General features: G+C 38.0%; 3 protein-coding genes and 1 long non-coding RNA gene across 13 annotated transcripts; 1 reads left to right on the plus strand and 3 right to left on the minus strand.

Annotated features, from left to right (window-relative positions):
• Positions 1–2,166: 2,166 nt before the first annotated feature.
• On the minus strand, positions 2,167–9,713 carry LOC127935470 (keratin, type I cytoskeletal 13). 3 transcript variants are annotated; one of them, XM_052533369.1, is made up of 8 exons: positions 9,270–9,702; positions 8,994–9,076; positions 8,750–8,906; positions 8,503–8,664; positions 8,279–8,404; positions 8,063–8,191; positions 2,517–2,608; positions 2,167–2,369 (listed from the first exon to the last, which is right to left on the minus strand). In XM_052533369.1, the coding sequence occupies exons 1-8, from the start codon at positions 9,639–9,641 to the stop codon at positions 2,234–2,236; spliced, it is 1,257 nt and encodes a 418-aa protein (XP_052389329.1). In that variant the 5' UTR covers positions 9,642–9,702; the 3' UTR covers positions 2,167–2,233. The 3 variants fall into 3 exon arrangements, with proteins under 3 accessions (XP_052389329.1, XP_052389328.1, XP_052389330.1); XM_052533368.1 differs by lacking the exons at positions 8,063–8,191; positions 8,279–8,404; positions 8,503–8,664; ... (1 more) ...; positions 8,994–9,076; positions 9,270–9,702 and adding exons at positions 2,818–2,943; positions 3,044–3,205; positions 3,280–3,436; positions 3,513–3,595; positions 3,903–4,793 and having other exon boundaries at positions 2,517–2,737; XM_052533370.1 differs by lacking the exons at positions 2,167–2,369; positions 2,517–2,608 and adding an exon at positions 7,679–7,859 and having other exon boundaries at positions 7,971–8,191; positions 9,270–9,713.
• A 15,142-nt stretch (positions 9,714–24,855) lies between these two features.
• On the minus strand, positions 24,856–34,142 carry LOC127935467 (keratin, type I cytoskeletal 13-like). 7 transcript variants are annotated; one of them, XM_052533361.1, is made up of 7 exons: positions 33,531–34,067; positions 26,174–26,256; positions 25,931–26,087; positions 25,682–25,843; positions 25,465–25,590; positions 25,161–25,381; positions 24,856–25,066 (listed from the first exon to the last, which is right to left on the minus strand). In XM_052533361.1, the coding sequence occupies exons 1-7, from the start codon at positions 34,008–34,010 to the stop codon at positions 24,946–24,948; spliced, it is 1,350 nt and encodes a 449-aa protein (XP_052389321.1). In that variant the 5' UTR covers positions 34,011–34,067; the 3' UTR covers positions 24,856–24,945. The 7 variants fall into 7 exon arrangements, with proteins under 7 accessions (XP_052389321.1, XP_052389319.1, XP_052389318.1 ...); XM_052533359.1 differs by having other exon boundaries at positions 24,856–25,069; XM_052533358.1 differs by lacking the exons at positions 25,161–25,381; positions 25,465–25,590; positions 25,682–25,843; positions 25,931–26,087; positions 26,174–26,256 and adding exons at positions 32,166–32,386; positions 32,471–32,596; positions 32,688–32,849; positions 32,937–33,093; positions 33,180–33,262 and having other exon boundaries at positions 24,856–25,069; positions 33,531–34,066.
• Positions 34,143–45,536: 11,394 nt separating this feature from the next.
• Positions 45,537–48,470, minus strand: LOC127934852 (uncharacterized). Of its 2 annotated transcripts, XR_008147919.1 has the most exons (3): positions 47,687–48,470; positions 47,274–47,388; positions 45,537–47,168 (listed from the first exon to the last, which is right to left on the minus strand). It is a non-coding gene; the product is annotated as an uncharacterized LOC127934852 (long non-coding RNA). The 2 variants fall into 2 exon arrangements; XR_008147920.1 differs by having other exon boundaries at positions 47,274–48,470.
• A 1,502-nt stretch (positions 48,471–49,972) lies between these two features.
• Positions 49,973–52,173, plus strand: LOC127935494 (eukaryotic translation initiation factor 1b-like). Its single transcript, XM_052533410.1, has 4 exons — positions 49,973–50,156; positions 50,997–51,160; positions 51,261–51,362; positions 51,459–52,173. The coding sequence occupies exons 1-4, from the start codon at positions 50,126–50,128 to the stop codon at positions 51,501–51,503; spliced, it is 342 nt and encodes a 113-aa protein (XP_052389370.1). The 5' UTR covers positions 49,973–50,125; the 3' UTR covers positions 51,504–52,173.
• Positions 52,174–71,595: the final 19,422 nt, after the last annotated feature.

Genomic DNA, 71,595 nt, shown 5'->3' on the forward strand with positions numbered 1-71,595 from the left:
CGTGAACAAACCAGGCTTCATTATCAGAGTAAACAGGAGTTTCCTCATTAGCATACAACGCAAAGCTCTCAACGCCTTTATCTCTGGGATTTTTTTTTTTTTGCTAACTAAACATTACTCAGTAAAGCTTTTACAAAGCTTTTACATTAGCATACATTAGCTAAAATTAAGGCTTGCACTGCAAAGTTAGCTTTCAAACTATGTCTAGTCACACTGCTATGTCAATTTTGCAGTTTTTCTGTGATAAAAATAATCAAGACTGTCTTGAGAAATACAATGAGCGATGAGCGATTGAACAGTTTGGAGAATAAAGATGATAAAGTTGTGGCCTAATAAAACAGAAATAAAAAGGAATATGGATTGGTTGTGAGTATACTCTGTTAAAATGTACATTGTCTGCATATGAATGCATTTAGTTAAATTCTTCTTTATTCATGTTAGACATGGCCTATGCAGCATTTGTGTACAGTAAAGGTATGTGGAAAATGATTGGCTTATAAATTGTTTTTAAACTAAATGTTGTCCTTTTATTTGGTTTGCTCATATATTAGTTATGTATATTAGGCTTAATTTTAAGCAAAAGAAATAGACTAGGCTATTTAAAGAGCCATTAATTGCTAATTAAAAGTATGTTACATTAACCAGGAACAAAAGTAAATAAGGATAATTACACTGATAATATTACTTATTTATCTTTGGTTTTCCACCCAAAGATTTGCTGTGGCCTCCTCTGGCACCCAATTACAATTTTCTGGGGGCACCACTGCACCAAGCTTGAAAAGGGGGAAAAAGAAAATCCAAGCTTGTGTAATTTTAGATAAACCTAGCTTGTATATATTTTACAAGATGGCCTTTCAGTAGTACACAAAATGTGATACAAAAAACACAAAAAAAGTATGTTTGTTATCAGAGTCCTGCAACAGAGTCACCTAAACCTAAAACCCGCTTCTCTAAATGAATCCCATAAGGTCAGTTTATTGTAAGAATGCTGGTTCTTGTTTGGTTAGCCAGCGGAGATTGCATGCTCGACCACAAGAGCGCTCGCGCATTTCAACGAGGCGAGTATGATGGACAAAGTTGCCTCATAAGCACTGAGTCTTTCCTCTGATTGTTCCGGAAAAAGATTCAAAGCCTCGAGAATGTTGGAAGAAGTGCCATCTGGTGGTTAGTAAAAGAAATAAAGCAGCCAAAAGCTTGTTGAAAGAAGCTCCTTCACTCATTGATCTAAAGTTTTGCAGTAGTTTTGAATTGAAGATGTAAAAATCAGTTAATATTTACCAGTTTTGGGGGTATTCTAAGCCAATAAGTGTCACTACAGTAAATCCACTGTGGATTAAAACGTATTCTAATTGGAATGTTGTTGCACAAAGTTTCTCCTGTTTTTCGCGTCGGTGCTGTGGAGAATCAGCGCTGTTTCATCTGCCTTTAAACTAGATTGATTATTTGAATCAGTCAGTGTGTAAACGCTGTATTTTTAAATGTATTTATTAAACACTGTCTCTACTATAGAACGTTATTCCAGTGGATTCGTGTAATGTGCAATGGGCCTCAAATCCCAACATATGTCACCTTTTTTCAGTTGATTTTGAAATCACCAGCTGTCAGATGCATCAATACGGCAAGGGATAAATGGAAGAAGCAGAGACCTGGTTTGTCAGTGAACATAGTGGTTGTGTAACTTATATTTGCTTTTATTTTATTGCCTTTGCAAGCACCTCATATCATAGCATTGCGACATTTGTCATGTTTCAGATTTCCCAGCCTGTTCTTGTACCCAGTAATAATAAATGTGTTCAAAGGTGTGTACTCACTAGAGAGAGATTTAATCATTGTTGTAAATGTGAAGCATTTATCTTATTTTTGTAATTGGATATAATTCTTAAAAAGACATTTACTTTGAGGAGAAATTAACTTTAGCCTGATTTAATGTCAGTTAATGCATCAGCAGCTGTTTCTAATTTCAAGTTTTATGATAATCGAGCACATAAATGTTCTTTAAAGTTAACTTTCATAATTTTGTTTTTGTTTTTTAACTCTAATATTACCACAACTAGGCTATAACCCTAGCATATCTGTAGTTTGATTTCAAATATTTTTGCATGAATTTTCCTATTGTGACATAAAATATGACAACAAAACAGAAGAAAATGAGACAAACACCAGGAATGCAGAGTTAGAGCACCGTTAGTGCAGTTTATTGGTTTTTCATAACTCGAAGTGTTGTTGTTTTTGCTCAAGAGAGCTTCTGAGACACAACCTCGCTTTTAGACTGGGAGGACGAGCTGACCACTTTGCCGTCCACAACCTCTTCCACAATGGTTACCACTTTGCGTGTAGTCGAGGATGAGCTTGTGCTTGAAACAGAGAGGCTGCAGAGGTAGAAAACAAAGAATATTACAGAAATCTCCATCTCACTTTAATTCTGTTTGTTATAATAAACCATCATTGCTCACTGAAAAAACTGACGCTATATAAATGTATTTATTAAGAGACAGTGTGTTGTATTTGCTTCTTACCTAGTAGCCTCTCCATCCAGCAGTCTTCTGTACTCTGCAATCTCAATTTCTAGTCTGGTCTTGATGTCCAGAAGCATCTTATACTCTTGCCCTTGACGCTCCAGATCGGCACGAAGCTGCATCAGCTGCTCTTCCAGGCTGGTGACCTGGAGCTGGTAGCTGGACAACATGGAAGCGTAGCGGGCCTGTGTGTCTGCCAAAGTGCCTTCCAACGATGCTTTCTGTTGGGGAAATCCTAGTTACTCTGTGTTCTATGCAATGTGATGACCAACGTTTACAAGATTCATCTCTGCTTGCTTACCATACTGAGTTGTGATTGTAGCTCGATTTCAAGACTTTGGAGCGTGCGTTTAACCTCGGTGATTTCAGATCGGGATGTTTGGAGGGTTTCTGTGCTCACGGCAACTTCCTTGCTGAGGGCTTCACTCTATGAGAGGAAAATCATACATTGCAGTCAGATAAGTCATCTGTTGTTTTACATTACAATATAGTTCTTTAAAAAAAAAAAAAAAAACATCAGATTTTACCTTAGACTTGAACCAAGTCTCAAGTTCTTTGCGGTTTTTGGCAGCAACGGCTTCGTAGTGCTCACGTATTTCAGCCATGACCTTTGTCAGGTCTTCCTGTGGGGCTGCATCTATCTCCACATTGACCTGTCCGCTCATCTGGGAGCGAGCTGCCAAGAGTTCCTAGATGCAATAACAACCACTGAGCATTTGCCTCACATTCATTTGAACTAAATATGAACTAAGCACCAACTTACCTCCTCGTGGTTCTTCTTGAGGAAGATCAGCTCTTCTTTTAGACCCTCAATCTGCATTTCCAGATCAGATCTTGACATTGTCAGCTCATCCAGCACCCTCCTCAGGCCAGCAATGTCTGCCTCTACAGACTGCTTCATGCTCAGCTCATTCTCATATCTGCACAAAAAAGAAACAGATTTTAATGCTTTGGACCTTTTACAAATAGCTTTTGTTTAGGTTGCTAGTCACTTACTTGACCCTGAAGTCATCAGTAGCCAGCTTGGCGTTGTCAATGCTCAGGTAGATGCCTCCATTTAAACGTGTGGCAGCCTGGATCTTCAGTAGCACAAAATGAAAAAAAGGGTCAAATTGCATTCTTAATAGAGTATTTTATTTTTGCACATGCTTTGCAAATTAGGAACCATGAGATAATGATGGATGTTGGTAAAGAATAAATAAATTAAAATCTAGGTAATCAAATTTAGGCAGTTTTAGGCGTAATTGAGAAATTCAATTTTCATCAAATGCTTTAAACATATGCTTTGAAATGAGGAACCTTGGGATATTGCAAACTGGTTAATTTCTGTCTAAAGGTAGTTTAATTATTAACTTGACTATCATGATTTATAGCTAACTCACATACCTTGCCCTGGAGGTCACTGATTGTAGCATAGTAGGCGCTGTAGTCACGAGCAGAGGGGCCCATCCTGCTCTCCATGAACTGCCGGATCTTCAGCTCAAGATCAGCATTAGCCTTCTCGAGAGAGCGCACCTTCTCCAGGTAGGAGGCCAGACGGTCATTGAGGTTTTGCATGGTGGCTTTCTCATTTGCGGACACATCAATGGCATCAGCCAAGTTGAAACCACCTCCAAAACCAGCACCGGCACCGGCACCAGCAGAGAAGGAACGATGAGCAGAGGCACTAGAGATACGGACTCCACTTCCCCCTGCTCCTCCATACACACTACCGGCACGCATGGCTGTGACACGACCTGCTCCACCACCAAAGTGAGAAGAACCTCCTGAAGACATGTAGGTGCGGCTGGAAGAAGAAGAAGTCATCATTTTGGAGGAGGCTTGCTGTCGTTCTCAACTGGAGAATGGCTGGAGAATGAGCGAGCGGATGAGTGAGGAGAACACGACCCCTGTCTTTTTTATTTGGACAAATGGGGGAGGGACTAGATGGAATGCCTAAGGGGGTGGACCAAGATACTATTACCCCTTTCCCTAATGCAGCGGGTGTGGCTGAATACAAGACTGCATAGTGTCAGTGTTTTAGAGTTCCACTTAAATTCTTCAGAATTTCCTTAAAGATTGCCAGCAGCATGATATCATGGACTGAATAAATTGACCTAACTGGTTTGTTAAATGAAACTTTTCTTTCTAGTTTAATGAAACTTTTACTGTTTGCTTTAGGAATGCACAGTATATTGGTTGACACATATTTAATTATATTCAGTAAATTATATCAAATAATCATTGGACCTTACTATATATCTCTTTATTTTTCAACATGAATAAAAAGTTTAATCAAAGCCTATAACATTTGTGTGTGTGTGTCGGATTCAGGATTCAGAAGATTGTAATCTTTGCTTTGCATAAGTATCCATCATTTATTTATTCCAGCTGTTGTTCATAACAGGCCAGTTTTTAAATCATTTGTGGAGTAAATGTTAGACTTATTTAAAAAAAAAATCAGTTTTCCATTACACATGGTGGTTGCTGTTATTTAATGCATGGTCAAATGTAGACTTCCAAAGTTAGTTTTTTTTTTTTTTTTGTATATATTAATAATATAAACAATGAGTTACAGGCATTGATTAAAATTCGTAGTTTGTGTGTGTTTAATAGTCTTTTTTTTTTTTTTTTTTTTTTTTACAGAAACTACATTTAAACAGTGCTGTTGAATCTAAATTAGCTATATTTAACACTAAGCGATATAAAGCAGGTTTAGCTTGTCTGGAGTGGGTTTCGGATGACCTGCTAATGATAATCAGGCTTGTTGTGACAGGTTGGAATGTTCATATTTCAAAAGGCAAATAGAAAGTTTTCCATTTGAGTGCAACAGTGTTGTGTGGTTCAACTTTTAACTATTTTAAACGTTTGGTTATATTAAGTAAATTCCTAAGGTTTTTAGTTAGAACTAATTCTTGAGTGATTTAGATTTGTTTATTCTGACTCATATTTTGTTCAAGGTTAAGAAACAACCCTACTTTACACCTTTACACCAACAGGAGGCAGTGTCCAGAAACTTTCCAGGGTCCCTCCCAGCATGTAAAGCGGTCATGCAATAAAATGGACTTTATTGTACAAAACTTGCTGCAGGGACAGTTACCTAGAGCAATGCTTCCCAACCCTGTTTGTGCAGGCTCATTGTTGAATCAGGATTGTTAAACTGAGGAAAAGTTTTCAAATATTTATTGTCGGTGATAGCCTAGAGCTACAGTACCTGGGGTTATGTCCTTTGTTGAATGCCACAGAGGTAATGAACCTTTGAGGTTTGACCCTTTAACATTTACTAGTCTATGTCAATTCAGAGGTATGGCTGACATACCTTCAGTGCTTTTATAGACTAACAGTTTTAAATACACTTCATGCGAATGTTAATATTGATTAATTTCTTCCATCTTTGGTCTGTTGATTACTTGATTTAATTTGATGAGGATCAGAGAAACTTAGAACAATGCTGGATAGTAACTGATGACATGTTTTGGATAAAATAAAAAATTTGTAACTGGATTATATTATGTTTTATAATCCTTATAATCAGGCTACAATTACTTTTATATGGATTGCATATTCTTAAAACTGCAGTAAATGATTCATAATTTATTGATTCTCCTTAATTCTTCTTTTTTTCTCTCTTTTAAAGCTTCCTTTCAAATACCTTACTGTGTGTCATACCATTAAGTTCTGACTACAGTATATACAGGTGCATCTCAATAAATTAGAATGTCGGGAAAAAGTTCATTTATTTCCATAATTCAACTCAAATAGTGAAACTCTTGTATAAAATAAATTCAGTGCACACAGACTGAAGTAGTTTAAGTCTTTGGTTCTTTTAATTGTGATGATTTTGGCTCACATTTAACAAAAACCCACCAATTCACTATCTCATCAAATTAGAATATGGTGACATGCCAATCAGCTATTCAACTCAAAACACCTGCAAAGGTTTCCTGAGCCTGCAAAATGGTATTTCAGTTTGGTTCACAAGGCTACAATCATGATCTGACAGTTGTCCAGAAGACAATCATTGACCCCCTTCACAAGGAGGGTAAGTCACAAACATTCATTGCCAAAGAAGCTGGCTGTTCACAGAGTGCTTTATTCAAGCATGTTAACAGAAAGTTGAGTGGAAGGAAAAGATGCAAAACCAACCTAGAGAACAGCAGCCTGAGGATACAAGCAAAAACCATTCATGAATTTGAGTGAACTTCACAAGGAATGGACTGAGGCTGGGGTCAAGAGCCATCACACACAGACGTGTCAAGGAATTTGCTGAAGCACAATCACACCACAAGTAATCCATGTTTCTGAAATGGGGTTCCAAAAAGTCCCTCAAGCAATTAGACCATATAAAAAACACCATCTTTATCATATCCAGTGATCAAATAAATTTTTATTTAATTATTTAGCAGATGTTTATTTACTTTTTTATTTTATTTTTTTATTTATAAATTAAGAACAAAACAACCATCACATTGGAGTGATGACTCCCATACATTATTTATGGGACTGAGGCATCATACAAGAGTATTGATATTTGCAGTTGCGCAATACTATGTGTCAAGAGTAAGCTAGGCTGATGATAATAGAGAGATGACTTCTAATGAGGGTCATGTGCAACAAATTATGTATTCTTCTGATTCTGGTTAAATAGAGCTGTGACGTTTGACATTTAATGTATTATTTGTATTATTATTTATGAGATTTGGCTTAATGGACAAAAATTGTAGAAAGAATTGGCCCACGTACATGTTGGAGATGTCTATTTGACGTCTGCATTTACATCAGCAAAACTTGTTTTTTAAAGTGCTTGCTCATATGTCTATAGGACGATTCCTATCAGATGTCAAACAGACATTTACAAGATGTCTTTAAGATGTTTATGATTTAGAATGTAAGTAAAACGGACATCTTACAGACGTCTTGAGATGTTTGTACACAGCAGATGCTTTCCAGATGAAGCAATCTTTAACAGACATCTTGGAGATGTGTGCTATCTCTGGGAAGAGTACATATGAAGTAGACTCGCTCCATCGGTCAAAATAGACAATTCTTACAGTATGCTGCATTTGGGTCTTTGAGTTAGTTGTGACAACGTATTTATATGAGTTATTGATTTTTATATTTGGTTTTCAAATGACTTTTCATTGACAAAAGCAAATGACCAAAACAAGACAAACACAAAAATGCACAGTTAGACCAGTTTATTGGCTTTTCATCACTCTTATGTGGATAGCTTTTGCTCAGGAGGGCTTCTGAGACACAACCTCGCTTGACTGTGAGGATGTGCTGACCACTTTGCCATCCACTATCTCTTCCACAATAGTTACCACTTTGCGTGTAGTTGAGGTTTTGCTTGTGTTTGGGACACTGCAGAGGGAGAAAATAAAGAAGATTAAATAAAGCTCATTTAAAAATTTGAAATTTAAAGTTTAATCTACATGCCATTTTAATAGATTTCGTATTGTAGTTGTGTCTCACCTTGGAACCTCTCCATCCAGCAGTCTTCTGTACTCTGCAATCTCCATCTCCAGTCTGGTCTTGATGTCCAGAAGCATCTGATACTCTTGCCGTTGACGCTCCAGATCACCACGAAGCTGTCCCAGCTGCTGCTCCATGCTGGTCACCTGCATTTGGTAACCGTTTAACATGGAGGAGTAGCGGTTCTCTGTGTCTGCCAAAGTGCCTTCCAGTGACGCTTTCTGTTAGGGAAATGTCATTATTATTTACATTGTGATCACAACAAAACACATCAGAAAGATTTATTCTGTTTATCTCAGCTTGCTTACCAAACTGAGCTGTGATTGTAGCTCGATTTCAAGACTTTGGAGTGTGCGTTTAAGCTCTGCGATTTCAGTTCGGGACGTCTGTAGAGTTTCTGTGCTCAAAACAACTTCTTTGCTGAGGGCTTCACTCTGTGAGATGAAATCCATTGGAAAGCAGTCAGACAAGTCTTTTGTTGGATTTGTTTACAATATAACTTATAAAATTTAAAGATTAATTTTCTTTTTACCTTACTCTGGAACCAAGCTTCAAGTTCTTGGCGGTTCTTGGTAGCAACGGCCTCGTAGTGCTCACGGATTTCAGACATGACCTTTGTCAGGTCTTCCTGTGGGGCTGCATCTACCTCTACATTGACTTGTCCACTCATCTGGGTGCGCACTGCCAAGAGATCCTAAAGACGCAATAACAACCACTGAGCATTTGCCTCTCATGCATTTTAAGATGAACTATCAAATATGAACTAAGCACCAACTTACCTCCTCGTGGTTCTTCTTGAGGAAGATCAGCTCTTCTCTTAGACCCTCAATCTGCATCTCCAGATCAGATCTGGCCATTGTCAGCTCATCCAGCACCCTCCTCAGGCCAGCAATGTCTGCCTCTACAGACTGCCTCATGCTCAGCTCATTCTCATATCTGCACAAAAATGATTCATTATAAATACTGTGGATCTTTAATTAAAAATGTGTTTATATAGTGCAAGCCTTTAAGTAGCAGACTTACTTGACCCTGAAGTCATCTGCAGCCAGCTTGGCATTATCAATGCTCAGGTAGACGCTTCCATTTACACGTGTGGCATCCTGGATCTTCAGAGGAACAGAATGAAGATGCAGTTTTAGATCACTCTTTTTTTATGAGTACTTAAGAATTGTATTTTATACTATATGAATACATGTATTGCACAGGAAGAATGATGCGATATTTGCAATTGGTTAACTTTTGTCTCAAGCTAGTTTAATGATTGGCTTGACTAATATGTTCAATAATTAAGTCACATACCTTGCCCTGGAGGTCATTGATTGTATCATAATAGGCACTGTAGTCACGAGCATCAGGAGAGGCCTTGCTTTCAATGAACTGCCGGATCTTCAGCTCAAGATCAGCATTAGCCTTCTCGAGGGAGCGCACCTTCTCCAGGTAGGAGGCCAGACGGTCATTGAGGTTTTGCATGGTGGCTTTCTCATTTGCAGACACATCAATGGCATCAGACAGGTTGAAGCCAGCATCGCTACCAGGAGAGAAGGAACGAGGAGCAGAGGCACTAGAGATACGGACCCCAGTTCCTCCTGCTCCCGCGTACACACTGCCAGCACTACGTGAGCGAGGATATGCTCCTGAGGACAGGAAGCTGCGTTTGGAGAAAGAAGACATCGTTTTGAAGGTGGCTTGCTGTCGTTGTCTGCTCTGGCTGGAGAATCAGAGAGCGGATCAGTGAGGAAAATACGACCTCTCTTCCTTTTATCTGGACAAATGGAGGAGGGACTGTAAAGATTGCCTTAGGTGATGGAGAGTGAAACTATTTCTCCGTTCCCTAAGGCAGCAGGTGTGGCAGAAGAAAAATTTGAATGGTATGTTATCATTTACAGTTTCACAAGAAAAAATACTTTGGGGGGTTATGTGAGTTTCATCTGTTGATGTTTTGTTTTAATAATACGTTTTCTTCTTTGCAAAATCTATTATAAAAATGTAACGTAAAAGTGTAGCTATTATATATATATATATATATATATATATATATATATATATATATATATATATATATATATATATATATTAGCTCTGATGAACAATAGGTAGGATATTCTTTGTATTTCTTACAATTCTGACAAATATTAAAAATTCAGAGACGTTAAAAAATAATGGATCGTTAGAACTTTTTAGATGCGCTTCAATTAAAAAAAAAATACATTCAGATTAGAACTTTTGAAAATTAACAACTGAAATGACATCAAAATGTCTAGCATTTGGCACATAAAACTAAAATTTCCTGTGAAATGAAACCATTTCCACCCTTTGTAGAAAACTTATCAGATCAAACTGAACCCGCCTCAGGCATGATAAACCTGTTTTATCTTTTGATCATACCAGGTTTTACCGTCAAACTAATAAGTTTTGACGTTTAATTATGTTTGAGTGTACATCGTTAGGGTTTGACTCCAAAGCAGATCAATTATATGGTAGTATCTGCAGAGAATGTGGTAGGATGACAATTCAACAAACACTTTTCTTTTCGATAGATTCATTACAGTGTGGGCTTCTATATTTAATCAGTGTTCTTTCAGTTACATAATGCATAAAATAACTTAGATTTAATTTCATTAAATGAGAAGAGTGATGTAGCAAAGGTGTCATATGATGCTTTTTTAAAGATCATTATTTTGTTTATTTGGAGTAACAGAATATGTTGACATGGTTTAATGTCCAAAAAACACATTCCTTTTCAAAACTGTACATTATTGTAGGTCCACTATGCCCTGCCTCTCTCAAAACAAGTGCTTTCTACAAAGTCCTTCCTTCCGACAAGTGCAGTGCCGTAAGGGAAAACCCAAAATTCCTACCTAAAAAAATTAGCATATTTTATCAGACAAATGAAAGATGTGTGTTTTTAATACAAAAAAAGTCAACCTTCAAATAATTATGTTCAGTTATGCACTCAATACTTGGTCGGGAATCCTTTTGCAGAAATTACTGCTTCAATGCGGCTGCTGAGGTGTTATGGAGGCCCAGGATGCTTCAATAGCGGCCTTAAGCTCATCTAGAGTGTTGGGTCTTGCGTTTCTCAACTTTCTCTTCACAATATCCCACAGATTCTCTATGGGGTTCAGGTCAGGAGAGTTGGCAGGCCAATTGAGCACAGTAATACCATGGTCAGTAAACCATTTACCAGTGGTTTTGGCACTGTGAGCAGGTGCCAGTTCGTGCTGAAAAACGAAATCTTCATCTCCATAAAGCTTTTCTGCAGATGGAAGCATGAAGTGCTCCAAAATCTCCTGATAGCTAGCTGCAAAGTACTTTAGACCACTGAGCAACAGTCCAGTGCTGCTTCTCTGTAGCCCATTTCCTGCACACGCCTGTGCACGGTGGCTCTGGATGTTTCTACTCCAGACTCAGTCCATTGCTTCTGCAGGTCCCCCAAGGTCTGCAATCGGTCCTTCACCACAATCTTCCTCAGGGTCCGGTCACCTCTTCACGTTGTCAGTGTTTTTTGCCACACTTTTTCCTTCCCACAGACTTCCCACTGAGGTGCCTTGATACAGCACTCTGGGAACAGCCTATTCGTTCAGAAATTTCTTTCTGTGTCTTACCCTCTCGCTTGAGGGTGTCAATGATGGCCTTCTGGACAGCAGTCAGGACGGCAGTCTTACCCATGATTGTGGTTTTGAGTAATGAACCAGGCTGGGAGTTTTTAAAAGCCTCAGGAATCTTTTCCAGGTGTTTAGTGTTAATTAGTTGATTCAGATGATTAGGTTAATAGCTCGTTTAGAGAACCTTTTCATGATATGCAAATTTTTTTAGATAGGAATTTTGGGTTTTCATGAGCTGTATGCCAAAATAATCAGTATTAAAACAATAAAAGACCTGAAATATTTCAGTTGGTGTGCAATGAATCTCAAATATATGAAAGTTTAATTTTTATCATTACATTATGGAAAATAATGAACTGTTATTACAATATGCTAATTTTTTTAGAAGGACCTGTACAAAGTATTTAATTTGTTAAATTTTTAGTTCACTTTTAGTATAATTGCAGTAAAAACTACAAACATAGTGTCAGGAAAGATAAGGACCCAAGAGCAGATGATGCTGAAAAATTATACTTTATTATCAGAAGGATGTCCAGAAAAAACAAAAACCCAATTTGGAAAAAATAGCTCAGTCATGACTTCCAACAGCACGGTGTGTGTCGTGCGCTCAACCTCTGAAATCGCCAGGAGCGGAGAGGGCAACGAGTATGAGACGGCAGGCAGGAGAGTAGTCGAGGAGATGGGGGGGGGGGGGTCAAGCGAGGTGCAGACAGGGCTGAGAACTGCGGGCAGCAACAGGAAGAACAGTCCAAAAAGCTCTGAGGGCAAAACACACGTTACACCAACTGGGCAGACAAGTTATCGAGTGCACAGACCAGACAGGAGGAACAGGGCGGAGCCGAAGCCACAGAGCGGGGAGCGACAGGGGAAGACAAAGTAGGGGAATGGGGAGAATGCAAGACAGGTTTAATTTTGGACACATGAAAGATAGGGTGCACACGACGAAGAGAATTGGGCAACCGAAGACGAATCGTCACCGGGTTGATGACCTTGGAAATACGTTATGGTCCAAAGAAACTTGGAAGCCAATTTTCGCGATGGGACCCTCACTGGCAAATCCTTGGTGGAAAGCCATACGCGTTGTCTGCAGACATAATGAGGCATCAACCTACGGTGATGATCCGCGGCGGTCTTAAAACGTCCCCTCGCTCAGATAAGCATCTCCCTGGCCCTGCTCCAGGTGTGGCGGCAGCGCTGAACAAAAGCCTGAACTGAGGGGACTGCTGCCTCGGGGCCTTGGAAAGAAAACAGAGGGGGCTGATAACCTAGACTACACATGAAAGGGGACGTACCTGTAGATGACCCCGGTAAAGAGTTGTGAGCATATTCTGCCCACATCAGTTGATGACTCCAGGAGGAGGGGTTATGGGATGCCAGGCAGTGAAGCATCTGACCGAGATCCTGGTTGGTGCGTTCGGTCTGGCTGTTGGTCTGCAGATGAAAGCCTGACGACAGACTTGCGTAGGCTCCAATCTGTCAGCAGAACTCCCTCAAAAAATGCTAAACTAATTGGGCCCCCCTTCAAGAAACCATGTCCCCCAGTCAATGATCACCCAGGCCGTCTCCTTAGCTGAGGGGAGTTTAGAAAGGGGAACGAAGTGGACCACTTTGGAAAATCATTGAGAATCACTGTATTGCCGCTGGATGGAGAGAGTACAACCACGAAATCCAGGGCAATATGGGACCATGGGCGGGATGGGATGGGAAGCTCCATTAACAGACCAGCGGGAGGAAAATTAGATGATTTATTTTGAGCACAGACCGAACATGGCCCCATGAACTGGCGTACGTCCTCCGCCATGGCAGGCCACCAAAACCGCTGGCGGATGGTAGCCGGCGACCTCCTCACTCCTGGATGGCACATGATCTTGGAGGAGTGGCCCCACTGGAGAACGGCGGAGCAGACTGACTCAGGCACGAAGAGCAGACCCGTGGGACACGCCGCGGGCACCCCGACTCCCTACTGCGCTCATCTGACGAGCTTCTAAATTCCCCAGCATGCATCCCGGAGGTATTATAGTGTCGAGGGGTGGATCACCTGGAGAAGCGAAAAGACGTGACAAGTATGTTTTAAGTCTTCGGACGCTGTCTTAGCGTCCGATGACCAACCGAAATTGACTTTGATGGAGGTTAGCATGGTCAGAGGGGCCACCACCTGCCCGAAGTTCCTGATGAATCACTGATAAAAATTGGCGAAACCCAGGAACAGCTGTAACGCATTACGGGAATCAGGTGTCTGCCATATGGAGACGGCCCTAACCTACGCTGGGTCCATGCGAATCCCCCCCACCAAGATGATGTGTCCCAAGAACGAAACTGACTGAACGTAGAACTCGCACTTCCCTGCCTTAACAAACAACTGATTTTCTAACAGCCATTGAAGCACTTGTCGAATGTGCTGGACATTATCCTGAACAGAAGAGGAGAAAATTAGGATGTCATCCAAGTAAACAAAAACTAACCTGTCGATCATGTCCCGCAGCACGTTGTTGACAAGTGCTTGAAAAACCGCTGGGGCGTTGGATAAGCCGAAGGGAAGAACATGATATTCAAAGTGCCCACGGGGCATGTTAAACGCGGTCTTCCATTCGTCCCCCTCTTTGATCCATACCAGATTGTAAGCATTGCGTAGATCCAATTTCGTGAAAGACTCGACCCCCCTGCAGGAGATCGAAGGCCAATGACTTCAACGGCAGAGGGTACCAGTTCTTAACAGTGATGTCATACAGCCCTCGATAGTTTATGCAGGGGCGCAGAGAGCCATCCTTCTTCTTCATGAAAAAGAACCCCGCTCCGGCCGGAGAAGAAGAGGGACGAATAATACCAGCTGACAGAGAATCACTGAAATACCTTTCCATCGATTCTCACTCGGGCGCAGAGAGAGCATACAACTGTCCGAGAGGCAGAGAAGTACCAGGAAGGAGATCGATGGCACAATCATACGGTCGGTGTGGAGGAAGAGATACAGCCCGGGACCTGCTGAAGACTGCCCACAGATCGTGGTAACAAGCCAGGACCCGAGAAAGGTCCGCCTTCTCCTCCTGTAGGGAAACAGAAACAGAGACCGGGGAGGGAGCAGACAAAGGGCAATATGTGTAGCAATACTGACTCCATGACAAAACTAAATTGTCTGCCCAGTTAATGTTTGGCCCATGACGAATGAGCCAGGAATGACCCAAATCCAAAGGAGCAGACGGAGATCTACAGACTAGGAACTTGAGGTCCTCACTCTGGTTCCCGGAGGTAAGAACACTCACCGAATCAGTGATATGGGAAATCTGCATGAGTGGCCGGCCGTTGAGTCCATGAGCGACAAAAGGTGACTGCAGGGGTTGGATGGGAATCTCCCAAGCGCGTGCCCAATCCTCATCAATGAAGTTGCCCTCTGCCCCAGAGTCAATGAGAGCTGAAGCCTTAAACAAAGAGTGTTTAGTGAACAGAGACACAGGAAGATGAGTGCGTGACCTGTAAGTGGGGGAAATGGGAGTACCACTCAAATTAACTTTCAGACGTGAAAGAACAGCCTTTGCAGGACAGGAGTGAGTTTGGTGTCCTTGAGCCGCGCAATACAGTCAGAGGCCCTCCAACAGGCGGCACTGTTTCTCCTTGGGTGTGAGGCGCAAGCGATCCACCTGCATCGGCTCATACTCCTCGGCACTCTGGGATGGAGGGGCGGATGTCACTAGCTTGGAGTCTGCTCGAACTCGGTGGCGCAGCTCTCTCCTGGCGTGTATGCGGCGGGACAAAGTGATTACCTCATCCAAACATTCAGGAACTTTGTGGGCATAAAGTTCATCCTTGACACAGTCACATGAGCGATAAGGGCCTCAGTGTTCCATCCACAAGTAGTGGCCAGGGTGCGAAACTGCACTGAGTAATCAGTCACTGAACGTCTGCCCTGTTGGAGACGCAACAGTCGTGACAATTCCTTGCCAAAAACAGACTGATCTAAAGTCTTAATCATCTCCGCCTTAAAGGAACTGAAATTAGAACAGTACCTGGCCTGCGATTCCCACACAGTGGTACCCCAGCCACGTGCTCTACCTGTGAGCAGAGAGATGATGTGGGCCACCTTGGAGACTTCTGACGCATAGGTTCTAGGTTGTAGAGAAAACACTACCTCGCACTGAATAAGGAATGATTTACAATTAGTAGGCTCACCAGCATACGTAGGGGGTTATTCACTCTCGACTCAGAGGAGAAAGTGGACAGGAGAGAATCTCCTGGAGAATCTCCCGGAATCTTCTTGAGTGAGACGATCGCGTCAACCCACCAATTCAGTGATTTGAGCCACCAGGGAGTTCACAGAGTGACAAGTGGAAGACAGTTCCATCTCGTGCCGGCCCAGCATCGCTCCCTGATGCTCCAAAGCAGACTGCCAAGTTGAGACTTCCGCTGGGTCCATTCTGGGTCAGTCTGTGTTTTCAGGACAGATAAGGAGCCAAGAACAGATGAGGCTGAAAATTTATACTTTATTATCAGAAGGAAGGCGAAGGCATAATGTCCAGAAAAACCAAAAACCCAATTCGGAAAAAATAGCTCAGTCTTGACTTCCAACAGCATGGCGTGCGTGTCGTGCGCTCAGCCTCTGAAAGCGCCAGGAGCGGAGAGGACAACGAGTATGAGACAGCAGGCAGGAGAGTAGTCGAGCAGATGGGGGGGTCAAGCGAGGTGCAGACAGAACGGCAGGCAGCAACAGGGTCAAAAACAGGCCAGGTCGAGAACCAGAAGAACAGTCCAAAAAGCTCTGAGGGCAAAGCACACGTTACACCAACTGGGCAGACAAGTAATCGAGCGCACAGACTAGACAGGAGGAACAGGACGGAGCCGAAGCCATACATTATAGAACACTGATATTTGTATACTTGCTACATAAAGTATAATTAAAATATACTTGAACTTTACTTGAGTATCCTTAATAAAATTAACTTGAAGTATAATGCTTTTTGGTAAGGGAGCTGACTCCACTGTGTGACCCTGTCTCTCTCTTGCGCTTACACACACACACTTAAACTAATAACAAAACATATGTACAGTAGCTAATTCAGAAGCAAGGGATTGTCGAAGCAAAGTCAGAATGAAATCCTCTCCTAGTTTCATGAAACATTCGTACATAAAATGCGTTGCTGTTCTGTTGTAAGTAATCTTAAAAATTCTTAAATGCATCTACTTTTGGAAGGCAAAATGAAGTGTGTTTGGTTTCACGTAGATACACACAGCATCTCCCTGACACGGCTGCTTCACACTAACTGCGGTTACTGAAACCAAGCATTCTTTCTTTGCGTGAACATTTTGGTGGCATTATGCAAATATTTCCGCATAGTGATGTAGACATGTTAGAACGAGCCATTTTAGGGGGCGTGGCAGAGGCTTAACTTTGATAAACAATATTTCTTTGAATTTGAGACTTTGGTCTTTGCAACTTTACAGATCTTCTTTATGCACCAAGAGCTTGTAACACTCCAAAGAGAAAGGAAAAAAAGTAAATCATATCATCAAATGACCCCTTTAAACTGCTTAACCCTCAGCCTATAAACCCATTGGGCAAATAACTCTGACCAACTTAATGACAGAAACAGACAAGGAAGTGTTAGAGTTAGTCTTCAGGTTAAAAGTGAACAAGCAGGTTTAAAGTAACTCCCAAAGCATTTAAATTACGCAGAAATTTCACTTGTGATTGTGCAAGAAACATCAAAGATAGTCACTAAATCATAAATAATCACAAACCTAATTTAGTTATAGTTGCATATATGAAACCCATATATTGCATGGATAAAAACAGTTGTTTTTCACTGAAGATCTGAATTAAATATTTAGCCTAAGTCAGCTTTATCAATGCCCCGAATCTTCTGTATATGATTTTTAGCAACCAAAGAATTACTAAAATTATGTGTTCTGAAATAGCTGATTTTTAACACTTGGATTTCCTTGGAATGAAATAATGTTAAGATTAAATGCATGTTACATTTTATTTATAATGCTCTATAAAACCTATATTTCTTAAGTTCTTTTGTAGAAACAGTAGACACAGGACAAAAAAAATAGAATAATTAAACAAATGTTAGTTTAGAGTAACAGGAATTTTAAAAACATTTGTTGTTAACTAAAGGAAAAATGCTTGGGGTATTAGATTACAGCTGGCAAACCAGAAGAATACCACACAGCCCCACAGATACTCTAAAGCACACCAGGAGTGATGTTCACAAATGGAATGAAAGACTACAATTCATTAGTGTAAAAAACTCTGATGGGATTGTACAAGTATTCAGCACTGACCTGTTGTATCTCTGCCATGCTTGTTAAAGCAAATGTAGTACATAATCCTGTATCTGAGGCAAAATTACTAAAATATTGTCAATGCAACAGTGCATATAATATTTTTCTTATTCCGGTTGATTGGACACTGATCGGAACCACCTGATAATAATCTCCTTTGATTCGATATGTCTCTCAATGTGACGCTCAAATTAACAGATCGCATTTTAATGATGCAGAATACTCGCACGCAGGCTCAGTTATCATTATAAAAATATGGGATTTGTTTTCATTGTTATACTGATGACAGTCAACCATATATTTCAACAAGGCCAGATGAAACTTCTAAGTGTGTTAAAGATGTAAATTATTGGATTGGATGACCAATAATTATTTCTATTAAATTCGGATAAGATAGAGATATTACTTATTAGACCTCTAGACATGGACTATTGTAATGCACTGATAGGTGGTTGTCCTGCATCTTCAATAAACAAGCTACAGGTAGTTCAAAATGCAGCTGTATTAAAAATATTATATGTGTATATATACAGTGCTTTAAGTGGCCCAAAAGAGGTGCTTGTACTCTATTATAGCGATTTTTTTATTTTATTTTTTTTGATGACTCCCCTCATCCCCTGAGGTAACAACAACTATATTGAAGGGGTTTCATGTACAGCAGTCAACAGGTGACCTTAATAATAAATCCTTTCATTAGTTTGTGGATTTGCTTGAGCTAGAAAGAACTACTGGAAATAATATGTGCAAAAGGATTTTGAAAAAATACCCTTAGAAAGAGCTACTGCATTACTTGATTAGCTTGCGTCTGACATCCAGTGATTTGTATTTTTACCGTGCGGAGTGTACGTGTTTCACACACCCTCTCCGGTCAAGTTGAGTTGTTGACACTGACAGCGGAAAAAGCGACTCATGCGCTTTTCACTTGTAAAACTCAAGGGTGTACGGGTGATGTAGTCAAGGAAGCGTGCATTGTGAAGGGTGCTCTGAAAAGTGGCAGCGCAGGCAAAGGATTAAAACCTCTATTAAAACAGATGTCCAAATGAAGTACCGGTACGCTAAAAGCAGGTTCTGGGCGCACAGAGAGGGGTTAGCAGTACGCTCAAGAGCTATATTTGGAAGTGGCAGTACTCAGTACCGGTGCATACCGGCCCACTTAAAGCACTGACTCAAATGATTCACGAACCTGCTGCAAACTTCTAAACTTCCAAACTTTCCGCTCCGAACTCCATAACTGACTCAAATGATTCGCGAACCTGCTCCGAACTCCCGAACTGACTCAAATGATTCGCAAACCCGCTCCGAACTCCATAACTGACTCAAATGATTCGCGATCCCGCTCCGAACTCCCAAACTGGTTCAAATGATTCACGCTCCATCTTTTTGGAAGTGAGGGGGACAGAAATTACACACATACACACAGACACACACAGACACACACACACACACACACACACACACACACACACATATATATATATATATGTACAGCAAAAGTACAGCAAAAGCAGTAATATTGGGAAATATGTATACTATTTAAAATAACTGTTTTCTGTCTGAATATATTTTAAATGTAATGTATTCCTGTGATCAAAGGTGAATTTTCAGCATCATTCCTCCAGTCTTCAGTATCACATTAATCAGAAATCATTCTTAATATACTGAATTGCTGATTATCAATATTTAAAATAGATGAGAAATTTTTTTCAGCATTCTTTGATGAACAGAAGGATTTATGTGAAATAAAAAGCTTTTGCAACATTACACTATCATTCAAAAGCTTAGTCAGAATGTATATGTTTTTTTGTTTTTTGCAAAGGATTCATTAAATTGATCAAAATACATCATTTTACAAGATATTTCTATTTCAGATAAATGCTGTTCTTCTGAACTTTCTATTCATCAAAGAAACCTGAAAAAATTCTACTCAGCTGTTTTCACCATTATCATAATATGAGTTTTTCTTTTTTTATCTTTTTCTTTTCTTTTTTTAACAGCAAATCAGTATATCAAAATTATTTCTGAAGGATTGTGTGACTGGAGTAATGATGCAAAAAAAAATCAGCTTTGAATTCTCAATAAATTACATTTTGAAATGTATTACAATTAGAACATTTTAAATCTAAAATATTTAGATATTATAAACTGACTGAAGTAAAACAATAACATAACATATTCGTTAAATAACATAACAATTCAGGAACACCTTATTTAAAGTTTAACTGCAAGTTGCATTTAATATCAGTCAGTTGGGGGCAGTTAATCTAAAAGTTCAGTAAGTTTTACTAAATAATTTACCAAATAAAAGAAAAAAGAAAAATCAAGTGAAGTACTTTTCATTTCTACAGTATTTGAGTGTATTTATTTTATAGTAAAATATGCAATGGTGCTTGTAAAGCAAGGTCACAGAATACAACTTCAGCAGCCCCTACTGTTTAAAACATGTATCTTGATTTGTTTAAAGTCTCAATCAACTTGAATCATCACATATTTGCACATATTTTCAACCAACTCAGAGCACATCCCTATTACTCTCATAATTAGCATAGGGAAACTGTAAACCAGAGATATCCAAACTCAGCATGGGTGTTTGCAATCCTTGTAGCCTGTGATGTTGTGGAGTCCTTTTCACATGTCTCTGTAGTTGGAAGTGGTGAACTGTGCTTCAATTTTATTTTTGTATTGGCGTATTGTGGTCTCGATGGTTTTGCTTATAATCATCTCCATTACTGGAATTAAAGGCAGAGGTTAGAGTATTGAGAGCCATGCAAAAAATAGTTTTAATCAGCAGTTTCTGATTTGGGTAGGTTCTGATCGTTTTGGTCTGTACAATGTCTTCGATGCACTTTCTTATGAAGTACGTGACAGTGTCTGTGTAAACACCAATGTTGTCTTTGTATGCAGCCCAGAACATATCCAAGTCGACGTAATCAAATCAGACCTGTAACATAGAATTCGACTGGTATGACCAAAGCTGAATTGTCCCGAGGGGCAGGTGTTTCGGGTGTTCCCTAACTTCTGCTTGTAAGCAGTCAAGAGCAGAATGGAAGAGTGATCTGATTTGCCTAGAAGTGGGCAGGGGAGGGACAGTGGGGGGTAACATTGATCCAGAATCCATTTTCCACATGTGTTGCATGATCGTTGATGTAAGAATTTTGGTGCAATCCTCAAAAAAAAGATCGGCATTCATTTTATTGAAATCCCCGGTAATAAATGAAACATCAGGGTGTGCGGTCTCCTGTTTGCATAAATTCTTATACAGTTCCTCGAGTGCTGCATCTGTGTCAGCTTGAGGGGGGATGTAAACAGCTGATCCGTTGATCATGACGCATACACCTCCTCTTTTGTTTTTCCTTGAGAGATCTTTTATTCTATCTGTGCGATGCACAGAGACATACACCTCTTGAGACATCCAGGTTTCTGTGAGGCAAATAATGGAGCAATCCCTGATCTCACGCTGGAAAGAAATCCAAGCTCTCAGTTCAAAGAGTTTATTGTCCAGGGACTGGACATTAGACAGTAGTATACTTGGAAGTGGTGGTCGGTTTGCAAGGCATCTTAATCTGACGAGGACACCAGCTCTTTTTCCTATCCTCCAGCTCCGTTTTCAACGTCACGGTCAGGCGGCCCAAACAAGGAGCTCTGCAGTGTTGTTTGTAACAACGAGTCAGTGATTAGGAATTTAGGTAACACTTTAGAATAAGGTTCCATTAGTTAATGTTAGTTAATGTATTAATTAACATGAACAAACAATGAATAATACATTTATTACTGTATTTATTCATCTTCGTTAATTTTAGTTAACGAAAATACAGTTATTCATTGTTAGTTCATGGTAATTCACAGTGCATTAACTAATGTTAACAAGCACAACTTTTGATTTAAATAATGCATTAGTAAATGTTGAAATTAACATGAACTAAGACTTATAAATGCTGTAGAAGGATTGTGATAAGTGAGAGACAAAATGTGCAGAGTGCTGGGTCGCTAGGACTAGAATTCAGAACCCCTGATCTACATCCAAATACTACAAAGTGAGCTTTGCTAAGCAAATGTTATTATAATGGCAATTTCTCACTACAAATAACATTAAAAGTGGAAAAAAAGATTTTCAGAAGCATTTGCACAAACAGACCACCAATCGAAACTTTCAGCCGCCATCTTTATTTTTTAACTCATCTATCATGGAATGGCACGCACAGGATTGTGGTATATCAAAGTCAGCGAAGGAAAGCATCTATGCTGCCATCAATTGATCAGATTATGGCATCTCAGGCGACAGGACGTAAAGCTAACTTTGTATTTGGGCGTGCCTTTATGCCTCACTACTATGGAATGCTACTATGGAATCCTCCGAAGGCAGCATATTTCACCTTTGGGACACAGCCATACACAAGGGATAACAAGTTTAACAAGACACTAAGCTAATCATGGGTGAAAACTACAAACTGACTACAGACATGGAATGGGAAACACTTCAACATAAAAGTCCAGGGACAATCAGACATTTCAGATTCTTCTGTAAAGCAGCTCTAAAAGACACTGATCAGTGTTCAGATCAGTTGAATAATGGTATAAAGTTCACCAGTTTTGAAACAACTTCTATTCAGCTTAGCTCTACAGAAGACAGCAATTGTGTTATTCAGCTGAAGTTTAATGTTGCTTCAATTCAGTTGGATAGGACTGTCTATGTTGCAGGATGTGATTCAACTCTAAAGCAGGTCTACAGAAGACAATAGTGTCATCATTCAACTTAGTGCAGTTTTACAAGTTTTGTTTTCATATGACAGTGTCAGTGCATTGACAGCAATCATATTACTGAGTATTAAGTGTCCAGTAGACCCCAACTAAGAAAGTCAAAGTTAGCAGCAGCAAGGAACCTCGTCTCGTTCCAGTCTTTGCTTAGAATCTGCTGAGGCCTTATCTGATTGATGTGGTCTTTGCTGAAATGGATGGATTGTTGTGGTCACTTAAAAGCCTAAGATAATTATGTAAAATGTAACTTCTCGTGTAAAGCATTAGCCCCAACAAGCACTAGGGTTTGTAGACTAAGCTAGATTTTAATTGTTGTAAGATATAAGGCCAACACTAATAGATGGCAACAGCAAAATACTAAAATATCCAAAAATATAGTACTTTTTTTTTCTTTTTTTATGGCTATTACAAAGATATCATGTGCAACAAATGGGAAAGTGTTGAATAAACAAAACTCGAGGAAAGTGAGTCCAGAATTCACTGTGGCAGAGTAGGAAACCCATTATAGATTATATCCAGGGTGCTGGTCCCACACAGGAGTCAGTGTCTATTGTATATACTTATTCATATTCTTTAAATGTTATAATAAAAATAATTGCTTACATTTATATATAGCTTTTCTGTGCACTAAAAGAACTTTACATAGAAGGAGGGAATCTCTTCAACCACCACCAGTGTGCAGCATCCACCTGGATGATGTGACGGCAGCCATATTGTGCCAGAAAACCCACAACACACCAGCCTATTGGTGGAGAGGAGACAGAGTGATGAAGCCAATCAGCAGATATGGGGATTGTTAGGAGGCCATGAGGACAAGAGGCCAATGGGTGATTTTGGCCAGGATGCTGGGGTTACTGCCCTACTCTTTTTTTGAAGGACATCCTGGGATTTTTAATGACCACAGAGAGTCAATACCTCGGTTTAACTTCTCACCCGTAAGACGGTGCTTTTTGTCAGTATAGTGTCCATATCACTACCCTGGGGTGATAGGAACCACACAGACCACAGGGTGAGCACTAAAACCTCTTCCAGCAAGCTAATTTTCCCAGGAGGTCTTCCATCCAGGTACTGACCAGGTTTAACCTTTGCCCAGTGGGCAACCAGTTTTGAGCTTTTAAATAATGTATTGTTAATTCTACAGTAGCCTATTGAAAAATGCAATCATTTAAATTAGTTAAGTTGTTTATTTGCTTCACATAGGCACTGTATTTTTATTATTAAATATATCTCTCTTATCTCTTATTAAAATAATGCTTATAAATATGTCTGGAGCAGCCCCCGCCATTCTTTCAAATCGACTCTCTGCCAAGAGACCCGCCCTCCTCTGTCTCTGATTGGCCGTGAACCTGAAACAAACCAATCAGTCCAACGATGGCAGCGAGTATTACCCAATCAGGGGCTGAATAGGAGGAGTCTTCACAGAATGTCGGTGGGATGATTTGCATGAAAATACGGGACAAACCCCGCCTAGTATTGATTGAAAATGGGGCGCGCTATTTTATTCTCAAGTACGTGTCGATTCCGTATTTTAAGGGACGGGTGGCAATCCTAGTTTAGAGACGCACAGAGGTACGTTAGCCAAGCTCTCTCTCTCTCTGTCTCTCTCGCTCTCTTTCTAATAACTTAATTAATAACTGCATTAGAATGCTATCAACGGCTCAAGCCTCAGTTACCAGCTTTAAAACGACGTTTTGGTACTAGCAAAAAAGGCATTGGATGAGATGTGGATGAAATATACCTACTCAGAATAGCGATTTAAGTACAAAACCGGACGAATCCCTTTAAATAAACCAATTTTTTATTTTGGTTTAAAGTTTCACAAAGAATACTTTTATGCTCTTCAAGGCTACATTTATTTAATCAAATATTATTACAATTTACAATAAGTGATTTAAATTTTACACCTTAATCATTACCCCCGTCCTCACATGATCCTACAGAAATCATTCTGAAATGCTGATTTGATGCTCAGGAAATATATCTTATTATCAATGTTGAAAACATTGCTTAATATTTTTGTGAAAACCCTGATCTTGTTTTTTTAGTATTCTTTAATGAATAGAAAGTAGTATTTATGTGTATAATGTATATAATTAGCATAATTTACCTTCATTAGCTCCATTTAAATTTAGCAAATATTCTTGGCAAATCTCATTTTTGGATTGGGGCAAATAACATTTCTGATAACTTCAAATAATTAATTTGTTTCACATTAAAACATCTGTGAGCAAAATAAAACTCAAACTCAAAAGTACACGTAAAAGAGTTTATTAATTTTTATCACTCTGAGTTGTGTTGCTTCATCTCAAGAGTTGTTATGCTGGTTGTTCTTGTTTGACATCTCACTTGGACTGGGTCATAGACTGGGTGGAGGAGATCACTTTGCCGTCCTTCACCTCCTCTACAATGGTGACCACTTTGCGTTTAGTTGAGGATGAGGATGAGGATTGTGAGGTTTGAATACTTCTGAGGATGAGGGAAAAACATACATTTATAGACTACTTCGAATCTTAATCTCACAAATCAGGACGGAAATGTCTGGATATTAATGTCTCACCCAGAAGCCTCTCCATCCATCAGTCTTCTGTACTCTGCAATCTCCATCTCCAGTCTGGTCTTGATGTCCAGAAGCATCTGGTACTCTTGCCGTTGACGCTCCAGATCACCACGAAGCTGTCCCAGCTGCTGCTCCATGTTGGTCACTTTGATTTGGTAACTGTTTAACATGGAGGAGTAGCGGGCCTGCGTGTCTGCCAAAGTGCCTTCCAGTGACGCTTTCTGTTGAGGGGGAAGTCATTATTTTAAAGCCTGTGTGATGTATCATAACAGCAAAAACAAGATTGACCTGGTGACCTACTTACCATGCTGAGCTGTGATTGTAGTTCAATTTCAAGACCCTGGAGTGTGCGTTTGAGCTCTGTGATCTCTGTTTTGGTTGACTGTAGGATTTCTGTGCTTACAGTGACTTCTTTGTGGAGGTTTTCGGTCTATAAGAGACAATTCACAGGAAGGCAGTCAGATAAGTAATTTAGTTTTGATTTGGTTTTGGTTTTTTAAGGCAAATGAATGTTGTTTTACCTTATTGGTGAACCAGGCCTCAAGATCTCTGCGGTTCTTGGCAGCAACAGCCTCGTATTGTTCACGGATTTCAGCCATGATCTTTGTCAGGTCTTCCTGTGGGGCTGCATCTACCTCTACATTGACTTGTCCGCTCATCTGGGAGCGAGCTGCCAAGAGTTCCTAAAGATGCAATAACAACCACTGAGCATTTCCCTCATCAGGAAGAATAACGGTTTATTAAAGACTATCAATCAACCTCCAACTTACCTCCTCGTGGTTCTTCTTGAGGAAGATCAGCTCTTCTTTTAGACCCTCAATCTGCATTTCCAGGTCAGATCTGGCCATTGTCAGCTCATCCAGCACCCTCCTCAGGCCAGCAATGTCTGCCTCTACAGACTGCCTCATGCTCAGCTCATTCTCATATCTGCACATCAATCAAACCCTTAAGTAAGCACTTAGGTCCATTTAAGATGTTTATATTTTGCTTTTCTCTTAGTTATATGGACTAACTTGACCCTGAAGTCATCTGTGGCCAGTTTGGTGTTGTCAATGCTGAGATAGATGCCTCCATTAACACGAGTGGCATCCTGGATCTTCAGGAAACAATAACATTTGTAAATTCAGACATCTCTTGGGAATTATTTGAGTTTAGTGGTATCTCTTATTTATCCTAATTGCATCCATCTCCATGTTTATTTCCAAAAATTAAATGGTTATCTTGTACAAAAATCACATATAAATTCCATCTAAACTATTCAACTGCATAGTATTTGCTGCTTTATTTTTAGCACATTATTCATATGAAGATTAGTTAACAAAAAGATATATAAGTACAGCTACAAATACTGGTTAAATGTTTCTTTCTGACAATAACACATACTTTGTTCTGGAGGTCACTGATCGTAGCATAATAGGCACTGTAGTCACGAGCAGAGGGGGATGTCTTGCTCTCCATGAACTGCCGGATCTTCAGCTCAAGATCGGCATTGGCCTTCTCAAGAGAGCGCACCTTCTCCAGGTAGGAGGCCAGACGGTCATTGAGGTTTTGCATGGTGGCTTTCTCATTTGCGGACACATCGAAAGCATCAGACTGGTTGAAGCCAGCACCGCCACCGAAACTAGCACCACCCCCAAAACCAGAACCACTTCCGTAGCCGCCACCACCTCCAGCAGAGTAGGAACGAGAAGCAGAGGAGCTTGAGATACGTGTCCCATATCCTCCAGCTCCCCCGTGCATGCTTCCTGCATACTTAATAGACTCACGACTGCCTCCACCACAAACTCTGGGCAAGCGGTATCCTCCCTGGGATCCGCCAGAAGACATTTGACTGCGAGCGTATGAAACAGACATGATTGTAGAGGAGGCTTGTTGTTCTGTTCTCTTACTGGAGAGAGTGAGAAGTGAGGAACAGGTGGCCCGTGATCCTTTTATTTGGTATAAATGAGGGAGGGAACGTTGATTATCCAAGGAGGTGGAGTGAGAAACCACTGCCTCACTCTCCAAACACAAAGCAAACAAACACTGTAACACACATTCACACAGCATTCAGCCAATTGTATGGTTTGTATATGACTCAGTACCAAAACAGTATGCATAAGTTTTTGATTTGCACAGCACTGCTCTTCATCTAATAGCTTATTTCAGAGACCTTTTGTACACGTAAATTTCACCTTTTTGATGTGTAGTGGATTTAAAATGAAAAATTATAAGAAAGCTGTACTGAAAATATAGAATATATAAAAACTATAAAGTGGGAGTGTCTGTCCTCAGGGTGCAAATATTGAGACAAACCTCCCTCCAAAAAAACAAGCTGCAGCAAAGCAAAGGTTACTGTGTCATACAAACAAGAGAATCGAACATTTCACAACTATTTATTAAAAAATATGCATTAACATATGTACGTACAAGAATATAGAATAGAATGTTTAATATCTTTATTATATTAAATAATAATATTAATTTTACAAGCACTCAAAATCCCATTTATTTATTAATCTCAAGTCATGCCTTTTTTGGGGGATAAAACCATTCTTTACACTATACTTGTATCCACCTTATTTTGCAATGTGGAAGTAGATACAATGATGTATTTCCTTATAATGTGTTAATCTTCCGTTTCTCTAGCCGGTAGGTAAGGAGCTAAGGAGCAATTTTTGGATGCAATTATTCATTTTACAGTAGTATTCAGAATGTTTTCCATTTGTTCCATGAATTTTTGAAGAAAAAAAAATATTATAATTTACACAAATTTACCATTATTTACCTAGCATTGCTAAAATATAATTTTCAGTGGGGGAAAAAAAAATCTAAACAAACCGAGCCTTGACATTTAAATTGTGTGTTTTTGTGTGTGCATATATAAGGAGAAAGAAGTAATATGAGATATGTTAAAAATATTTGTGTAAAAACAGTATATTTAATGGTAACACTCAATAATTCCAAACAACTACACAATGTATCCAAAATTACTACACCATTCTAAATTTCATATAAAATGACATGGAATGTAGACTCATGCTCCTCCTCAAAGCATTCAGCAAGATCTAATTTAAGTAAATTCAACTTCAGCATCATCATGACCATTATGTGCATCTTAAATTGGAAGTATAGAATTTAACCGTGTACAATAAAGAGCTAGTGTCATTCTTGAGAATGGCAAGGACTAAGGGATCTTCACTGTGGAACTGTATTGCTGTAATACGGAGTCAGAGACGTTCAGATCCATATGCAGTAGTTTATTAAAGAATGGTCAGACAGGCAGAAATCAGGAACAGCATCAAGTGTGTCAAGGGATATCCAGAAACAGCAACAATACCAGGCAGAGGTCGGGGCAGGCGGCAGAGAATCACAGGTAGTATAAACAATCCAAAGTCAGACACGAGAGGAACAAACACAAGGAGAAACGCAATTGCCGTGTGTAACATTATTTTATCGCCTTAGGCATAAGTGTGGTCTGTCAATGGCTGTACTTCAGCCATCACCGTACTGAAGGAACAGCTGCAATGTGTTCGTTCGTGCAGTATCATGGTCACCTTGCTCATCTTCTGCAAAACACAACACTGAAGTCAGTCAGATGCTCAGGAGAAAATTATAAATTCTCTACCCCCTATTTACAAAAAAATAGTCAAATATTTTGTACATGGCACCATGGTGTTCCAGTCCCAGTAAAGTGGTCCTTCTGTTCAATACAATCACAGTACCTGGCTTTCAGGGATAGTTCACCCAAAAATGTTCATCATTTACTCAACCTCAAGTTGTTCTAAACCTGTATAAATTTCTTTGTTCTGCTGAACACAAAGGAGGATATTTGGAATAATGTTAATATAGAAACTATTCTTGGATCCTATTCACTACCATAAAAAACACTTGAACAAGCTGTGTTTAACCAAGTCTCTGCTTTTCTCACACAGAAAAACCTTGACAGCAAACAATCTGGGTTTAGACTGGCAAGAGTGGAATCTAAATCTTCAATACTTATCTTGCTTGATCTATCCACTGCTTTTGACATGGTTAACCACCAGATCCTCCTATCAGCCCTACTGACAAAGGGCATGTCAGGAACCCCATTCCTGGGATGGTTTGAGTCTTACCTTATGGGCGGCAGTGGCTCAGTGGTTCATGTAGGTTGTCTACAAACCGGAAGGTTGGTGGTTCGATCCCCGGCTCCATCTGACCAAGTGTCGAGGTGTCCTTGAGCAAGACACCTAACCCCAGCTGCTCCCGACGAGCTGGATGGCGCCTTGTATGGCAGACACCGCCGTCGGTGTGTGAATGTGTGTGTGAATGGGTGAATGTGAGGCAAATTGTAAAGCGCTTTGGATGGCCATGTGGTCTGTTGAAAGCGCTATATAAATGCAGTCCATTTACCATTTACCTATTAGATAGGTCTTTTAATGTATCTTGGAGAGGTGATGTGTCCAAGTCACAACATCTAAGTACTGGGGTGCCTCAGGGCTCAGTTCTTTGGCCACTTCTCTTCTCTGTCTACATGGCATCATTAGATTCTATCATTAAGAAACATGGCTTTTCATACCACTGCTATACTGATGACACTCATCTCTACCTCTCATTCCATCCTGATGATCCGATGGTAGCTGCTTGCATCTCAGCTTGTATAACAGACATTTCTTGCTGGATGAAGGACCATCACCTTCAACTGAACCTTGCCAAGGCAGAACTGCTTATGGTTCCAGCAAGCCAATCGTTTCATCACAATTCACCATTAAATTAGGCATGTCAACCATAACTTCTTCAAACAGCCAGAAACCTTGGAGTTATGATTGATTATCAGCTAACTTTCTCAGACCACATTGCTAATACTGTTCAGTCCTGCAGATAACCATTTGGTTTATACAACATTAAAAAGATCAGGCCCTTTTTTTCGAAACATGTTGCATTACTCCTTGTTCAAGCTCTTGTTCTGTCCAGGCTGGACTATTGCAATACTCTCTTGGCAGGTCTTTCAGCCAGTTCTATCAAACCTTTACAATTAATCCAGAATGCGGCAGCAAAATTAATTTTAAATGACCCGAAAAGAATACACATCACACCTCTGTTTATCAATTTGCACTGGCTACCAATAGCTGCTCGCATTAAAATTCCAGTCATTGATGTTTGCATACAAACCACCACTGGCTCTGCACCCCTTTACCTAAATTCATTACTTCTGACATATGTGCCCTCTAGAAGCTTGCATTCTGCAAGTGAACGTTGCTTGATTGTGCCATCCCAAAGAAGCACAAATTCACTTTTACTCCTGGTGGAATGACCTGCCCAACTCAATCCGAGCAGCTGAGTCCTTAGCCGTCTCCAAGAATCGGCTTAAAACACATATTTTCCATCTGTATTAGACCCTCTAACTAAAAAAAATAAAAAATACTATTAGCGTAAGTGCTTTACCGGATACCTGACACATTATGTTTCTAAAATAGCGGCGCCCACACTTATGTGAAAAATAAGGTGGATAGAGTATAAAGACGAGCCCAAATGTTGTTCCCATGGCAACAAGAACAAAGTACAAAACCAAATACTAACAACCAGAACAAAAGGGAATCACATTTAGCGCAGGCATTAAGAGAGTAAAACTTGATCGCCTGATATGAGGTCAAGACAGCCCTTGAATAATTGATCTTTAGCTGATAGCAAGGAGTGTTTTAAAGTGAATAAATAAAAGTTGGATATGAAACACCTTGTTCCATAAAAACTGAGCAGGAGAAGAGACTGTGAGTGTTCAGAAGCATTTTTAACTCTTTATTATTTGTTATGTTGCTTGCTGCATGAATAATAATGCTATTTATTCCCAAAGAAAAAGCTGAATTGCTTCATTTAAAACTCAAGCAACTGGATCTTGTTTAGTTCAGTTATTTTATGAAAAGGTTTTGAAATGAGGGTGAGAGATCTTGAAGTGCATTGCCTAAGTTGGTCTGCATGACTTTCTGCTCCCAAACATCTGCTCCACCCATTCTGGCTCATATTATTTCAGTTTATATGCCAAAAACCACAGTTTCACGCTTCACTGCAGGACTATTTATATTTTACAAAGACTCACTTACTGTAAACAAGTAAAGGGTTTATAATAGACTGTGCTTGTGTCCCTATGCAGGGGTAACATCATTCGGATAGTAAGAATTCATATGTACAGCTATAACCAATCGAGAAATGTGTATGAGGAGACTCGCCTGGGAATAATTATATTGAACTCGATAGTAAAGTGAAGCACATTGCTGTTCAAAAGTTTGGGATTGGTACGTTTTTATTTTGGTTTAAAGTTTCTGAAAGAAGACTTTTATACTCTCCAAGGCTACATTTATTTAATCAAATATTGTAACAATAACTGATTTCCATTTTACACGTTAGTCATTACCCCTTCAGTGTCACATGATCCTCAAGAAATCATTCGGATATGCTGATTTGATGCTCAGGAAATATTTCTTATTATCATTGTTGAAAACATTGCTTAATATTTTTGTGAAAACTGTGATCTTGAATTTTTTCAGTGTTCTTTAATGAGTAGTATTTATGTGTATTATGTGTTTAATTTGCCTGACTTAGCTTCATTAGCTTCATTTCAATTTAGCAAATATTCCTGGCGAAGCTCATTTTTGTAATGGGGCAAATAATGTTTCTGATGACTTCAAATTATTAATTTGTTTCACATCAAAACATCTGTGAGCAAAATAAAACTCAAACACAAAAGTACACGTAAACCAGTTTATTAATTTTTATCACTCTGAGTTGTGTTGCTTCATCTCAAGAGTTGTTATGCTGGTTGTTCTTGTTTGAAATCTCACTTGGAATGGGTCATAGCCTGGGTGGAGGAGATCACTTTGCCGTCCTTCACCTCCTCTACAATGGTGACCACTTTGCGTGTAGTTGAGGATGAGGATGAGGATTGTGAGGTTTGAATACTTCTGAGGATGGGGGAAAAACATAAATTTATAGACTACTCCAAATCTTAATCTCACAAATCAGGACGTAAATGTCTGGATATTAATGTCTCACCCAGAAGCCTCTCCATCCAGAAGTCTTCTGTACTCTGCAATCTCCATCTCCAGTCTGGTCTTGATGTCCAGAAGCATCTGGTACTCTTGCCGTTGACGCTCCAGATCACCACGAAGCTGTCCCAGCTGCTGCTCCATGCTGGTCACTTGCATTTGGAAGCCGTTTAACATGGAGGAGTAGCGGGCCTGCGTGTCTGCCAAAGTGCCTTCCAGTGACGCTTTCTGTTGAGGGGGGAAGTCATTATTTTAGAGGCTGTGTGATGTATCATAACAGCAAAAACAAGATTGACCTGGTGACCTACTTACCATGCTGAGCTGTGATTGTAGTTCAATTTCAAGACCCTGGAGTGTGCGTTTGAGCTCTGTGATCTCTGTTTTGGTTGACTGTAGGATTTCTGTGCTTACAGCGACTTCTTTGTGGAGGTTTTCGGTCTGTGAGAGACAATCAACAGGAAAGCAGTCAGATAAGTAATTTAGTTTTGATTTGGTTTTGGTTTCTTAAGACAAACAAATGTAATTTTACCTTAGTGTTGAACCAGGCCTCAAGATCTCTGCGGTTCTTGGCAGCAACAGCCTCGTATTGTTCACGGATTTCAGCCATGATCTTTGTCAGGTCTTCCTGTGGGGCTGCATCTACCTCTACATTGACTTGTCCGCTCATCTGGGAGCGAGCTGCCAAGAGTTCCTAAAGATGCAATAACAACCACTGAGCATTTCCCTCATCAGGAAGAATAACGGTTTATTAAAGACTATCAATCAACCTCCAACTTACCTCCTCGTGGTTCTTCTTGAGGAAGATCAGCTCTTCTTTTAGACCCTCAATCTGCATTTCCAGGTCAGATCTGGCCATTGTCAGCTCATCCAGCACCCTCCTCAGGCCAGCAATGTCTGCCTCTACAGACTGCCTCATGCTCAGCTCATTCTCATATCTGCACATCAATCAAACCCTTAAGTAAGCACTTAGGTCCATTTAAGATGTTTATATTTTGCTTTTCTCTTAGTTATATGGACTTACTTGACCCTGAAGTCATCTGCGGCCAGCTTGGCGTTGTCAATGCTGAGATAGATGCCTCCATTAACACGAGTGGCATCCTGGATCTTCAGGAAACAATAACATTTGTAAATTCAGACATCTCTTGGGAATTATTTGAGTTTAGTGGTATCTCTTATTTGTCCTAATTGCATACATCTCCATGTTTATTTCCAAAAATTAAATGGTTCTTGTACAAAAATCATTCTACAAAACTGCATAGTATCTGCTGCTTTATTTTTAGCACATTATTCATATGAAGATTAGTTAACAAAAAGATATATAAGTACAGCTACAAATACTGGTTAAATGTTTCTTTCTGACAATAACACATACTTTGTTCTGGAGGTCACTGATCGTAGCATAATAGGCACTGTAGTCACGAGCAGAGGGGGATGTCTTGCTCTCCATGAACTGCCGGATCTTCAGCTCAAGATCAGCATTGGCCTTCTCAAGAGAGCGCACCTTCTCCAGGTAGGAGGCCAGACGGTCATTGAGGTTTTGCATGGTGGCTTTCTCATTTGCGGACACATCAAATGAATCAGACTGGTTGAAGCCAGCACCGCCACCGAAACCAGCACCGAAACCAGCACCGCCACCGAAACCAGAACCACTTCCGTAGCCACCACCGCCTCCAGCAGAGTAGGAACGAGAAGCAGAGGAGCTTGAGATACGTGTCCCATATCCTCCAGCTCCCCCGTGCATGCTGCCTGCATACTTATTAGACATACGGCTGCCTCCACCACCAAGGGACAAGCGGGATCCTCCCATGGATCCTCCAGAGGACATTTGACTGCGAGCGTATGAAACAGACATGATTGTAGAGGAGGCTTGTTGTTCTGTTCTCTTACTGGAGAGAGTGAGAAGTGAGGAACAGATGACCCGTGATCCTTTTATTTGGATAAATGAGGGAGGGAACGTTAGTTGTCCAAGAAGGTGGAGTGAGAAACCACTGCCTCACTCTCCCAACACAAAGCAAACAAATACTGACACACACATTCACACAGCATTTTTTTTTTTTTTTTTTGTATATGACTCAGTACCAAAACAGTATGCATACGTTTTTGATTTGCACAACATTGCTTTTGGTATAAATAGCTTATTTCAGAGAACTTTTGTGCACTTAAATTGAACCTTTTTGGTGTTTAGTGGTTTTAAAATGATGAATTATAAGATAACTCTATTGAAAATATAGTATATATAAGAACTAGAAAGTAGGAGTGTCTGTCCTCAGGGTGCAAATACTGAGACAAACCTCCCTCCAAAAAAACAAGCTGCAGCAATGCCAAGGTTACAGTGTCATACAAACAAAAGAATAGAACATTTCACAACTATTTATTTGAAAATATTCATAATCATATGTACGCACCAGAATATAGAATAGAATGTTTAATATCTTTATTATATTAAATAATAATAATAATTTTACAAGCATTCAAAATCCCAGTTGTTTATTAATCTCAAGTCATGCCTTTTGTGTGGATGAAATCATTCTTTACGCTATGCCTGTGTAGAGTATAGAGACAAGCCCAAAAATTGTTGCCATGGTGACAAGAACAAAGTACAAAAACAAATACTAACAAACAGAACAAAAGGGAATCACATTTAGCACAGGCGTTAACACACTAAAACTTGATCGCCCGATAAGAGAACAAGACGGCCCTTTAATAACTAACCTTTAGCTGATAGCAGGGAGTGTTTTATAGGGAAGAAATAAAAGTTGGATATGAAACACCAAACTGTAGAGACTAAGTGTACTTTTTTATTAATGTTGCTTGATGCATGAATAATAATGCTATTTATTCCCAAAGAAAAAGCTGAATTGCTTCATTTAAAACTCAAGCAACTGGATCTTGTCTAGTTCAGTTGTTTTATGAAAAGGTTTTGAAATGAGGGTGAGAGATCTTGAAGTGCATTGCCTAAGTTGGTCTGCATGGCTTTCTGCTCCCAATCGTCTGCTCCACCCATTCTGGCTCATATTATTTAAGTTTATATGCCAAAAACCACAGTTTCACGCTTCACTGCAGGACTATTTATATTTTACAAAGACTCACTTACTGTAAACAAGTAAAGGGTTTATAATAGACTGTGCTTGTGTCCCTATGCAGGGGTAACATCACTCAGTAAGAATTCATATGTACAGCTATAACCAATTGAAAAATGTGAATGACCAATTTTTAAGTAGTCAAAAAGTGTAGTCCTCTTTCTTAAGTTTTAGGTGCTTAGGGTAAATAAAGTACAGGGAAGTCTCAGAGAAAAGGTCTAACCTGGATGATACATTGTTTTATGTTAGGCTAACACATTAACACAATTCTAGCATAGCAAATAGAGGAGTGTGACACAAAGTCTAACGCCTGAACTAAGACAAATAAACTAAAGCCTAACGCCTGCTTCATATTAAGTACAACACTAATTATGTGCATAATAACACTTCAGTAATTTGTCATTCCTCTCTGAATTATTCAAAGCCGGTTGTGTGCAGCTGGTAAATAGGACTTATCTCTTTGTAGTTGTTCTTTACAATTAAATATTTATGCAAACATAATTTAGTTACAATAATACAATCATAATGCAAAGGAAAAACACCATGGAAATTTCATTCAGTGTTGTGTTTTGAAAATGTTGTGGATGGTTGTAATATATTGCACTTTGTGAGTCATATATTTGGATTGTTAATGCAATAAAAATATGCAAAATCTTCTTGTATTGCATTAATTAAATAATCCAAATATGACTCACATAGTCAAACAACAAAGAAATATGTTTATAGTTTTGTATCTCTCTTTTCAGCAATAGTTTTTTGTTGTTGTTGTTGTTTCCTCTTAACAAAGGCATGCATTTTGAATGCGTTTGAATCAATGTGTCTTTCTTTGACTTCATTTTCATTGCAGTGCTATTGTGCTGGGCCTTACAGGGAATGTGACACTTTTGTGAACCTGCACCAGGTAAGCATTTGAGGACAACAGGCGTGTCAATCAATACAAATAGCAGCTTAGGTAACATCTAGAGACCAACAAGGTGACAGATTCCTTCATTCTTCTCCCCCAGGGCTTGACAAGTATACGCAAGTATGAAGGAAACTGTTCTGGCAGTGCCCTCCACCCTCCTATCAGTCACTTCTGATTCTTTTCAAAAATTCATAAGTGATCTTGAGCAATTCTTTTGTTATTTATGTGAGATAAATTACATGTTCATTTAGGTACTGTTTTGAAAGAACATGTGTTCAAACTAATTGGTCAAATTGTGCTGATCTTTGATTCAAGTAGAATACAATATATTTTTGCTGTCAGTTTTATCAGTTTCTATAGCATAAATATATTTTTTTAAGGTTTAAGATATATATTTTACTATATTAGTATACATACGTAGATGTGGACAGAGATCTGCTAAAAACTTGTGGTTTATTTGACATGCTTGTAATAAACTTTTCTAAAATGATTGTACATGCAGATTTAATGACCTCACATAAAGTACATAAATATAGACTGTAAAAATATATATTTTTTAAGATTACTGGAGTAAGTTTTATGAGGAAATACCGTTTCAGTCTTTCAACTTCAAATGCCATGTCTTTATTTGCACAATTTACTAGCAGTTTCTAAGTGATTTGTTTCTGAAACATTTCTTCGTTTATTTAGGAATATCAAAGACCAAAAGGTGATTTCAAATGGTTGAAAAACTGTGTGGAATTTTCGATAAGCCACCTTAACTATACATTTTCATCACACATTATGGCTTAAAATCCTTGTTGAGACGTTTGTTTCAGTGTTATTTGTCTAGTATGTCAGAATGTTCTGAGGCACTGAAGATAAATTTCATGAATGTGCAAACAAAGGCTTGTAAAGGCCCATCACGTAATCATCTGCTCACCCTCAACCAATGAGAATCTTCCCCTTTCACCTGATCCTTCTGACTGCGCTGGGAGTTTTAAAGAGGTTTTGTTTTTATGTGGTTTTAAGAAATTTATGGCATTTCTGAAAGGGAAACTGTATGCATGACTGTCAAGACGTCCATTAACTTTTGTGCTCGCAAGAATCCACCATATCATTAACCAAAGAGGGGATTTGGGTGTGTTGCATTGACAAAGTGTGCTTTCCGTAATCTTAAATTAAGTCTTGGATGTTTCAACAAGTACTAAGATGTTTTTTTCTTTCCCCATGACGTCTGAGTTTGGGGGGAAAAATACTCTGGATTGCTTGATTTTTATTCTTAAGTTTAAAGAGCTTTTCATCTGTAACCTATTACGTAAGTCTTAAAGCATTGAGAGTACAGGGCCTTTTGAGAAGAGGTTTCAGTTTGCTTTATTTTTATTGGAGCAGCCAAGCCCCACCCCACTCCACCCACTGAAGCTCACATTACTGCATCTGGAGTTTAACCCTCGCTGCATATTTCCACCTCAAGAGTACTGATATTTAACATACTGATAATGACCAAGGTTGTGACCCTGTGTTGGTGTAAACAGTTAAATTCATCATTCAGAACCAAATTAACATGATGCTAATAAACAAGATATTACAAGATTATTTTATCAAGCAGTGTTAACTTTGACAGCAAATTCGGGTTTAGTTTCAGTCATAGTTTTTTTGACTAAAATGCCATTTAGTTTTAGTGATATTTTAGTCACTTTCTGAATTGTGTAGTTTTTGTTGACTAAATATCATACGATTGTAGTTAACTCAAATCTAATAGGTTTGGTTACAGTGTAATGCATTTATTAAACATTTCTCTGAAATATATTCCTGGAGAAAAGATCTATTAACCTGGTAATATGAATGATATTGAAGTTTGAACATGCAATATAGACACATATTTAACTGCTGTGACACACAACATGCCTTTATATTAAATTAAAACCTACTTATTATTAACAGAGAGTGATTTTATTTCTTTCTTTTGTTGCTTGATTAAGGCCCAATCCCAATTCTACCCCTTAGCCCTTCCCCTTTCCCTTACCCCTCCGTTTCGTGCATTCACGTGAAGGGGTAGGGGTGTCTCAATTCTTTTTTGGTTGGAGGGGAAGGGGGAAGGGGAAGGGCCAGATAGCCCTTCAAACGAAGATTTTTCGGGACCACACTTCAAACGAAGGGGTATGAATTATCTCGGCAACATGGCTGGTACAGTAAACAAAAATACAGATAAATGTAAGCTTTTTTTGGCATAAATAAAGATTTTAACGGAAAGTAATCATTTCTTTTATATTAGATGCAATTGTGAGTTCATATTAATGGTCATGTTACTCAAAGAAATGTTTGCAAAAATCGTTGTTTGCTAATGTCATATCATTACAGACTGCATGATAGTGTCGCAGCATATGTCTGATCAGGGCGATAACTGCCGTAGACATTGATGGGGGCTAATCCCCCCAATATTGTGTATTGTAAGAGCTAGACGATGAATGATGGCGTGTGACGTCATGTTAGTGGTGTCTCAATTCTTAGGGGAATATTTTCTCCCCTACCCCTTGACACTCTGTTTCAAGGGACAAGGGGAAGGGATAGGCAGAGGGGTAGAGGAAGGGGAAGGGGTATAAAATAGAATTGGGATTGGGCTTAACATTAATGACACAGACAAAAGCAACTAAATTAGGCCGCTGTCCCTTTAAAAAAAGAATACGTGGATGCAAAATACAGATACACATCTGAATTTCTCCCAACTGTTTATGTTCACTTAAGACGTAACTAAGTTTTTACGTGAATACTCATCAAAAAGGAAAATTTTGCATGCATTCCTCCATTCATGTGCAATAAGATGCGAAAGAGAACTGAAGTCAGTAGTCCTGCACTGTCTGTCTATCGACTAATCTTAAATATTTTTTACACTAATTAATAGTTTTCGACTAAACTATTTTTAAAGTTTGCACAGAAAAAAATTGTTTTATAACAGACATTTTGTGACAGATTGGTATCCATAAATGGTGATTGAGTGTCAACTCTGACTGAAATTAAATTAAGTTTAATAAGTTTTTATTTCGGTATCATCTCGTTTTTAGTCGTCTCGACTAAAATTTTGACTGAAATTATTTCTCAACCAAATCAACACTGTTACAAAGACCATGTTTGGGTTTGTTTTAGAAGATACCAGTATAAATGTGACTAAAAATACAAAATTCGTATCTCAGATATTCATCCGTTTTATTGTAACTGAATTAATTGGCTGTAATTATAACAACATAACTGTAGTACTATTAATGATAGGACACCTACACAATATTCAAAGACTACAATTGCAGTGTATACATTTCAGAATTAACCAGAGTTACTTCTAACTGGAAAGAAGATGAAAAAAAGACACCTGTGAGAACCTTTATTCATAAAGTGACTCTATTATTCTGCAGAATGTTGTGAGTCATAACTGAGTCACTTGTTTATTTCAATGGGATTATGTTGCAACAAAGTGTGTGTTTGTACTAACCATAACCTTTGTGAATCTCTGCACATCCCAACTTGTTGTCAAACCATGCAGTAGACATAATTTAAATAACTAGATTATCGTATTTTATGTTTTTAATTTGTGGAACGCTTATATTGTCCCTCTGTTTATTGCTGTGGCCCGTGAACCTTGGGTGAGCGTTTGAGAACAGAGGGTGTGTCAGAATGATTCGAAGCACAGGTTGGGTAACATCCAGAGACTAGGGGACAGATTCTTTCATTCCTTCTCCCTCAGGGTTTGGCAAGCAAACACGGGCATGACAGCAGAAAAACTGCTATCAGTGACCTACGCCCTCCCATCAATCACTCGCCCACTTCATTCACACACTGCTGTCAGATGTTCTTGCGAAATGTTCTTCTATGTCATCACTACAAAAAGCTCCTTTTAGAACCTTTATTTTTAAGTTTACATAAATGTGCGCACTTGAAATCTAAAATATGTGCATCTTTTTGTCAGTGTTTTCCTATGCTGACATCTTTATGTTTCAATGTAAGACTACAATAATTCCAAAACTGGTGCATGTTCATGACTCGCTCCCAAGATTAGCCTGATATCCTAAAATATACTGAAGTAATATTCTTAGAGCTCGGCTCAGCTTGTCTGCAGATGTTAGTTGCCCTTTTAAGGTCTGTTTGGTGGAACCGTTCTGCAAATGTAGCCCAGTAAAGGAACGTAAGCCAATATCTCACAAATGTCCAATATTTGAACCATCCAGCTGCATGCTGCTGTTGGGCAATGAACTGTGGAATATAATACATGACTTTTCCACTGCCGTTGCCAGGGATGGAAAGGAACTGTTGCTTATACTTTCCGAGCTTGAATTAACTTTTATTGTGTCCCTGTGAAATTTGTGAATAACGTGTGAGCTTGCAGACAAGCACTGCATTTGTCTGTTGGCAATAAATTAGGAAAATACTTCTACATGTATTTTCAAATGAATTTTCTTCCTGTGATGCAAAGCTGAATTTTCAGCATCCAGTCTTCAGTGTCACATGATGCTCAAGAAATTATTATCAATGTCAAAAACAGTTGTACTGCTTTCATATTTTTGTAGTAACCATTCTATCAAAGAATTCTGGCAATAGTATGATGTTGAAGTGAAACATTGTCTTTACTGTTACTTCTGATCAGTTGCATGCATCATTGCTGAATATAAGTTTCTTTTAGAAAAGACTTACAGAAAGAGTATATGCAAATACATTTTGTGTGTCCTGTAACATTAGTGGTTTTGACTCTCATCCGTGGTTGCAGGGAAATCCCAGGACTACTGCCCTATAAGGTGCTGTAGTTACCTCAGAGTTGCAGAAACACTCAAAAAAATGAATTTTTAGTTTTGTTCACTTTACCTGAACAATTCATGTTGAATTAATGCCATTTTGGCTATTTTTCATTTCAACATGATTGTGTCATGTTAAACTGACTTAAAACTGTCTCTCGTTGGTTTAACATAATGTTTTCATTTTGAAAGAACATGTTTCAATCAAGTCCCTCAAAATAAGTTTTACACTTCCCATCATGCTTTGCACAGGACTGGATATGGGGAGAGAAAATGTTGAAATAAAGTGTTATTTTATGCAGTTTTTAATAAAATGTGATAATAAGGAGACTTTTTCATGTATAATGCTCTATTATGTGGGCATTTTAAAAGACTTTATATTGGTGTATTTTGTGCGAGTTACCATTGTGGTGAATTGTGGAGCTTGTGGTTGGGTTGAGGACCTGGTTGAAAGAACGTCTAAAATACTTAATAAAAAAAAAAGCAACTTTAATGAGAGTGCTAGTGTATGATGTACACATAGTAACATCCTTAAACTGCAAACAATTAACATCATGTGTAAAGAAAAGTTATATCTTACTTGCTAATGTTTTTATAACACTTTGGCTAAACTTGCATGGACAGTGGTTCTACATGATGTAAACATATTATCTCTACTCAGATATTTCATGTAGGATGAACTAAAGCAAACTGAGTAAACTCAACTAAAGGTAGACATGTCCTTATAACTTGATTTATTCATGTCCAAATAACATGGTACAAACATGTGGAACCACTGTCCATGATAGAATCATGTTCAGCCAAAGAGTCATTTTGAGTGAACCTGTCCTGGTCACAGTACACTTGATGTGAAATGACAAAGGAAGAAAAAACTGTGAACCATAGGAATGTGCAAACAAAGGCTTAGTAAAATAGAAATAAAAACAAAGATGACCGTAAAATGCATATTCTTTAAAAATAAATTGAAATTATGGGTTAAAGTCAGTGTTCATAATGTGCAATTTAAAAGATAAAAAAAAAAAAAAGAGTTTGAGTTTTGAGTTTGAGTTTGTTACCCTGAAGTGACATTGCCAATAGAGGGTTACGTGTGTGAGTAAATGTTGCATTGTGGTGATTTGAATATAAGGTAAATCTTAACCTGTTCAGACCAAACTCTGTCTGCAAAAACATATTCTCTTCCAACTAAATGACTCCCCACAAGCTTGAAAACAAACAAAGGAGTTTATGTGAGAAATCATTTCAGTCTTTGGTGCATATCTTGAAACAATTCCCTCAGACCTGAAATATGTTGCTGATGCTTTATTACACAATTTTGCAAATGAAATCTGTGCTCCAGCTGGCTTGCATTTGAGATGCTGTAAGCACATCCTGAACGTCAGCCCAGCATGTGCTTTCTTATAGAAAATTACAGTAGAAGATTACAGTGACGTGTTCCTGCTGAATCATACTTGAATGGATTTAAAACAATGTCCACAAGAACAAGTGTATATGACTGTAGTGTACAGTAAAAAACACCATATATTTAATTTAGATTCAAAATAGTATTTATTATCAATGCTTTGCGCTTTTTACAATTTCAATGTTGTTTTCTTGATCTGTATACTCTTAAAATAAAGGTTCTTTATTGGCATTAGGGTTAGGGTTAGGGTTAGGTCCATGAAGGACTTTTAACATCCATGGGACCCTTTCATTCAAGAGACATACATTTTCCTTTCTACTCCCCAATTATCTTTGAGTAGTCCATTCCCATTCAGTTGGCTGACTGTGACAGTAATAACACATCAATGCAGTTTTTTTTTTAACAGTGAACAATGTGCTGTTTCTCTCAGATAATCCTGCAAAAAACAAGCATCTCATTTGTAAAACAAATACTGGTACAACTGGGTGTGCCGCCACCGGCTAGATCACCCACCCAGAAACATGTGCAACAGCAGTTCTAGCAACACCAAACATGAAAAAAATCTGCTGGAAATGTACTCATCCTCAGGCCATCCAAGATTTAGATAAGTTTGTTCTTCATCAGAACAGATTTGGAGAAATGTAGCATTACGTCACTTGTTCACTAATGGATCCTTTGCAGTGAATGGATGCCGTCAGAATCAGAGTCCAAACAGCTGAAAAAAACATCACAATATTCCACAATTAATCTACATGACTCCAGTTCATCAATTAACATCTTGAGAAGTAAAAAAAGCTGTGGTTTATAAGAAATACATCTATCATTACGGCATTTTAAACAATTGCTTCTTGCCTCCAGTAAAAATATCACATCAAAAGCCACTGACATGTTATTGTTTAGAATGGTTTTGGACTGGTTTTGCTTGTAAACAGTGTTTGATCTGTGCATATTTCTCTTGAGAAGACAAGATTACTTTTTCACTGGAGAAAGCAATGGATAGAGGACTTGTTCTTTAGCTGGAGGTAACAGCTTGAAGTTAAAAATGTTTTTTTTTTTTTTACGAACATGCAGCTTTTCACTTCATAAGATGTTCATTGATGGACTGGAGTTTTGTGGATTACTTGCGGATTATTGTGATGTTTTTATCAGCTGTTTGGACTCTCATTCTCACGGCACCCATTCACTGCAGAAGAACCATTGGTGAGCAAGTGAGCAATTTCTTTAGATGAAGAAACAAACTTATTTACATCATGGTTGGCCTGAGTGTAAGTCTGCAGATTTGTTTCAGTGAACTATTCTTTTAAGTTGAATCTCTCTTATTCAAGAACAGTAGTCTTCAGTGTTTCTGAAATGATCAGTATCACGCTCTGCCTGATGAGTGAACAGTAGATAACTGAGTGATCCTGTGATCCTTCTTATCTTTGTTATACAATTGCTATTGATTTTTTAATGAGGCAGAAACTCCTGTTGTGACCTTTACATGCCAAACACATAACACTGGACATTTTCTGTCTGCATGGTTAAAACATCTAAGCCTCATTTTTGTAGATATTATCCCAAATTATCTGAGTCTCCATCTTTTTGAAGAGCGGATCTCAAAAGATAATCAGCACACTTTAGCCAATGACAGTTTGGTGCTTTAGATTTTATTAAATATTCCAGTTTATAGACGCAGTTAATCTGTCAACATCCACCTGGAATAAACGGCAACACCAGGGTGTATGTGAAAGAAAGTGGCAGTTTGAGTAGATCTTAACACATGTTCATGCAAAGATTTCCACAATAGAATGCTGCCGACATTCAGATGTTGTCTTGCTGTGTAAATATCCTCGCTCTCATTGAATCTGCTCCGACCAGTTCTTCCTGTTACATGTGCTGTCCATTCATCTGCCTTCCTCCCAGTTTGCAGCCCACCGTGGCACGGTGTGGTTTGTTTTCATAAGGTCACATTTCCTCATTGCAGTGCTTTGCCAAAAGGGATAAAACTTTTCGAAACCGGAAATTACATCACACTCATGTTGCTTATGTAGAGCTCAAAAGAAGATATTTTGAAAAATATTTCATCTGTCATTACATCCGGACTATGAAAGTTAGTGGGGTACAAAATAACATTGATTTTCATGTATGTACAAGAAGAAACACTCTTTAAAAATATCCTCAAAATAACTATCCCTTGAGCTACTCAAATGAAGTGCTTATACAAATGAGAAACGTTGTGTTGGAAAGTTGCTTGCTCATGTGAGTTGTTATATGCCTTACTCATAAAGCTCTTGAAAAGGCTCTGACAAGGCAGTTTTCAAAGCTGTTATACTGATGTATGAAGCACTGTTGTGGTCAAATTTCCATAATTAAAAAGATGACAACTTCATAGAGAGCACAGCATGATTTTATGCATTCAATGTCATCTCATCTAACACATATGCCAGTTTAAGGCCTTTTAATGTAAACACTGTCGAACATAAGAGAATGATGAATTAATAAGTAAAGTCAGGTCATTCTATTAGTCTAGTGCTTTTCACAATCCATTTTGTTTCATTGCAGCTTTAAGCCTTCGTGTTTTTAAAACCTCAGTAGACAAGCCAAAAGTTACTGCGACAGGAAAAACACTGTAGCCATTCCAATAAAAATCTGGCCTTGTTTTCCTAATAAGTGTATTTTTTTAGCGGTCAAAAACTTGAGAAACATTTTCCAGCATCCGCTCTTGTATTTTAACAAGATTTCCTGTCCCTTTTGTTGAAAACAGCCCCGCAGCATAAAGACTTTTGCCTCAAAATCTTTTTCTTGTCTTACTGAATGTAATGCTATAAAAAGCTACAGACACAGCTACTTTAAAGTACTTGATTTCTGTGTGTGTGTGTGTGTGTGTGTGTGTGTTTGGGTGTAACTGAGCTATGTTCAAGCTTTCAGCCCTGCAAACTTTTGTCCTCTTTCACAAGTGTAATTGTTGACACAGGGAGATTTTCAAGGGAGTGTCTGATTCGAAACAGCTTCTGTTTGCTGATTACTGTCCCAGTGGCTGCTGTTGCTTGATCCACACCAGGATTTCTCAATCCTTCTTGTTTTTGTCTCTTATCAAATTTATGATTCACCTCATAAGATCATTAGTAATGTGCTGCTCCGTGACCTGAACTGGGTGTGTCAGATTATTGAGACACCTCAAATCAACAGCAGGGCTGAGAAACACTGATAGAATGACTACAAGAGTGTTATGTTCTCATAACTAAATTATGAATTAATAAATGAATGAATGCGTTTATTATCATTATACAAACATATAAATTTATATATCACAGAGAGCACATTTAACAAATGCACAAGTCACAATTTAACAATGTTACGTACTTGCACAATAAAGAGTTTGAGTTACCTGAGACTAACCTTCAACAAGCAAGTTGAGAGTTATATTGCACACAAGTGTATATTGCACTAGGTCTACCCAAAGGGGGAGAGAGAGATAAAAAAAACTGTGTAACAGTAAGATTAAGATTCAAGTGAAGACCTGGCTGGTGAGCAAGAGGAACAGCCATGTAGGCATGTTGGTATGTTGGTATACAAGTGTATTTTCACCCCTAGTTGGGCACTTAACGTTTAGTTTGGTTTGCTTTGTTGAAATCTCCAGCTATAATGTGAACACCATTAGGGTGCATACTCTATAGTTTGTCTATGGCATTTAGTAGGAGAGCAAGAGCATTGTTTTTATTGGCATCGGGTGGTATATAAACAGCGGTTATAATCACTACAGTAAAAAAAACTGGTGAGTTTGCTGGCCAGTCAAACACACCAACACCATGGTCATTTTACCAACTTTTGGTGCTTTTGGCAATGTGGGCATGTGAAAAATGACATCTGCATCTTCAAAAAGCTGGTCAGCAGAAGGAAGCATGAGGTGCTTGGTAAATGGGTGACTTTGGTTTTCCTCCAGACTCTAGGACCTTGGTTTCCAAATGAAATACAAAAATTGCTCTCATCTGAAAAGAGGACTTTGGACCACTGGGCAACAGTCCAGTTCTTCTTCTCCTTAGCCCAGGTAAGATGCCTCTGATGTTGTCTGTGGTTCAGGAGTGCCTTAGCAAGAGGAATACAGCAACTGTAGCCAAATTCCTTGACATGTGTATGCCTTGACTCCAGCCTCAGTCCATTCCTTGTGAAGTTCACTTAAATTATTGAATTTATTTAGCTTTACAATCCTCATAAGGCTGGGGTTCTCTGGGTTGATTTTACACCTTTTTCTTCCACACTTTTTCCTTCCACTCAACTTTCTGTTAACATGCTTGGATACAGCACTCTGTGAACAGCTTCTTTGGCAATGAATGTTTGTGGCCTCCTTGTGAAGGGTGTCAATGATTGTCTTGTGGACAACTGTCAGATCAGCAGTCTTCCCCATGATTGTGTAGCCTAAGCATGGCCTGACTTGACTTATTTTTCCTTTATTAAAGAAATAACTCACTCGGCTGCAGATCCCAGACTTGACATGGGATGAATGACGCCCCTGAATCGGCCAAAAAATACACTGGCCTGAGTCCGGCTGCCAAAACTGCCGGGCAATGGGCCACAATCATGTCGACAAGAATTGAAATACTTAGCCGGTATTGGTCTCAGTACTAAAACTGAGTCAACACCACCGGCATTAGGCCACAATCACACCAACAAGAAATGAAACACACTGAAACTGGGCCGATACCAGCACACTTTTACAAGTCTTTTGCCCTTAAACCATTTCTTTTCATGACATCCCCACTGACCCCATGCATTACCCCATAACATCAATATGTGATTCCTTTCCCCCTGTATAAATGACACAATGAGAATTTCTTCTTTTTTTTTTATCCAGGAGCTTCCTCCAGTAAGCGTACCCTAAAAGGGGGACATGCTGACAGAAAGAGAGACAAAAAGGAAACAGACAATGACACGAATGATTATTCAGACAATCTCAGACTGACAACATGAAAGGAAACTGTCAACATTTGGAACACACCTTTGGAAGAATTTGGTTGCATTCGGATCCACTCTTTTCTCCCTGCATCTCTGTCCAAAGTGGGCAGCAGCCATCTTTTTATGAACTTTTAAATCTCTGCACTAGCATTTCTTGGCTGTAATTTAAGAAGGAAAGAAGAAGAAAAAAAGAACAGTCACAATACAGTGGTGTCAAACTCAATTCCTATAGGGCCGCAGCTCTGCAGTTTAGATCCAACTTACACCTGCTTGGAAATTTCTAGTAATCCTGAAGACCTTGAATAGCTGGATCAGGTGGTTGGAGCTAAACTCTAGCACTATGTCAGCAAACTTACAATTATAGATTTATTATAAATAAACATTACTTTGATATTATATGTGTATAACGGTTTAAAAAAATTATATTACATGTTAAATTATCAAATGTTTACTCACCAGAGTAGCAAGTTCTCCTGGTCTTCTGGCAATTAGCAACACAAAAAAGCCATCAGGTTTTGCCATTAGATGTCAAAGCTATTGAGCATATCTGGAAACCATAACTGGGCCAGACACTGCCATAACACAAGTAACAAGGAAGTTTAAGAGATCCTCTGGCAAATGAAAGATAACCAAACTGCCATAGATATTAGGTATTCTGGTGGAAATGCAGTTCAAGCAATAAAAATGATGTCACCGAAGCATAAACGTATTCAGTATTTTAACGGTCGAATAGGCTACCTAAATGGAAAATCACAAAAATATCTAACGAAAATCTTGACTTTAACCAGTGTGTCCCATGAGTAAAGTTCTCCACCAAGTGGCTAAAGCAAAAAATAAAATAATTATAATCAATTTACCCCATGAACATCATGTCATTTTTCTTTTGACTGTATTTTTTATATTAAGTGTATATTTTATATTAAGAATTGCTCTTTAAATTAAATTAATTGATTTAAAATTCAGTTTGGCACATTTTTAGGCCAAAGAGATTTTGAATGCATATTTATCACTGTAAACCGAATTATTTCACTTAGTTTGACATGACAAGATTGAAGTAGGCTACAAGATTAATTTACCTCATATAGGTAAATTAAAAAGAACATAGTTTGTGATGTATTGAACTTCTTTGAAAAAATAAAAACATTCTCGGATAACTTTGTGTTGTCCCTCACCTTACTACCGAGAGATCCGAACCATTATTACAGGCTGCCATCTACCGTCTGAAAGTGCTCCACTGCTGCTTTCACACACAACATCATTTATAGCAAGATGTTATAGGGCTATGTTGTTTATAACAAACTGAATCCCATAATCATTGTTTTTTTTTATTATTTTTACTATTTATAAATGTATACTATAATCTTGATATATATAGGCCTATATAAAGGCGTCATGCACTCATGAATATATACATATATATTTAGGGCTATTTTATTTTTTTCTCAGCGGAAATATGACGTGTAGCAGAATTTGTATTCAGCGTTCGGCTCAGTAAATCAGAAAATGTCCTTTATTCTTTTCTTTTCTTTTTTTTACCTTTGAAAAGCAAATAAAACATGTTGTTGAAATAAGACACTCCCACTTCGTTTTTTTTTTTTTTTTTTTTTGTAATTTGATCCAAACGATAATATTATAAAACAGTATAGTGTAATAAATGTAAATACATTAAAATTAATAATACTAAGATGATGCTAATGACGAAATGCATCAAAAAGGTCCATTATGAATTTGTCTATTCTGGTTAAGGCTTATTATCATTCAATTAAATTCAAGTTAATTTGTATAGCACTTTTTATGACACAAATCATTGCAAAGCAACTTTACAGAAAATTACGTTTCTACAATATTTAGTAGTAGCTTATAAGTGGTGACTGTCAGTTTATTTTCAAATTACAGGAATTTTCAGAAAAATTAATACAAGACGTAGTCAACGTAACCATGAACACTATTAAAAGCAATTATTATGTGATTGCATAGTAAGAAGCAATATTTGTTGGTTCTGTAGATTCAGGGTTAGCATCATCTGGGGTCCTCTTGGAGTCAGCATCATCTCTTCTCAGGTGTTCTGGATCCAGACTGGAGCTTGTGTAAATCCACGGGATGTAAATCCCATCATTAACAGAGACAAATAGAGACATCATTAGCAATGCCAAAGTACCACAAGCATCAACAGTACTTTAACCAGGAAATCATATTTTAATATAACTATAATACATGTCTACATTTTACCTGGTCTTCACTGCAGAACACATGATCCAGGGAGCGTGGTTGAATCCAGATCCAAGTCCTACCACCGTACATATATCTAAACCCACCCATCTCTACCCCTAGATCCAACCATGCCCCCTGGACCTTGTGTTTCTCTCCAAGTATAGGTCTCTGCAGGAAAGTAATGGGAGTTACCAGATCAGGGTGTTTTTAGACCATGAAACCTGATTGGCGTATGTCATAGTGATGGGGGTGGGGTTAGGTATGGGGGATCATCTTGATTGCATGATTTACAAACAGCCAGCAGTTTGAAAACACCCACAAAGTCATAAACGCCCATTTTTGCTCTCTCTCTATGTTTTTCAGTGAGGGACTTCTGACCTGCAAATATTTCCCGTGGTTGACAGCAGGTCTCTTTTGCTCTGCACAGACCCAAGTCTCGTCTTTGAAAAAAAAAAAAAGTATCGTCTTTGAGTATGGGTGACGTCATGCCCCCAGTTGGAGGCGGGGCTAAACAGAGCTGATCTCAAGCGCCCCGAATCCCAAGCGTCGCCATTTTGTAAGCTCGGCAGTCGCTACAGAAGCACCGAGTGAGAAGAAATCCCCTCATTAATCAGGCCAGATTCCCGAGAAAACAAAACCACAAGACTACCCGTTGTCGTCCGAAAGGAAAGGGAATCTTATCGTATGTCCGCTATCCAGAACCTCCAAACTTTTGGTAAGACTCGAAAACGTATTATTTTATTGTGTGGGGGAGGGGCGACTGAAAACGACAGCGTTATGTTGATGCTTAGCGAATAAATATTACTCTGGGGTTTTAAAAATACAAATGAACACACAATCTTTTTCTGATTGATTTAAACTAGTGACGTATTTGAATAAACGTATTTTTCTGTCGTATAAAATCGCAGAAATGCCAACTTGGGCCTTGTTTGTTTTATTGTTAGGTTTGCTCTTCTAATGTCGATTTATTCGCTTTATTAAAACCTCTTAACCGTCTTAAATCCGTTTTAAAGCTCTTTATTAGTTGGTTAGCGTCGAGTTTATCTCTAATTAAATCGAGATTATGCTCGACGACCAACATAACCATTTTGATCGCCAGCTTGTTTTTCTGGAAGGGAAACAAAATGGAAGACGCCAGTCGATGACGGTTTATTATTTTTAGATTTATCCCGAAACATCTCGATCATTACGATTTTAGATTAATGTCTAGATGAAAGAAAACTAACTTAACGCGTTAAACCTCAATCGTTAATTTTACACGGAACTATATCAAGCCTAAGATGTATCGAGCAGATCCAGCACACGAACGGTTAATGAACAGCCTGGTTTGCTTTGTTCCAATATGCTCTCGTGAGGACCCCACAGAATCAGATTTTACATGTGGAAATATTTGAGGTGATAGAACTAATTAGACTTGTTGTCCTTAATTTATAAAGTACTTGAGGTGACCTAGTTGAAAGATTAACTTTGAGCTGTTTCGAGAAGATCACACGTGACCTATAACCAGCAAAGCAGGACAAACATGGCTAATGTTGTTTGTTTTATCTATCCGAAGACCCCTTTGCTGATGCAACTAAGGGTGATGATCGGCTCCCAGCTGGGACTGAGGACTACATCCACATAAGAATTCAACAGAGGAACGGGCGGAAGACTCTGACCACGGTTCAGGGCATAGCCGACGACTATGATAAAAAGAAGCTAGTCAAGGCCTTCAAGAAGGTTGTCATTTAATTCAGTCTAAGATAAAGCACTTTCATTTGTTTTATGGTTTCATGAGTGGATCTTTTTTAACGTTCACATATAAAAAAAAAATTTTCAGAAATTTGCCTGCAATGGGACTGTGATTGAGCACCCTGAGTATGGTGAAGTAATTCAGCTGCAAGGTGATCAGCGCAAGAACATTTGCCAGTTTCTCACTGATGTATGTATGAACTCAAATGTTTTTTTTTGTGGCATGTAATCTGTTGTCCTTTTCATGGTAGCTGATTTAATCGACCCATTTCCGTCATTTTTACAGATTGAACTGGCCAAAGAGGAGCAACTCAAAGTCCACGGGTTCTAGAGGCTGATGTGAACGGACCCCTCCCCGAATCTTAACCTAACCTCCCCTGTTGTTGTGCTGCTGTTTCCCCCAGCAGACCCCCCCCCCCCCCACTCCACCCTTCTCAAAGGAAAAAAGCAGAAAATGATTACCTCTGATTTGAGACTTTTTAGTATGGCACCCTTATTAAAACGACCTGTCCTGTTCAAGCATGGACACACGACAAGGCAAATTGTGGGATAAATGATTTCTGTTTCTTGTCCCCTCCTTTAGCCATTTTTTTTAGTTAATCTTGTGCTGCTCTGAAGCACAAATTCCATGTAATTTTTTTTTTTCTCTCTTTGTTTTGTACAAGGTGTTTCAATAAAACCTTCAGATGCCATGTTTTGCACAATCCTTAAGTTGACGGGTGGGATGTGGGTGGGGCAGTTTATGTATTGATTTCTTGGTTCATATTTACATAGTACCATAAAGCATCTGCAATTTTAGTTCTGATGTGGGCCAGCCTGCTTCAGGGTTGCATTGGAGTGCCGCCTGTGCACAAAGCACAGCCACCCCATCGTGTCTCATTATGCTGGTCTTAACTGCCTTTTTTACCTTCGTCTTTCACAATATGCATAATTTAAATTTTCTAAACTTGTAAAACCGTATTTTGGTTTTGGTCTGGAATAAACAATTCCCATACTTCCAATGTTTTAGTTCCTTAAATGGAAAATATCTTGAATGCAGTGAGTGCTTTGGTTGTAATGGCAGTCGATCGCAGGAAACTGTCATGAATTAATTGATGTGGTTGTACTTGGGAATACATTCTTTTTTAATTGCGGATAGCGGATTTGGATAGTCATTTTATCTATGCATTTTGCTGACTTGAACCCATTATTCAGTTTCAGTTTATATATGATTGTTATAAAACTTGTTGGCTTGCCCTGTACATTTTTTTTTTTTTTTAAGCTCAGAAGTGTGTAAGCCACGCGTCATAACGCGAGACAGCATGGCTCAACCTGAGGGTAAGCTTGCTGAAAGATTGATTTTAGGGGAGTTTTCCGAGTGAATCACATTTTATAAGAGATTTGTTTATGCTGCCCGTTATTCACATTTAAGCTATAGAAGATATTCGTGAGCGACCTAGAAAACGTTTGATAAAATGTTATAATGCATATTATACGGACATAAGAAATGATAATCACTAACCAGGTCAAACTTCAATTCTGAGGTAGCTTTTACACTGACTTGGAGGAAAGTTTAGTTTTTATATGATTAGTGAATTATCTCGCAGTGCACCTGTATTCTTTCAGCTCCTTTCACTTCAGTTTAGTTCAACAAGATCAATGTAAAAGTCTTCTTTTACCGGATAATCCTCTTATAATCCTCTTATTAGCTACTGACGAATCTAATATGAGTGCAATAACCACCATTTGTAAACCGTTTCAAATTGTGGCTGTTTTCTGTTTTGCACAGCAGAGGGCACAACGGTAGTAAATATTACTCTCTGAAATATTTGTATAAATATTTGCAGCCTGGCAATGCTTTAAAGGTTGAAAAAAAAAAAAAAGTAAGCTAAATACTCAAAATAGGCATATTTTTGTGGCTGGCTGCAAGTAAACACACAAAAAAGTGCACGTCTAAAAAGGAGTGATTAGATTGTGTGTGTGTGTGTGTATGTGTGTGTGTGTGTGAGTGCAAAGCAGGGAAAGGGAAGGAGAGATGAGGGAAGTAAGACTTGATAAACAAACTACTGTACATCTTCCAGCCAGACAGGTCTCAGACATCAGAGGAAAAAGTCTCAGAAAACCTGTCAAGTCTGTAGAATTGCAATGTTGCTGAGAAGAAAAACTATGTGTTCTGTACTTTCAGATATAAAAAACGAGTATTTAATTCACTAGCTCTTGTTTAGGACAGTACATAAGTTGGCAGTAACTATGGCTGTGATAGCTTTTTGCTATTATAGGCAGTACGGTTTAATGAATATGCTCTTTATTTTAGTTGCAGCCATAAAATGACTGTTTTCCTATTTAATGTTGTTCAGTTGCTTTGACGCAATCTTTTTTGTTTAAAGTGCTATATAAATAAAGGTGACTTGACTTATTAACAGTGGTTTGTTACCACCTATTGGCAGTTTTTATTATGTTTTAAATCATTTAAAATGTCAGCATTAAACGTTTTATGTTTAACATATCAAAACATTATTTATGCATTTGTATTTGCAGGTTAAGTGCATTCATGTCCTGCATTAAACAGTGTGTAAATACATCAAAATGCCACTTCAGATGCAGCTTCTGTGTTGATTTCATTTGCTTGGTAACAGCCCAAATGTCTTATTAATCTAATTCACCGATTAATTGTAAGAATTAGACTCAAAAGATAATGGACACTTCTAGAAAAAAATTATGAAGGTAAAGCCTTATTAAAGTAAAAATGCCCATAAAATGTAAAAATAAAAATAATCTGTTTAACGTTATTGGAAAATATTACTTTCTATCAGTGTGAATTAAAAATAATACTAATGTTTAATCATTTTAGACACATGATTTTACTGAAGGCTACCAGAGGATAATGGTAACTGAGTTTATTTAATTCATAAACATAAACAAACTATATCTTCTCTATTTCCAGTTTGTAGCGTGGATCATTCATTGCAACATTTAATCTAATTCTCATGCTTAAAAATCTGTTATCTTGAAAAACAATTTATGCTACTACTGCCCACTGGTTTTAAACCTATATTATTATCCAATTTATGAGCCTTAAAACATCTTAAAATGCACACATTTAGGTCAGGAAAATCGAAATTTTCCTCAGTATTGATGCAATGTGGGAATATTGGTTAAAGCAACGCAAGTTTGTACGCTGCATTGTGTTGCACACTTTTAACACACAGCAGGCTTTCAAGAAAAGAAAAAAGATAAATTATTGGGGGCCTGTGCCCAAGAAGAGCTTTAGGTCTAGCAACGCCCCTGACTCAGACTAATGACTAAGAGTTTACTGCATGTTACAACTCAAACACCAAAGTAAATCACACTTAGACAGAACCCATAGATTAATCCATCCACTTTCCAAACTGCCTGTCTGTGCAGGACTGTTGGGATGCTGGAGGCAGGGAAACACCCCGGACCGACAGATTCAAGTGATAAATACAGGTTCAGAATGAAGAAGAACTGAGTAATTGTTTAGATGCTGAGTTCCAGTAACAAGTGTAGTGCCAATGCAATGGAAATGTTATGTTATGAATAGTCAAGTAATAATGGTTTTACTAAGAGTTAATTCAAATTCCAGGTAAAGTAATGGTATTAGTGTATTTATAGGGTTATCCAAAGTACTTCAAGAAATACAAAACTACTGAGGAAATGCGCCATTTTTATTAACCTATGAACTATAAGATGCCCTTCTTCAAAGTCACTGGCTTAAGAAATAATGATAATAAAAATCATTTATTTCACTAGCAAAGAGCTTTAATGAACTGTGCACAGAAAGGCCTAGTAATCAGGTTATTGATGGAAAATCAACTAGGATATTGACCTGCGGGCTAAATGCAATTAATTAGTCCAGTCAGTTGTGTGGGTTCAACCGGTTCTGCTATATAAACTCACTGTGATAGCCAATTGAAATCATTTTTTTTTATCATTTTATTTAATGAAACAGCCGATTAGTATAATAATTAGTTCTGTGTGTCTGGATGTAATTCAAAACATTTATGTATGCTTGCTTGCTTTGTATTAAAAAAAAGTGCTATAGCCTGAGGAGTTGTAATCAGTGTAAACATCAGGGAGTTTTTCCTCGCCGTTGTTGCCTTCGGCTTGATCAGTGGGAGTATAAGGGACTATTTGTTGTAAAGCTGTTTTGTGATAATATGCATTACGGAGAGAATTAACTGCATTAGGCTACTTGTTATTCAGAATATATCCCTGATCAAGAGCAATGCAAAATTGATTTTAGTGGACAGGAATATTTTAAACTCATAAGAAAGGATTTCCTCACAATTTGGCCTCCACTGATCCACTGTCAGGCATATCAATCATGATACTGTCCTTAAAGATCCTTTTATTTATAGTAACTTCGATTTGCAAGTTGTTGATACATTAATAGTGTAATAAGGCACGTGTTATTGAAGTGATCATCCTGTAAAAACGTAAAACTTTAAAATGAAGAAGAAGAAAGCACCATTCAAAGGTTAAGTCTTTATTTATTATTATTTATTATATAGCCTATTATGCTCATGCACAAAAGCCACATTTATATGTTCAGAAGTATAGTATAAATGAATAGTGAATACTGTAAAATATTATCAGACCTTTAATGTAAAATACCTATGTGGCGAGTGGGGCGGGGCCGAGAGGCGTGGGAACGAGGAGTGAGGCCAGGTGTAGTGATTGAAGATGAGCTGCACCTGCGCCCCACCGCCAGTATCGAGTCCCACGTAGGAGATGGAAGGATATAAAACTGGAGCGACGACCGTGAAGGACGAGAGAGGACCAGGCCTGGGATATTATTTTATGTTTGCTTTTTATTTGTGAGCGTCAGTCGCCGTGAGGGGCTGACGCGCTGTTTTGTATTTATTTTGAATATTAAAATTATGTTTTGATTGTGCGCTGGTTCCTGCCTCCTTCATGCTGGTTCCTGCCTCCTTCTTCCCGATGAATATGGAGATGTGAATATCGTTACAACCTAATTTATGATAAAATATAATTTATTCCAGTGATGGCAAAGCTGAATTTACCACATCATCAGGCCTATCCTTCAGTTTCATTGTGAAATGATTCTTTATAAATAATTCTTATTTGCTTGTTTGGTGCTTAATAATTTTTTACTATTCTTATAAAACAGTTGTTGTTCTTAATATTTCGTGGAAATATTTTTTTCTAGGATTTTTCTGTTTTAAATTTTTTATGTTCAAGAACACAAATTCGTTTCTTTTTTTTTTTGTTGCAACAATTTAAAAGACATAACTGTCACCTTTAATCAATTTAACATGCCTGTGCAGAATAAAATAATTTATTTATTTAATACAAAGGTTAAAAAAAGTATGTATAACTATACAAAACAAAAAAACTTCAAACTTTTGAATGGTAGATTTGAGAAGTTTTACTATCTTAATTCCAAAGAATGAAGAATGTTCCAAATAATGCTAAACTTCACAAATATGATACATTTGAGTACAACAAAAAAATATTGTGTCTAATTTTTTTAAATTTTATTTACATTTTATTTTTTTTGCAGTGAAGTGACAGTTCATTCATTCTATACAGTGAAGCTCTTTCACAAGAAAAACCACAACATTACAGTATATGTTTGCAGAAAATAGTTTACCCCTCAGAGAATTGCCATAATCTGTAAATTGATGAACACTGTGTATGGAAAATGACAGTTTTATCGAGATCTGCCTCTTGCTAGTGTGTGAATTGCTATGCCGGCGTACTCTTTTCAGGGATCCTGATTGCAGTATAATGACTGCCATCAACCTGGTGCAGTTTAACATTTTCTAATTCTGGGATCAAAGAGAGAAGCTTCTGATTCCTTTCCATCAAACGTGAAGAGATGAGACGGGCCTTTCATGTTCACATTTGCCTAGTCTCTCAAAATTAAATGGATGTCAGTAAAACAAAGTGGCTCGAGTGTAGGAAACATCTTGAGTTAAATGTTTGTTGGTTTCAAGCAGTGCCATGTTTAGGGCAACATCCAGGAAGCTTCTGTATAATTTTGTCATTGTTCTCAAACTCGCTCCCAGTCGGAGAGCTGGTGCTCGGCCCAGATGTCGAATCCATTTTGAGTGTTTAAACCACCAGAGGAAAGCCTCTTAGTACCATGCAGACGAAACGCTGTTGATCTTGAGTTAGTTTTGAGGTGCAATGGGCTTTGTTACCATGTAGAATAATTTTTTTCTTCTTTATCATGTGGGTTTGTTAAATAGTTTTTGAGTTCTTATGCCAAAAGTTTGCTCAAATATCAATGTGACCTTTAGGAATAAATATTACTTCATATTAAAAGGTGATGTGAATTCAGCATTCAGTTGCAAAAAGGTTTGCAGATGAATTTACTCATATTGAGATAGATATGCAGCTCAATATTTTCTATTTGCATGTGGATGTTGATTATGTGCACCGTGCAAATGATAAACAGGATTGTATCCTTTCAGATGCCTTATAAATTATTTGACATCTTTATAAAGGAGTGACTTATAAATTATTATTAATATATATATATATATATATATATATATTCCAGTGGTTTTGGTTGGAGTTTCTTACAGTCTAATTTATTCCCTTGGGTAGTTATTAAAATATCTATCTCCCATAACAACCCTGCAAACACAAACATGCACAGAAAGAGAAAGAAAACCTTCATGCTTGACAGTCGGGGCCTCCAAAAGATAGTTACACACACATAAACATAACATAAACACACACACAGAGTGCTGGCTGCATTACTTACAAATTGTTGTCTATTAATGATCACAAATTAATTACATTTTGAAAATTGTAAAAGTGATATGATCAAGTTCTGACTACATTTGGATTACTTTTAGATTTTGTTTGATATAAATTGTTTATAGAATAAACATAAGAGAACAATAAGTAGGGAAGGTCAATAAATTATGAAGAATTTACTGCCATAATGTAAAAAGTTTGTAGTAATGTAAAACCATAAAAAGTAACTTTGTCTGATTTCGAGCATTTTAAAACTCAATATAATCTAATTTTTTTTATTTTTCTGATTGTTACATAATCAGTTACTACCCAGTAATATATATTATATTTTTGTTATATTGTGAATTGATTTGTTTCATAATTTCCTGTATAAATTCTGTGAAAAAGCCCATACCAGATTGTTTAATGGCAGGTCATTGTGACAACTTACCCCATACATAATTGAGCATGTTGTCACAAATGTTGTGTTAAATTAACTGTATATTTTTGCTGGCACAAATATTTAAATGTTTTTTTTTTTTTTTTTTTTTTTTTTGCACCAACACTGAAAGATTTTCTCTGGAGTAAAAACTGTGACAAATCTGCTATATATTGTGCATCATACAGTACATCAATGAATACATTTATTGTAGTGAACGTTAATACTAGGAGTTGATGCGTAGATTTTCATGCTGTGTACGTACGTGTTAGAAAGTGAAAATCCATATAAAATGACATTTTATTTTCACCCAAAGCAAGGGAGCCGAAGTGCTTGTTTTCTGACAGCATCATTTGTTATAAACTTTCCCTGCAGGGTTAGAAGAAGATCTCAAACATTTTGTAAAATGGCCCTTCATGCGCACTCAGTGCAGTCATATGAAAACCGCTCCAAAAACAGCATTTTAACATTTTATTATGTTCTTCATAATATTCACAACGCAACATGGCACACTGCGACGGCATTGTAAGTGTAGGTGAAATCTCCTCAGCTTCAAAGCTTTAATAATTGCAGTGTCAGCCAATCACAAATAAGTACCACTAACAGAGCCAATTATAGCCAACAGAGTTATTCACCTCAATTAATAGAGTGACACAGTGCTGTTAGGGGCAGAGACTTTGACCAATGCCCTCCTTCGATGTGTCCAGACAGATAATTGCATGGTAGATATTAAAGTGGAAAAGAAAGAGCATATTTTACGTAAATGGTTAGTATGTAAAACTCAGTTTTCTGATGAAGAGTTAAAAAATAAAATAGACTTGCAACCTGATACTCACAGGTGAAGGACATACCCTTTTATGCTTCGATGAATAGCTGTGAAGTAGCTTGGAACATGGTGAGTGGTTTCTAGCTGGTCTTTAATTGCTAATCATTACATGGTACAAGTTAGTTGTTAGTTGATCAAAGCTGGTTATTAGCTGGTACACGGTGGTCATTATCTGGTCATCATTAGCTGACTGACCAGTCATCATGTTCCAAAATCCAGTTTGGCCATCGTAAGCTGGTATGACTAACTGGTAGCTGGTTTGTTGCTTTTCTAAAATGGTCTACTAGCTTCCTATAATTGGTCATTGGACTGGAAACTTTCAGTTGAAGTATAGTGTGATGTACAAACTACATGCAGCAAATGTTGAGGTGAAAGTGTTAACCTGGTGTATATATACCTTTCTGTCAGCAGCTCTGTCTTCACCTTGAAAAGTCCCGAGGCTCTGTGAGTGCAGCTCTTCACCTGTCCTTATATCCATATCTGCACTGCACGATGGCAACTGAATAATTAAGGGTCTGGGGTGCTAATACTCAATCTGAAGGCTTGATCACATTTAGAGGTGAGCTGATGTCCTCAAACTATGCTTTACCTTTCCATGCAGTTTTTGTAATATTGCTACATCACACGGAAGTCCTAAAAGGCTATGGATTATTACATGCATAACAATTTTCACGTTATCATGGCTTAAGTTTCTTGCAATCTCAACATAACAAAAGCTGTTTTCTTGTGATCACAACTTAATTTTCATCACTCATTCCCAAATGCATTCACCAGCGAATGTCAAAAAGCGGACCAAATCCGAACGTCCGCCAGCAAATGTAATAAAGCGGACCTAAGCCGACGTCCCCTGTTTGCTGGGAACTGACTCAAATGATTCGCGATCCCGCTCCGAACTCCCAAACTGACTCAAATGATTCGCGATCCCGCTCCGAACTCCCAAACTGACTCAAATGATTCGCGATCCCGCTACGAACTCCCGAACTGATTCAAATGATTCGCGAACCCGCTACGAACTCCCGAACTGACTCAATTGATTCGTTAACCCGTTCCGAACTCTCGAACTGATTCAAATGATCCGCGAAGCTGCTCCGAACTCCCGAACTGATTCAAATGATTTGCGATTCCCAAACTGACTAAAATGATTCGCGAACCTGCTCCGAACTCCCAAAATGACTCAAATGATTCGCGATCCCCAAACTGACTCAAATGATTCGGGATCCCGCTTTGAACTCCCGAACTGACTCAAATGATTCGCGAAGCCGCTACGAACTCCCGAACTGATCCGCGAAGCCACTCCGAACTCCCGTACTTTTTCAAATGATTCGCAATCCCCAAACTGACTCAAATGATTCACGAACCTGCTCCGAACTCCCGAACTGACTCAAATGATTCGTGATCCCGTATCGAACTCCCAAACTGACTTAAATGATTCGCGATCATAATCTGAAGTTCCCATCTAAAATCAATTGACAACGCCAGCACTACTATTGGCTTAGTTCTCTAATTTCCTCACATTTACTGATTATAAGGTACGAAAAGTATGTTGTTAACAAATAAAATATCAATATTTCCATTCCGAACTGCTTTCCACATCGAAACATCCACGAACATAACCAGGTGAGCAGATCACTCACTATTTGATTTCTCTAGTCTTTATCCACTCATCATCATCATCATCCACCAATCAGAACACAGGAGAACTCTTTGACCACAGCTGCTGTTCTTCTAAAGCTCTTGCAGCAGCTCAGCACTGGTTTTTTTGAGGTGCTCGGATCACATCAGATTGTAGTTAATCTTGCAGATCATGACTTATATCTACTCTTCCTCTCCCTGCAGTTTGGTAATATAAAGATTCATCCTTTGAACTCCCACCTCTTCTGTGGGTTTTATTGTTCGGAGCCTGAATTTGGGCTCCTGGGGTCTCAAAAAAGAAACATTTTCGATCTCCAAGGTGAACGTTATGACAACACACTCTTAGAAAAAAGGGTTAATTGGGATTCTATATAGAACCATAGGGTTCCTTATTCAACTCCAAAGAACCTTTTATGCTAAAAAGGTTATATAATGACGAGAATGAATTTTGGGATCATTCACATCAGGGGCGTAGCCATCTTTTCAGAACTGAGGGGGACAGAAATGACACACACAAACACACACACACACACACACACACACACATATATATATATATATATATATATATATATATATATATATATATAAAACATTACGATATAACATTTCTGTAATCTAAATAGCCTACTAGTCAACAGTTTTTTAACAGTAAGATTTTTAATGTTTTGAAAGAAGTCTCTTCTGCTCACCCAGATTATTTGATCCTAAGTACAGCAAAAGCAGTAATATTGTGAATTTTTTATACTAATTAAAATCACTGTTTTCTGTCTGAATATATTTGAAATGTAATGTATTCCTGTGATCAAAGGTGAATTTTCAGCATCATTCCTCCAGTCTTCAGTGTCACATTAATCAGAAATCATTCTTAATATGCTAATTTGCTGATTATCAATATTTAAAATAGATGAGAACATTTTTTCAGGATTCTTTGATGAACATAAGGATCCACAGATCAGCATTTATGTGAAATAAAAAGCTTTTACAACATTACACTATCAAAAGCTTAGTCAGTATGTATATATGTTTTTTGCAAAGGATTCATTAAATTGATCAAAAGACATAATTTTACAAGAGATTTCTATTTCAGATAAATGCTATTCTTCTGAACTTTCTATTCATCAAAGAAACCTGAAAACATTCTACTCAGCTGTTTTCAACATTATCATAATATGAGTTTTTCTTTTTTTATCTTCTTTTATCTTCTACACGTCCCTCGCATAATCTACGCCCCTGCGGTACGCTAAAAGCACGTTCTTGGCGTACTGAGAGGTGGCGGTATGCTCAAGAGCTATATTTGGAAGTGGCGTTACTGATTACCGGTGCGTACCGGCCCACTTAAAGCACTGTTTACAGCAGTGATTTTTTGTGAAAACTGTGATGCAGTTTTCAAGTGGCCTTGAAAGATCTAATTTATTTTGCACTACTGGTCACAAATACTATCTGCAGACAGACCGATGATCCCAGAATCTAAACACAAAGCACAAAAGGCTCACAAGGGGCTTTTTCTTTAGAGAAGTTTGTTGTGTTCTTAGCATTTAGAGTCGAATATCTCTTTCTGTGGACTGAATATTTCATCAAAACTGTGAAGAATAAATATGGTCTGCCAAGGCTACTGTCTTAACAGACGTTACAACTTTTCTGTATGATGTTTTTTTTCTGTGGAGAAACAGCTTAATATAAGAGATGTAAACATGCAACAGGCTCCAAAGTCTGTTGGTAGACATCCATAGAGAACAAAGTGCAAGGGTAAGCAGTGTCCTTAAGAGAGACATTTGCTTTTTGGTTGCCGTTTTTATGGGCTTCCATTTAAGTGTTTCAAAACGTCCCAGAGATTCACACAAATGCACACCATTGTTTGAGCCAGTGCTGTTTTTTCAACCCTGAAACAAACAGACAATTATGCACAGAATATACACAGGCTGTTGTTGAAGAGTTTAGCTATTTGTGAAAAGACAACCCACACTGGATGGAGCAGATTATCATTATGCTTTGGTGATCACAAGAATTAGGTTCTAGGTAATTCAACAATGTTTGTCAGAGCAGAATTGGAGGATATCTGTTGAGAATGCTATTCAGGACCAGAAGATTGTTCTCATAAGTCTCTCCTATGGCTAGAACAGGATCATACAAGCAACATTTCCCAGTCCAATTGTTTCGTGCCCAACTACCTTCACAGCTGGTTAATTACCTTCTTTAGAGATCAATATTTAATTAGGAAATGTTTTTGCCCATGGTTGCAGTTTTAGACAGTCATCAGACTGAGAGGCCACTCTCTCCACATTTAATAGAATCGAAATTCATTCATAAGATGCGTTCGGCTCCTAATAAATTATGCTTTGATCGACAGAAAGGCCTTCCTTATCTTGTTAGTTAGGTTTTATTTCCTTTAGGCCAGAAACAATGTTTGTTTATGCAATTATTCTTGTTGGCATTACAATATCAGGTTATAAGGCTCTTGAGGATTTGCTGTACAGTAATCATAAGTATCTTCAGTGTGATGTTTCTTCGGGTGCTCTCATCTTTTCTGGCTTTTGCAGCAGCTGTGTTCCCTGTCCACATATTTTTGTGTGTCATATTTTATTCGCTGTAATGTTCGTGTTTGTCACATTACCCAACACAATGGAAACTTTTGGCCCTCTGGACTTGGTTTTCCAAAAAATGAAATTTGTCACCCATGTATCATTCTGAAATCACATGACATAACAACATTCATTCTTCTGCGGAGCACAAAAAAGCAGGTATTTTGATGATTCTCCAATATTTGAGCATCAAATAAAATTCAGTCGGTCCAAAAAAGTCACTGGACCACACTGACTGAGTTTGTTATATGCTTTAGAAGAAAACGAAACAATATTTCAGTTTTTCCAATTGAAATACCACATTTAATTGCTTTTTCTTTGTAAATGTTTGTGAAACTTAACTAGCAGTTTTCGAGTGAAAGTAGTTTCAACAACAATTTATTCTTCAGTGCTTGATAAATATTAAATTAGTTATCTGTTTGGTTATACTGTTTGTCTCACTCCTAGTTTATCAGGGGTTTAAAAAGCAATAATGAATATTTTCATGATGGATTTCCATATTTAGCAAATGAATGCCTGGTGCTGAAATCTGTTTGTTTTAATAAAAAACAACCTCTGGGACACGAAAGCGCTTGTAGCTGAAACACCCAATGACAATGTAACGTGACAAAACATGGCCATGCATTTGAATCCTAGGGAAGAGCCTCAGACAAAACTTGTGGTCATATAAATTGAAATGTTCCCATGAGCACGCTTATACAGTGCCGTATTTTTGGCATACTGACAAATAATTTCTCCTGACACTCATTAAAGACTTCAAAGGAAGCTTTTCATCCCCTAAATGCTTCACATGTTCCAACTGGGAGACAAGACTTCGGCTAAATCTGTAGCCGCTATCTCGGTTTCTGACAGCATGCTAATGTTCAATAATAGATGTGTGAGAACAAGACCCAAACTACATTTGAATTAATTTTTCAGCTGCCCTCATTCACCCCTCGTCTCCTGCTTTTCTCAGCTCCTCCTACCTCTTCTATTATGTCTCTCTTTTTTTGGCAATTGCGTAATAGGCACCGTCTTGCAAACCATCATAATATAAGCTCTCTTATCCAGCTCCACAGGGAGCTGTCATTAATTTTCCCTTGCCATCTCCCATTTTCGCCTCCTGCACTTATCTACGTCCCCACACACGTCTTGTTGAAGCCCCCGAAAGACTTCAGAAACTTCTTATTTCTGTTTTATGTTTCCTGTGTTATTTCTCTCTCACACTTTTTCTGTCCTTTGTGATTCAGTGTTTTTCATCTGTTCTCCTTCACTGGCAGAACGTACAGCCGGCGTTCACTCACCTACTCGTACACTTTCTCATGTTTGTCCCCTATCTGACACGCCACTTTTCTTTACAAGGCGAGACAACTATCGAGAAAAAAGGGATATTTAATGTATGAAGGTGAGTGGATTGTTTTCAGAAAGGTCATATAAAGTAGCAACTGTAGGGTAAAAACTTTTTAAAGGGAAAGTTCACCCAAAAATGAAATTTCTTTTGTTGTTCCAAACGTATATTAATTTATTTTTGTAGAACACCAAAAGAAGATATTTTGAAGGATGTTGGTTACCAAACAGTAGCTGGTAGCCATCGACTTCCATAGTATTTTTTTTTTCATATTATAGAAGTCGATGGCTACCATTAAAACAAAATATCTTTAAAATATCTTATTTTTTGTTCAACAGCAGACCTGCCAACGATTTGTCACTCTAAACCTAAACCTGCGCTTCTGTCCACACGCTGTACTCAAAACAAGCAACAGAAGAGTCAAACTAATTAGAGCGCAGGGTTCGTTCCCCAAATAGCAAGCGGGGAGGACTGGTAAATGCATAAGGCCTATCATTAAAAAGAGACTGCCACATCATAAAATCCCTACTTCATCTCCCATCCACTTCCACCGTCTTTATGATTTCTTAAGCGAGGGCAGTCAGTAAAGTCATTATTTTGTTTTTGTTTTGCATTTACATTATTTGATATCGTTTATGAGATAGAAGCGCTAGCTAGGTAACATTAGCCTCAACAGTTATGATAGTGATGCTTCACCAGAAGGTTATGAGCCTTTTTGTTTATAATTTTCTTATTGCTTATCATTATGTCCATTCAGTTACAGTGATAGCTGGATGCCTTTGTCCATATTAGGGATTTCCTGGAGGATCATTGATTCTATTACTTCTGTGATGCATATTTGGTGTTTCTGTGCAAGGGTGCCCTCTGGCGTCCTGTATGAATGAAACAGACATTACATATAATACACATAAAATTAATACTTCTTTAAAATGAAATATGAAATACGCATATGATATTTCATGTTTTTCTACAATGTACAGATGTATACTGATGTTTTAATTATAGTGTACTAATGTTTATTTATTTATTTATTTAAATCGCAAATCACAAAAAAAACAGAAGAAGAAACTCTGATGTGCCAGGCCATCAGAACCGAACTGAACTGACAACTGTGGTTACAAAAGACTGAGTGCACACCTGCTAACCTTGAAATTAACCATCAAGGTAACAATGTGGCAATCTTGAAATATATGAACTGAATATATGAACAATATATGAACAATTATGTAATCTTTATCAAATCTCAGAATTTCATTCTTTACATTATAATGTTGTGATGTCTAAATTAACTAAATAATGAATAAAATGTGGTTTAATTTAAAGCTATTTATTTGGACAAAATAGTTGTCCATTTATTGGTTAAAAGCCATAATGTGAAAAATTATTATCATCTTATTGGTATAAATTTAATGTGTTAATAATCAGTGAACATTCAAGGTTTTATCACTAATTTGCAAAATTGAGTGTTATTTTTATAATATTATTTATATGATTATAGTATTTATACTGTTAAAGTTTTTATTCATATTAAGAAGCAGCTTCTATTTTGAAATATACAAATTTTAGTTTAATTTAAATTTTACAGAGCCACTACGCTTAGTCATTTTAATTATTACAAAAAAAGTGGAAAAATGTATGATTTATTTTATTTTATTTATATTTCTATTAAGATATAATTATTTTGTATAGTTTGTCATTTAAGTACTTTTTTTCACTTGGTTGCCAAGGTTTTCATCTAAGGTTTATATGTTATTTCAGTTTAATTTTTTTTTTTCAATTAACAAAAACAGTTTTTAGATTTAGTTAACAATAGAAACACTGCTAACATGTTTTTGTTATGCTAGTTGTGCTACTCTAGTATCTGACAAGTTATGTAGTCAATGATTTACACTTCACAAGGGTTTGCAAAAATGTACACAGGCATGTTACTAAACATTTGTAAAAATTGTATTATGCCAAACACGCTTTTAAATACAGTATGCATTTTTTTTTTGGACCGATGAGAACTTCAGAATTGTTTTTTATGTATTCCGACTTCCTTTCAGACAGACCTGGACCTTTCTACACCCTCAAATCACAGCTTAGGTATTTATACACACTACAGTATGTCAAAATCCTCCATCAGAACTTTTTCTGTAAGTACTTTATATCCAGTGTTGTGGGTAGCGCGTTACAAAGTAACGCGTTAGAGTACTCTAATTACTTTTTTCCTGAAATTTGTAACTTAACGCGTTAGTTTCGTGCGTAAGTAATCAGTAACTTCGTTATTTTTTTTAAAAAAAAAGTAATCCGTTATTTTAAGGAAAGGAAAATCCCGACTGCAGCCTGCTTTTTGTCAGACAGTAGTCCTAGGTCTACTGTGCCACCTGCGGATGTATCAGCGGAGCCGAAGCTCTGTGATCGTAAAGTCAATGGCTGTGATGCGTCTGTGCCCTGCGCCTGACCCTGTGTGTGTGTGTGGGGGGCTTTTTTTTTTTTTTCGAACTCCCGGCAAGATAGCAGAGAGGACAGCGTTTGGTTTATGGAAGTACGCACATTATTTTCAATTTGTCAACGAAAAAGAAAAGAACATAACGGTAAAATGCACACTCTGCTTTGGTGAAAAGCTTCTGTCGACCGCCAAAAATGCTACCTCAAATTTAACGCTACGTTTTAATCACTACTTTGAAGAGTAAATGTAAGAGGACTGTGTTAAAGCGAATTTAGGCTTGTGACTGTGAGTGACACTTTAATAATAATTAGTTCGGCTATTAAGTGATTTGTCATTTGCCTGTGTGGCAGTGAAGGATTTAATTCGGTTTGTTATCATTTTTGTTTGACAGGCAGCTGTTAATTTCTGTTAGATCATTGGCTGGCTGGTTGTTCATCATTTCTAAATGGATTTAAATCTGCAAGCCTGTTTAAGGTTGTGTTTACAAGTAAGCATACTTGTACTTTGATAACTGCATTATTTAAAGTTAAAGAAAAATCAGGAGTTATCTTGTGGTGCTCATAATATACAGTAGCTACCCAGGCTGGGTAGGTGCGAATTTTGATTAATAATATGTTCTGTGATAATAAATAAATAAAACGCCATGTGGAATAGCCTATTGTTGACTGTCTTTCCTGTTATTGTTATCCTGCAGTGTTAATTTAGTCGGATGACTGACGTTATTCATTGTCGGGAGTCATGACTTCTAGGTGCATTTAAAGGGGCCGGGGGCTGTGTCTGTCATGTGTGAGCCGCTGCGAACTGCTTTTAATTTTTGGTAACGCATGAGTACTCTAACGCGTTACTTTTATAAATAGGTAACGCTGTATCATAACTGATTACTTTTAATTGATGGTAACGTTGTAACCTAACTAACTACTTTCCAAAGTAACTATACCCAACACTGTTTATATCTGTAACACACATATAAATTCATGCATCCAGACTGCTACATTTGAAGCTATTCAAGTGGATTATGATCCATGACAGATGCCTTATACTTGACTAAATTCTCTCTCATCCTTGTCCTAAGAGCATTTTTTTCAAATTTTTTTTTTTTGGTTCTCTAAAAAGAGCAATCAGTATTGGTAGCAGCGGTTTCTTCGAGCTCCTCTAACGGGGAAGCATGACATGCAGAGTGACGTGTGAAAGACAGCGTCAGCAGGCATAATATCAGCTTAGTCTGTCCATGTCATCCAAATCTGGACTGGGTTTATCAGCACGGTTTTTCCACTGAGAGCCAGAGTTCAGATGAATGTGGGTTTCAGCCATTTGGAAGATCAAAGTAATCTCTAAATACGAGTCTACATAAATCACTGTAGGTTTTTATGGGCATTTGGAAACTCATCTGCCCATTTGTCCTCGACGGCACGAGAATGCTTGTATATTTAGGTGTTACACCGAGGCAGAAAAAGACCACTGGGAGAGAGAGAAAATGAGAGTGACTGTGTTAAAGTGTAATATCATTTAATTAAAAATCCAGCTAAGCTTCTTCCCCCATTAGGCTTGAAGTAAGTTAAGCGTGTGGCATAGAAACATGCCTCGAGCTGATACAGGTTTCACAGTCAGTACAAGCCACAGTTATACTTTTGAATATTTCAGTTTTAAAGGTGAGCTATAGAAATGCTTTGGGGTCAAATGAACAAACTAAAGTTATTGAGTGAATACATAAAAGTTAGTGTTACCTTGAACATCATTCATCCTTGCTTTAACTGATGATTAAAGAACTTGCGATTTTTTGTTTTAGAAAGACAGAAAGACCAAAGTAATGCACCTGTAAATGCAATTACAGTATTTCAGAAATTATCTATCTAAATGTCTATTTAAATGTGTCTTTCATCCATATGTTTGTCTGTCTGTCTATGTCATTATCCATCCTCCATCCATCCATCATCCAACCATCTCTTTATTGTTCTTTCTCTCTTTCTATCTATCCTTCTGTTTGTCTTGTCTATTTATCTATGTCCACCTGCCCATCCATCCATCTATCATTATCATGGCTTTCTTTAATATAATAATCTTATCAGAAGGTATTAAACATGAAGGAACTGTTATGGTTTTACTCTTTTAAAGTTGTGGCATCACTCATTATTCATAAAATTTTGAGAGTTTCTCATATGCATGAAGTAAAGCAGCTGTTAAGAAGGATATGTATTACCACCAAGAGAGTCATGAGTACTTTCATTATGTCTCAGGTCATTAGCATTCTCTTTACCTTTCCTATCAATCTGTCAATGCTGAAAATGCCATTAGAGACACATGAAATGTTTGCTGTTCTGTAAATGTTCTTCTTTCCCAGAGGATATGAGCATTTCTGCTGTGTGCTTGAAGGAAAGCAGCTCCCCGAGCCGTCAGTGTAGAACAAAATATGTTTTTCTCTATCATCTGTTGCCTTCCTCTTCTATGAATCCCTGCAGGTTTACTAATGGTTCTATGTTTAACAAATGCAAATGTTAACTTCTGCATTATCGAAATGGTTTATGAGTTATCGTTTGCTTTGATGCCATTCTAAATGGAGTTTATCAGTTTCAATACACATATAAAAACACCCAGGACCTTATAGGGGTGGGTGATATGACCAAAATCGTTTATCACGATAATGATATACATAATTATTATTTTTTAATTTTTTATTTAAGTTACAAAAGGGATTTAGTCGAGAGCAGTGAGAGACTTTCTCTCTGTTGTTTGATTAATATGAATGGCAGACAGGATAAATATTGGACTGCTTCCCCTTTAAGATAAGAAGTCTATATCCAATAAACTGTTACATATGCGTTTTTTTTTTCAGCTGTTTACTCTCTCTTAAAACCTAAACCACTGTGTTTATGGGGATACTTGCAAAGACCGGGATGTAGACACATATAAGTGTCAGTGGTGGACGAAGTACACAAATCAAGTACTTGAGTAAAAGTACAGATACGTATAATAAGATATTACTCCAGTAAAAGTAAAAGTACTCCTTTTTCAATTTTACTCAAGTGAAAGTACAAAAGTACTCAATTTTTTATGTACTTAAGTAAAAAAGCACTGAAAGATAGATGTTTGCAATTTTATATAGGTTATTTAATATTATATTAGCACTTTTTTTTATATAATCCTACTGCTCAAAATACCTGGGATTTTTTCCAAAATAAGAACTTTATGGAGTCAAGATATATTTTTGTTGTTGATATGGACTACACTGACGAGAGTAATGTTCACTGTGAAGCTTACACTGTGATATACCTGAGAGAAAACAGAGATGACCATCTGATTTTCACCAGTAAGAACAAAGTATTTTAAAGTTTGTTTTTTTTACAGAACATCACAGTTATATATGACATTATAATAAGGCCTGAAGATTTTAAGGAAAATATAATTATATTTTCATAATTATTTTTTCCTTCTCAAACCTTGTCTGTGGTGTAAAAACACCCCTGGCCAAACGGGGTGCATCTCTTCCCCTCTTTGATAATTACTGTAGTTACCATGTTTTGTACAGCACATCCTTTCTTTTCTCCCCAGATGTAATATATATATATATATATATATATATATATATATATATATATATATATACATATATACCTATATATATAGGTGGTTGAATAAAAATATTTGGACATTATTTATAAAAATTACCTCAAGTTAGCACCAGCAAGCTTGTTAGCTAGACAGTTAGCATCAGCTAACAATATTTACTTATTTTCAGTACGGTTATGAAAACGTCCTTAATAACAATGGATGAAAAGTTTACAGCTCTACTGATGATTAAGTCTAGAGTGTCCAACTGTGTGGGTCCATACATGCTGAATCGACAGGTAAAAAAAAGCCTCAAGTCCAAATATTCATTTATCACCAATTAACTGTTTGACAAACACTTACTGCTTCGATGTCCAGATCTGAATTTTAAAAAAATCTCAAACATGCTCCGATGTCCCGATCTGAATTAAAAAAAAAAAATTCAAACATGCTCCGATGTCCCGATCTGAATCAACCGAGTCGCGAACATGCTCCAAAGTGGCGATCTGAATCAACCGAGTCGCGAACAGGCTCCGAAGTAACGATCTGAATCAACCGAGTCGCGAACAGGCTCCGAAGTAACGATCTGAATCAACCGAGTCGCGAACAGGCTCCGAAGTCCCGATCTGAATCAACCGAGTCGCGAACAGGCTCCAAAGTAACGATCTGAATCAACCGAGTCGCGAACAGGCTCCGAAGTAACGATCTGAATCAACCGAGTCGCGAACAGGCTCCGAAGTGCCGATCTGAATCAACCGAGTCGAGAACATGCTCCGAAGTCCCGATCTGAATCAACCGAGTCGCGAACAGGCTCCGAAGTGCCGATCTGAATCAACCGAGTCGCGAACAGGCTCCGAAGTGCCGATCTGAATCAACCGAGTCGCGAACAGGCTCCGAAGTCCCGATCTGAATCAACAGAGTCACGAACAGGC

The sequence above is a fragment of the Carassius gibelio genome, chromosome A19, assembly GCF_023724105.1.
Source record: "Carassius gibelio isolate Cgi1373 ecotype wild population from Czech Republic chromosome A19, carGib1.2-hapl.c, whole genome shotgun sequence".
NCBI lineage: Eukaryota > Metazoa > Chordata > Actinopteri > Cypriniformes > Cyprinidae > Carassius > Carassius gibelio.

What these genes read in the sequence shown, in the direction of transcription:
- LOC127935467 (XM_052533359.1), bottom strand. Translation starts at nt 34,010, where the DNA reads ATGTCTGTTTCATACGCTCGCAGTCAAATGTCCTCTGGAGGATCCATG. An exon ending in TCAGTGACCTCCAGAACAAA is followed by an intron (nt 26,257 to 33,530) that starts GTATGTGTTATT and finishes TGTTTCCTGAAG; the next exon opens with ATCCAGGATGCCACTCGTGT. An exon ending in ATGGATGGAGAGGCTTCTGG is followed by an intron (nt 25,070 to 25,160) that starts GTGAGACATTAA and finishes CCTCATCCTCAG; the next exon opens with AAGTATTCAAACCTCACAAT.
- LOC127935494 (XM_052533410.1), top strand. Translation starts at nt 50,126, where the DNA reads ATGTCCGCTATCCAGAACCTCCAAACTTTTG. An exon ending in CCAGAACCTCCAAACTTTTG is followed by an intron (nt 50,157 to 50,996) that starts GTAAGACTCGAA and finishes ATCTATCCGAAG; the next exon opens with ACCCCTTTGCTGATGCAACT. An exon ending in TTTGCCAGTTTCTCACTGAT is followed by an intron (nt 51,363 to 51,458) that starts GTATGTATGAAC and finishes TCATTTTTACAG; the next exon opens with ATTGAACTGGCCAAAGAGGA.
- LOC127935470 (XM_052533368.1), bottom strand. Translation starts at nt 4,325, where the DNA reads ATGATGACTTCTTCTTCTTCCAGCCGCACCTACATGTCTTCAGGAGGT. An exon ending in TCAGTGACCTCCAGGGCAAG is followed by an intron (nt 3,596 to 3,902) that starts GTATGTGAGTTA and finishes GTGCTACTGAAG; the next exon opens with ATCCAGGCTGCCACACGTTT. An exon ending in ACTGATGACTTCAGGGTCAA is followed by an intron (nt 3,437 to 3,512) that starts GTAAGTGACTAG and finishes TTTTTTGTGCAG; the next exon opens with ATATGAGAATGAGCTGAGCA.